Source organism: Salmo trutta, chromosome 7, assembly GCF_901001165.1.
Source record: "Salmo trutta chromosome 7, fSalTru1.1, whole genome shotgun sequence".
Taxonomy (NCBI): domain Eukaryota; kingdom Metazoa; phylum Chordata; class Actinopteri; order Salmoniformes; family Salmonidae; genus Salmo; species Salmo trutta.
This window is the reverse complement of record NC_042963.1, coordinates 16,124,501-16,196,589: the sequence shown is the minus strand read 5'-3', so window position 1 is coordinate 16,196,589 and position 72,089 is coordinate 16,124,501. Positions and strand designations below refer to the sequence as shown.

General features: G+C 42.0%; 2 protein-coding genes across 3 annotated transcripts; one reads left to right on the top strand and one right to left on the bottom strand.

The window, feature by feature from the left end:
* Nucleotides 1–14,711: 14,711 nt before the first annotated feature.
* On the bottom strand, nt 14,712–28,358 carry LOC115197028 (hyaluronidase). Its single transcript, XM_029758155.1, has 4 exons — nt 28,050–28,358; nt 18,936–19,886; nt 18,359–18,448; nt 14,712–17,288 (listed from the first exon to the last, which is right to left on the bottom strand). The coding sequence occupies exons 2-4, from the start codon at nt 19,863–19,865 to the stop codon at nt 16,830–16,832; spliced, it is 1,479 nt and encodes a 492-aa protein (XP_029614015.1). The 5' UTR covers nt 19,866–19,886; nt 28,050–28,358; the 3' UTR covers nt 14,712–16,829.
* Nucleotides 28,359–43,285: 14,927 nt separating this feature from the next.
* Nucleotides 43,286–65,760, top strand: LOC115197027 (neural Wiskott-Aldrich syndrome protein). Of its 2 annotated transcripts, XM_029758153.1 has the most exons (11): nt 43,286–43,928; nt 49,398–49,532; nt 49,650–49,736; nt 49,832–49,928; nt 52,203–52,226; nt 55,267–55,468; nt 55,858–55,900; nt 62,553–62,706; nt 63,482–64,035; nt 64,108–64,216; nt 64,497–65,760. In XM_029758153.1, exons 1-11 carry the CDS (start codon nt 43,824–43,826, stop codon nt 64,553–64,555), a joined length of 1,569 nt encoding a protein of 522 aa, XP_029614013.1. In that variant the 5' UTR covers nt 43,286–43,823; the 3' UTR covers nt 64,556–65,760. The 2 variants fall into 2 exon arrangements, with proteins under 2 accessions (XP_029614013.1, XP_029614014.1); XM_029758154.1 differs by lacking the exon at nt 52,203–52,226.
* The last annotated feature ends 6,329 nt before the right edge of the window (nt 65,761–72,089 follow it).

Here is a 72,089-nt window from a genome sequence, read left to right as displayed (position 1 = left end):
CACCTGAGTGAGCTGGGTGCGCAATTACACAGGCACTTCCCGAAATGGACGACACAAACAACTGGATTCGTTATCCCTTTCATGCCCTGCCTCCAGTCCACTTACCGATATCTAAACAAGAGAGCCTCATCGAAATTGCAACAAGCGGTTTTGTGATAATAAAATGTAATCAGAAGCCACTGCCAGATTTCTGGATAGGGCTGCACTCAGAGCATCCTGCCTTGGCAAGTTGCTCTGTTAAGACGCTGATGCCCTTTGCAACCACGTACCTATGTGAGAGTGGATTCTCAGCCCTCAGTAGCATGAAAACTAAATACAGGCACAGACTGTTTGTGGAAAATGATTTAAAATGACTCTCTCCAATACAACGCAACATTGCAGAGTTATGTGCATCCTTTCAAGCACATCCATCTCATTAACCTGTGGTGAGTTATTCACCATTTTTGATAAACACATAAGGTTTTATATGTAAGATGGCTAAATAAAGAGCAAAATTATTGATTACTATTATATTATTATTTGTGCCCTGGTCCTATAAGAGCTCTTTGTCACTTCCCACGCGCCGGGTTGTGACAAAAACTCACACTCATTCTTATGTTTAAATGTATCGTATAGTGTGTGTGTGGCAGGCTTACAATGATGGCAAAAAAACATTTGAGTGTGCGCTGACCCTGGTACTAGAGGGGGTACGCCTCTGGAGGTTGAATATTTGAATGGGTACGGGACAATAAAAAGTTTGGGAACCGCTGCATTAAGGTAATCGATGCATTCCTAATGTTTCACGAACAGATGGTTTGTAGAAAGAGTTACCAAGACTCCTCTCTGACTCTCTATCTTGGCCAACACAGGTTTTACAAAAAAGGATTGCCAAGTGTCAGCTAAACCTGTTTTCTCTATAGAGTGAATAAGCTCTGTAATGATAATGATGATGTGTCAGTCTTTAGCACTAAATGCTGCTCATTAAGGAAAATAGTCTGCTGAAGTCAACTATAGATTTATGTAGGCGATAATTAGCAATGACGGGTATGTAGTGTGAGAAGGGCCAATTGGTTTTTCTGAGAGAGTGCAAACATTTCCATCGTCACCTCTGCAGTCTCCTCCTCTCCTCTACAGTAATTTCCACAAACAGATGAGCCTGATAGTCAAACCGCAGAAATGAGAGACCAACAGATAAACACACACACACTAAAAGTACAATACTAAATTGTCACCCAGTGCTGTATGCTTTGTCTTGAGAACACCTACTTTCTCGTAAAACTGTTACTATCAGGGTGTATGTGTTTTGTTGTTCGATGAAAATATCAGGACAAACTAGGACTCATGTTGGTAATAATATAAGCTTAGTTAGCCCCCTGAGCTGTCAATCACCATAACCCTTTAACAGTGCTAAACACAGAGAAATGTGAAACTCGTTCACACGCTCTTCTTTAATTAAGGAGTAGTTTACTATTTTACAACTTGATGTTAGATGGTTCCTCACCCTGAAAGTAGTCTATGGGCCAGAATAAACTGTAATCCATGGTTCAGTTCTCTTTAAACAGCTATTACATAACTTTAGCAACTGCTAGCTAAAAATCTATGGAAGTGATCGGGGCATGTGTGCATGTTTTGATTTTTTATGGCCAAATCACCTTTAAGTAGCATCAAACCAATTATGGAGTTGATTTCAGGTGATTTTGACATCATTTTTTAAAACATGCACACATGCCCCCATTACTTTTATTGACTTTTTAGCTAGCGGTGGCTAAAGTTAGCTGAAGATTGTAATGGCTCCTTAACAGCTTCTACCCCTAAGCCATAAGACTGCTGAACAATTAATCAGACTATTTGCATTTACCCCCCCCCCCACCTACATGTACATATTACCTCAATTACCTCAACTAGCCTGTACCCCCCCCCCTTGTTATTGTTATTTTATTGTGTTACTTTTTTAAACTTTAGTTTCTTTAGTATATACTTTCTTAACTCTTATTTTCACGGTAAGGTCTACACCTGTTGTGTTCGGCGCATGTGACAAATAACATTTTATTTTATTTATCAGCAGACTATTATAGTATCTAGGCTTATGTTGTGTCCCTATGAATCCAGTTTGGTATGATTATAGTGGTGATTAGGATGAGATACCCAAACGTTATGGAAATGAGTCACGAACTTAGTGTATTCAATTCTCTGTCCGAAACACACGCACACACATGCTCAGGTGTAGCAGACAGGGATGTATGAAACTTACTCCTCAGCATGAAGTGTCCCAACTTGCGCCAGTGAATAGCTAGCTTATCGCGTGTGCGACTGGTAAGACTCTTCAGGAGGGCGGTCATGTGTGCTGGCATGGCAGAGGTCCTGAGTTCACGCCAGGTATAGGCTGAATCGGGAGGAAGTGGTGCTCACTAAGCAAGCAGCGTAACGTCCTTAAACTTTACATACACACGCTATTCCTTTGAATTCCCCCAAGAGTATTGGGTCATATGGTCTTCATGCCCTTTGTGTTGACATTTCTTTCCTGTCTTCCCCCCTGTGGGTCTGTCTTTGCTTGTATTGGATGTGACTTTCACACTCCACCAAAGTCAAAGAGGAATTCTATAATCTACAGATCCTGTAGCCTTTTCCTGTTACGGGATCTGTCTGCAGCCAAAACACAGCTGCTAGGTGTGTCCTGCCACCCTTGAACCTCTGATAGTGGGTGTTCAGAATGTTCTGTACTCATTCATGATTGTTTCAAGACTTATAAATGAACGGAGACTTAAATAAATATGTTCATCTCTCACAAGGTAACAGTTTATGTACTGAACAAAGACATGGTGTTATTGTCCGTGTGTCTGCAGTCATATTGACCTATAGTCAGCATTAATGTTGATGTTAAGATGCTTGAGACAGACCGCTTCTAGGTTTATTTTACCTCTCCTGGAAGGGAAGTGTTAAATCTGGGAGTTATGGGTTAGGATTTGATCTTAAGACAACAGAGGTGTGCCTGCTTATATTATGCACCCAATCCGAACATTGTAAGCAGATGTAGATTTTCAATGTCAAGGTTAGGGAACATTATGGTTAAGTAGTTAGGCTGACTTGACATTGAGTCTAGTACTTCCTAAATATCATCTAAAAGTTTAACAATGGCGAAATATGTTCATGCAATTCATGTTGGTTCACTTTTACTAAGGGGTACAACAAAGATTTGTAAAGATCAACTTGCCAAATTTGTTTTAAAGGATGGCTGTGATATTGATGTTGTGGTCCCGTGTCGCTCAGTTAGTGGAGCATGGCACTTGCAACGCCAGGGTTGTGGGTTCGAGTTCCATGGGGGACCAGTAAGAAAATGTATGCATTCACTAATATTAGTCGCTCTGGATAAGAGCGTCTGCTAAGTGACTAACAAGGGGACCATTTTTGTTGTCCTCAAATGAAACTGTTATATTTTTCTATTTATGCCAGTTCCTTTCAGCCAATTTGTATCTTTAATATATAGCAGGCAAACAAGTTCCCTACCTTCTCCCTTTTCTACTTGCCCCCTCCATTTTTGTGGTAGTGCTGCAATCAGTTGGTTGTAAATTTGAATTGAGCAGATATTCCCATATATTTACTATAACTGCATATGTGACATAACTCCTCCATTTCTATTCATAATGTCATTAACAAATATAATACCATTAAAAAAAATCCATGAAGAATGTTTTTTTATTAATCAGTATATTTGAGTTTAACCATAACATTTGTTGTAATATTTGTTCTATCTTTTCTGGAGGATAAAACTGAAGCATTTATTTGGGCTGCAATTTCTGAGACTGGTATCTCTAATGAACTTATCCTCTGCAGCAGAGGTAACTCTGGGTCTTCCTTTCCTGTGGCGGTCCTCATGAGAGCCAGTTTCATCACAGCGTTTGATTGTTTTTGCGACTGCACTTGAAGAAACGTTCAAAGTTCTTGAAATTTTCCGGGTTGACTGACCTTCATGTCTTAAAGTAATGATGGACTGTCATTTCGCTTTGCTTATTTGAGCTGTTCTTGCCATAATATGGACTTGGTCTTTTACCAAATCTTCTACATACCACCCCTAACTTGTCACAAATCAACTGAATGGCTCAAACGAAAGAAATCAAAGGAAAGAAATTCTACAAATTAACTTTTAACCAGGTATATCTGTTAATTTAAATGCATTCCAGGTGACTACCTCATGAAGCTGGTTGAGAAAATCCCAAGAATGTGCAAAGCTGTCATCAAGGTGAAGTGTGGCTACTTTGAAAAATCTCAAAAATGAAATATATTTTGATTGGTTTAACACTTTTTTGGTTACTACATGATTCCATATGTGTTATTTAATAGTTGATGTATTCACTATTATTCTACAATATAGAAAATAGTAAAAATAAAGAAAAACCCTTGAATGAGTAGGTGTGTCCAAACTTTTGACTGGTACTGTATATAGTTATGTCCGTAAGCTGTTCTTGTCTATTAATGTTCTGTAATATGTCATGTTTCATGTTGTGTATGGAGCTATCAATCAGTCAATTAATCATATTGTTTATAAAGCCATTTTTACGTCAGCAGATGTCACAAAATGCTATACTAAATCCCCAAACAGCAAGCATTGCAGATGTGGAAGCACGGTGGCTAGGGGAAAAAAACTACAAAAGCAGGAACCTAGGAAAAACCTAGACAGGGACCAGGCTCTCTGGGGTGACCAGTCCTCTTCTGGCTGTGCAGGGTGGAGATTATAAGAGTACATGGCCATTTAAGGACAGATTGTTCTTCAAGCTGTTAAAACATTCATAGATGACCAACACAGTCAAATAATAATTGCAGTGGTTGTAGCGGGTGCAACAGGTCAGTACCTCAGGAGTAAATCTCAGTTAGCTTTTCATAGCCGAGCATTCAGAAGTCGACACAGCAGGTGCGGTAGAGCAATCAACATTGGGTTTCTGATAGAGAGTGAATGAGAGAAGAGAGAGAGAGAGAGAAAAAGAGAAGACAGAGAGAGAGAGCGAGAGAGATGAAAGGACAGAGAGAGAGAGAGAGAGCACATGAGCTTCTGCATTTTTCAGCATGTTTTTACAAAAAAATGATTAAGAGATTGAAAAAAAATTGACATATAAAGGATACTACTGTCCACAACATAACCTTCACTCCAAATCAAAACTCCAAACCTACAACCTGATTTTGGACAAAATAACCTGGAAGGATTCCTACTACCAAAGATTCTTATTTCCAAGCTATACAGCAAATGCTCTGGCAAACTAACAACAGAAACCTGAAAACACCATCCAACCTGGAACTGGGTGAGTAATGTTTAGTCTGAAGGTACTTTTAAAGCCAAGAAGAAAAATACTTTACAATTATATATTTTACTTTATAAGGACTGAATGCTAAGTGAAGGCTACCAAGCTTGCTATGACAGAACAAATCAGACTATAACTTCAATTTTGCACTGAGGTGTGAAGTGAGAGGTGTCAAAGCACTTTAGCCCAACAATGGCAGGAGAGTTTCACAGCCTCCCCACCCAAATGCAGAGGCCTTTGAAGCCCCCTCCCGCTGTTCATGGGTCATTACAATACAGTACCTTCTGGATGTAAAAAAATATATATATGAATGCATGAAAAAAAGCGCCTTAAGGAAAATCAAGAAACCCTTTTTGCTGACTATTATAAAAATGGGAACATAAGCAACTTAATCGTCCACACAGACCAGCCCCTGGCATGGCACAGTGCTATATTAACACACTACCCCTCTGTTAAGAGGTGGGGTGTTAGCGATGGGTGGAAACTCAGGATACTAGACAACGAGGACTCTGAGTCAGCAAATATTAAGCTGTACAAGTCTGGAACAGTAATGGTACAGGGCAACCCCAAACAGTTTCAGCTGGACTTTCACGTAATCAAAGCGATAAAATCAAATCAAATACAATTTTATTTGTCACATTCGCCGAATACAACAGGTGTAGACCTTACCGTGAAATGCTTACTTACAAGCCCTAATAAAATATTTACTAAATAAACTCAAGTTAAAAAAATCTAATCAATCAAAAGGTAACATACATTTACATAACAATAATGAGGCCATATACAGGGGGTACTGGTACCGAGTCAATGTGCGGGGGCACAAGTTAATCGGGGTAATTTGTAAAGTAACTCAGCAGGATAAGCTCTCTCTTGAGAAAGATACCCCCACCCCGAGCGTGTCAGACCAGACCTCTTCATTATACAGTACAACCTCACAGACGAGCAACCAAGCGGAAAGTCAACCTCCCAGCACAGAGTACTACTTCCTCATTGAAATGAAGGATAAATTCACCCAGCTGGAGGTAAGGCAGGTGGAGCTGGAACAGCAGGTGAATACACTCCAGTCAGCAGACAAAATATTCCAGCTCAACAACACCCTCTCAACCAGACCCGGAGAGCTGGAGGTGGAGAGAGACATATCTGCACTCTGGACTGTGGTGAGACAACATCAACAGGGAAAAGAGCAGGAGCAGGAGAAGAACAGAGCACTATAGGAGACGGTGAAAGTGCTCGAGGAGAAGGTGAGAACGATGACATGTGACAGAGAACAACCCACTAGAAAGGTGGCCACCCCCGCAGAGAAGCCAGCAGAGCATCCCACCTCAGACCCTGACCAAATTCTCAACACTACAGCAGAACAGTCCACCCCAGACCCTGACCATAGCCTCTACATCACAGCAGGACCGACAAATGAAGAACATCAAGCCCAGGGGATCCCACCCCTTCTGAGCACCCCCCGTCAGCCACCCTGATAGCCCTCCTGCCCCCGCCCCCCCCCCCCCCCCCCACAACCACTGAGGACATACACAAGCCACAGATTGTACACTTTATGGACTCAAATGGGAAATATATACAAGAAAATAAACTTTTTCCCAAACACAAAATCTCTAAACTCTGGTGTCCAAACACCCAGTGCGCCCTAGACCTTCTGTCTGAGGACCAACTAGGGTCACCCAGCCACATAACAATATACACAGGCACAAACGACCTGAGAACACAGCAGGAAAGGGTGGCCACAGCACTCAAGAGAGTGATTGAAAAATCTTATTCTACTTTCCCCAATGCACAAGTGGTTATCTCCACACTGCTACCATGAAAATACTTCCACACTGCTACCATACAGCGGGTAAATGCAAGTATTTCCCGTAACTGTGCCTCAAAACCAAATGTCTACCTGGCCCCTACTCCACCCTGGACTTGAACAGCCTTTACGACCATGTCCACCTATACAAGGCATCAGTGCCCACCTTCACCCATACCCTAAAGGACATCGCCTTCAACCGCAGCCCCAACACCTAACACAGGAGCATCAGCTCAACAGACACCCCGCCCAGACCAGCGAGACACTCTCCCAGACCTGAGGGAAGGCTAAAGAGCAGGAACCTGGACTTCACCAAATAAATCAGAAATACAGACATCATTCTACAAGAAACATGTTATAGAGGAGATGGACCCACTGGTTGCCCTCTAGGTTACAGAGAGCTGGTAGTCCCATCCACCAAACTACCAGGTGTGAAACAGGAAAGGGACCTAGGGGTATGCTAATTTGGTATAGAGCAGACCTAGCAGACCTCACTCTATTAAATTTATCAAAACAGGAACATTTTACATTTGGCTAGAAATTCAAAAGGTAATAACCTCAACAGAGATAAAGACAACTTCTCCATTCTGGCTGCGGAAAACAGCTTCTCCATCCTGGAGGGGGAACTCAATCATTTCCAGGCCCAAGGACATGTACTAGTCTGTGGCGACCTAAATGCCAGAACTGGACAAGAACCTGACACTCTCAGCAAACAGGGGGACAAAGATCTACCTGGAGGTGACAGCATTCCCTCCCCCATATGCCCCCCAGGCACATGTTGGGTATGTACATAGTCAATGGTAGGCTTCGAGGGGGTTCCTACTGTAGGTACACCTATAGCTCATCTCTTGGCAGTAGTATTGAAGACTACTTTACCACTGACCTCAACCCAGAGTCTCTCAAAGCGTTCACAGTCAGCCCACTGACACCCCTATCAGATCACAGCAAAATCACAGTCTACTTGAACAGAGCATTACTCAATCATGACAATCATGAGGCATCAAAGCCAAAAGGACCTGAATAATATTAAGAAATGCTATAGATAGAAGATAAGTAATGTGGAAACCTACCAAAAAACAATTAGGCAACAACAAATTAAATTCCTCTTAGACAACTTCCTGGACAAAACGTTTCACTGTAATAGTGAAGGTGTAAACTTGGCAGTAGATAACCTTTACAGTATATTTGACCTCACACCTTCCATATCAAATCTAAAAATGTCAAACAGAAAACTTACTTCACTTGCTTTGGCAACGTTAACATATGTTTCCCATGCCAATAAAGCCCTTCAATTGAATTGAGAGAGAGAGAGAGAGAGAGAGAGAGAGAGAGAGAGAGAGACGAAAACAGCAGGTCCGGGACAAGGTAGCACGTCCGGTGAACAGGTCAGGGTTCCATAGCCGTAGCATGACCAGTTGGACTAGGGACAGCCAGGAGTCATCAGGCCAGGAATTCCTGAGGCATGGTCCAAGGGCTCAGGTCCTCCGGGAGGGTGAGAGAGAGAATTAGAGGGAGCATACTTAAATTCACACAGGACACCAGATAAGACAGGATAATTACACCAGATATAACAGACTGTCCCTAGTCCCCCACGGGGGTGGGTATTGCCTCGTCCAACGATACCCCCGGACAGGGCCAAACAGGCAGGATATAACCCTACCCACTTTGCCAAAGCACAGCCCCCACACCACTAGAGGGATATCAACAGACTACCAACTTACTACCCTGAGACAAGGCTGGGTATAGCCCACAAAGATCTCCCCCACCGCACGAGCCCGAGGGGGCGCAAAACCGGACAGGAAGATACATCAGTGACTCAACCCACTCAAGTGACGCACCCCTCCTAGGGATGGAGGAGCACTAGTAAGCCAGTGACTCGGCCCCCGTAATAGGGTCAGAGGCATAGAATCCCATTGGAGAGAGAGGAGCCGGCCAGACAGAGATAGCAAGGGCGGTTAATGGGGATCCTAATAAAATTTGGTTGAAATGGAGATGTGAATCCAACATATCAATTAATTATTTGAAGACGATCTGGAATTAAAGCCAGAATCAGTGGCACTTGTGGAGCTGTCCAAGCAGAAGATGCGTTGACAACCAAACACAATTCAATATTACTTTTGCAATATGGTAAATAGCCTTATAACATGTTAACAAATGATATGTTGGATTCACATCTCCATCTCAAACAAAAAATACAAGTTAAAGAATAGGATTAAGCCAGTGGCTGATGGAACTATTCAAGCAGTAGATACATCTCCTTTACATGTTGATATTTGGCTGCTAGTGATAGCTATTTAACAGTCTGATGGCCTTGAGATAGAAGCTGTTTTTCAGTCTCTCGGTCCCAGCTTTGATGCACTTGTACTGACCTCGCCTTCTGGATGGTAGCGGGGTGAACAGGCCGTGGCTCGGGTGGTTGATGTCCTTGATGATCTTTTTGGCTTTGCTGTCATATTCAGGTGCTGTAGGATTCCTGCAGGGCAGGCAGAGTGTCCCCGGTGATTGGTTGGGCAGACCGCACCCCCATTTCGAGAGCCCTGCGGTTGCGGGCACTGCAGTTGCCAAACCAGGCGGTGATACAGCCCAACAGGATGCTCTCAATTGTGCATCTATAAATGTTTGTGAGGGTCTTAGGGGCCAAGCCAAATTTCTTCAGCCTCCTGAGGTTGAAGAGACGCTGTTGCGCCTTCTTCACCACACAGTCTGTGTGGGTGGACCATTTCAGATCTTCGGTGATGTGTACGCTGAGGAACTTGAAGCTTTCACCTTCTCCATTGCGGTCCCATTGATGTGGATAGGGGGCGTGCTCTCGCTGCTGTTTCTTGAATTCCACGATCAGCTCCTTCTTTTTGTTGATGTTGAGGGAGAGGTTATTTTCCTGGCACCACTCCACCAGGGCCCTCACCTCCGCCCTGTAGGCTGTCTTGTCATTGTTGGAAACCAGGCCTACAGCTGTTGTGTTGTCTGCAAACTTGATGATTGAGTGAACAGGGAGTACAGGAGGGGGCTGAGCATGCATTCTTGTGGGGCCCCTGTTTTGAGGCTCAGCCAAGTGGCGATGTTGTTTCCTACCTTCACCACCTGGGGGTGGCTCATCTGGAAGTCCAGCACCCAGTTGCACAGGGTGGGGTTCAGACCCAGGGCCCCGAGCTTAATGATGAGCTTGGAGAGTAATATCGTGTTGAAGGCTGAGCTATAGTCAATGAACATCATTCTTACATAGGGTATTCCTCTTGTCCAGATGGGATAGGGCAGTGACATGAATCAGCTGGTATAATTTCTATGGATATATACAAAGAAATGTAAATTGAAAGAAAGGTAAAACTAAACGAAATGCAGCTAATTTGCAGTTTTTCTGGGTTCAATTTGAGGTGATTGTGTTGTTGGCTAGCACCTCTGAACAAAAGTGTCCTCACGAGCGAGCACATTTTCTATGCCAGGCGAAATTACGCCTCATTACCTCATTGTTATGGATGCATCCAAATAAATGTCACTAGAAAATAGCTTAAACAAATGCAAATGCAGCTACTGTTGTTATTCTGGCTGCACTGTTTGATGTGACTGTAAGTTAGCTGTAGTTGGCTAGCTAGATACAGAACAAAAAGACTGAATGACTGGGTCGCGTCTCTGGCAACGGAACCGATAGAAAGAACAACCAGCCGGCTTGGGTAGCGACCCTAGATTTGTGTCGGGACTATATCTTGTGGAAGGATGAAATAGTATGAATAAATTCATCACAATAAAGTTTTTAATGACAATATGCCAATCATTATTTGACTATGTTAGTAACCCATTGTATAAAAGTCATAATGCCCTCGAAGCTGGTGTTTGGAGGATATAATGGCACGGTTTGCCGGATCTCGGGCCTAACATCACTTATAGTTGTTTTGTTTGGAACACAACCCTGAATCCCCGCCATCACGCAATTACTGTTGCTATTTACGCAATCCAAAAACACTACATAATAAATAGCAGGTCAGGTGGGCATCATTTGAAAGTGTATGCTAAGTATGTTTCACTAGCACAGACTGGAATATGTTCTGTGATTCATCTGATGGCATTGAGGAGCACCCACATTGACCATACATACATATCCCAACCATAAGCCATGGATTACAGGCAACAACCGTCCTGGGCTAAAGGCTAGAGCTGACACTTTCAAGAAGCAGGACACTAATTTGGATGCTTATAAAAAATCCCGCTATGCCCTACAACGAATCATCAAACAGGCAAAGCGGCAATTCAGGACTAAGATCGAAACTTACTACACCGGTTCTGATGCTTGTCGGATGTGTCAGGGCTGAACCATGCGTGAGAGCACCATCTGTTCCAAACATGCCCAAATTCACATTGACGGGGCTGTAGAAGAGTGGGTCGAGATCTTCAAGTTCCTCGGTGTCCACATCACTAAGGACCTATCATGGTCCAAACACACCAACACAATAGTGAAGAGGGCACGACAACGCTTCTTCCCCCTCAGGAGGCTGAAAAGATTTGGCATGGGCCCTCAAAAAGTTCTACAGCTGCACCATTGCGAGCATCTCGACTGGCTGCATCACTGTTTGGTATGGCAAATGTTCGGCATCTGACCGTAAGGTGCTACAGAGGGTAGTACGTATGGCCCAGTACATCACTGGGGCTGAACTCCCTGCCAACCAGGACCTCTATACCAGACCGTGTCAAAAGAAGGCCCTAAAAATTGTCAAAGACTCCAGCCACCCAAGTCATAGACTGTTTTCTCTGCTACCGCACTGCAAGTGTTACCGGAGCGCCAAGTCTGGGACCAAAAGGCACCCACAAGCAATAAGACTCCTGAAGAGTTAATCAAATGGCTACCCAGACTATTTGCATTGCCACCCCCCCACCACCACTTCTACGCTGCTGCTACTCTCTGTTATTATCTATGCATAGTCACTTTAATAACTCTACCTGCATGTATGTATTACCTCAATTAACTTGACACCGGTGCCCCTGCACATTGACTCTGTACCGGTACCCGCTGTATATAGCCCCGCTATTGTTATTTACTGCTGCTCTTTAATTATTTGTTATTTTCTTAAAACTGAATTGTTGGTTAAGGGCTGGTAAGTAAGCATTTCACTGTAAGGTCTACAGCTGTTGTATTCGGCGCATGTGACAAATAAAATGTGATTTGATTTGATTAGTGCATATTTTAATGGTGACATGTGCAACACCATTGCCCGCCCCTCCATATTTTATTAAAATAATTAAAATAAGCCAACTGGACTTTGCTTTTAAGTATTAGTTTCTAAAGAATTTCTAAATATAACTGATGACACAGATTTTAACACACGTGTGTCACACCCTGATCTGTTTCACCTGTCTTTGTGTTGTCTCCACCCCTTTCCAGGTGTCGCCCATCTTCCCCATTATCCCCTGTGCATTTATACCTGTGCTCTCTGTTTGTCTGTCGCCAGTTCATCTTGTCTCGTCAAGGCTACCAGCGTGTTTTTCGTACTCCTGTGTTCTTGAGCCGCTGTTTTCTAGTTATCCCGGTTTTGGTCATTCTGCCTGCCCTGACCCTTAGTCTGCCTGCCACTCTGTACCTTACGGACTCTGCCTTGGACTACCGACCTCTGCCTGCCCTTGACCTGTCGTTTGCCTGCCACCTGTTTTATAATAAACGTATGTTATTCGAACTGTCTGCATCTGGGTCTTATCCTGAGTCGTGACAACTTGTGTGAAACACTATGTCATAATCTTCTACCAGGGTAACTGGCACCTCCGGGAGCAGTTTCCCCAGGAACTTAAAACAAATGCCTCTTTTCTAAAAACAACATTTCATTAAATAACTAAAAAAGTGTAGACTGTAGCCGTTTATTTCCCTTTATAGTTTATTCGCCTAAACATGACCTTCATCCACATAATTGTTTTTATCCAAAGTTGCTTTTTTTGTGTCAGCAATTAGACATTGTTCTCAGGGGGGATAGTTACCCCCTAGTCCCCATTTATTTATTTTTTTACCAAATTGTATTTTAAATTTCCCCATTTTTTTTATAAACATAAAATACTGCCAAATAGAGTCAGAAATAAAAAAGTATTGTGATATTATACACTGCTCAAAAAAATAAAGGGAACTCTTAAACAACACAATGTAACTCCAAGTCAATCACACTTCTGTGAAATCAAACTGTCCACTTAGGAAGCAACACTGATTGACAATAAATGTCACATGCTGTTGTGCAAATGGAATAGACAACAGGTGGAAATTATAGGCAATTAGCAAGACACCCCCAGTAAAGGAGTGGTTCTGCAGGTGGAGACCACAGACCACTTCTCAGTTCCTATGCTTCCTGGCTGATGTTTTGGTCACTTTTGAATGCTGGCGGTGCTTTCACTCTAGTGGTAGCATGAGACGGAGTCTACAACCCACACAAGTGGCTCAGGTAGTGCAGCTCATCCAGGATGGCACATCAATGCGAGCTGTGGCAAGAAGGTTTGCTGTGTCTGTCAGCGTAGTGTCCAGAGCATGGAGGCGCTACCAGGAGACAGGCCAGTACATCAGGAGACGTGGAGGAGGCCGTAGGAGGGCAACAACCCAGCAGCAGGACCGCCACCTCCGCCTTTGTGCAAGGAGGAGCAGGAGGAGCACTGCCAGAGCCCTGCAAAATGACCTCCAGCAGGCCACAAATGTGCATGTGTCTGCTCAAATGGTCAGAAACAGACTCCATGAGGGTGGTATGAGGGCCCGGCGTCCACAGGTGGGGGTTGTGCTTACAGCCCAACACCGTGCAGGACGTTTGGCATTTGCCAGAGAACACCAAGATTGGCAAATTCCCCACTGGCGCCCTGTGCTCTTCACAGACGAAGCAGGTTCACACTGAGCACGTGACAGACGTGACAGTCTGGAGACGCCGTGGAGAACGTTCTGCTGCCTGCAACATCCTCCAGCATGACCGGTTTGGCAGTGGGTCAGTCATGGTGTGGGGTGGCATTTCTTTGGGGGACCGCACAGCCCTCCATGTGCTCGCCAGAGGTAGCCTGACTGCCATTAGGTACCGAGATGAGATCCTCAGACCCCTTGTGTGACCATATGCTGGTGCGGTTGGCCCTGGGTTCCTCCTAATGCAAGACAATGCTAGACTTCATGTGGCTGGAGTGTGTCAGCAGTGCCTGCAAGAGGAAGGCATTGATGCTATGGACTGGCCCGCCCGTTCCCCAGACCTGAATCCAATTGAGCACATCTGGGACATCATGTCTCGCTCCATCCACCAACGCGACGTTGCACCACAGACTGTCCAGGAGTTGGCGGATGCTTTAGTCCAGGTCTGGGAGGAGCTCCCTCAGGAGACCATCCGCCACCTCATCAGGAGCATGCCCAGGCATTGTAGGGAGGTCATACAGGCACGTGGAGGCCACACACACTACTGAGCCTCATTTTGACTTGTATTAAGGACATTACATCAAAGTTGGATCAGCCTGTAGTGTGGTTTTCCACTTTCATTTTGAGTGTGACTCCAAATCCAGACCTCCATGAGTTGATAAATTGGATTTCCATTGACTATTTTTGTGTGATTTTGTTGTCAGCACACTCAACTATGTAAAGAAAAAAGTATTTAATAAGATTATTTCATTCATTCAGATCTAAGATGTGTTATTTTAGTGTTCCCTTTATTTTTTTGAGCAGTATATTTTGGCGATGTCGCCCAGTCCTAGTTATAACTATATATGGACAATACCCTAATTAGATAGTCTGAAATCATTTTACATGATGCTATGTTTCAAAGTTTGGCAACTTCGTATAATAATATGGCACATCAATATTGGCAGAGCATTGCAGTAATGTTTTCAGAGCCACTTCCATTATCATGGAAGTATGTTCTTAGAACATTATTGGAACATCATGTCATAACATTACAGAATAACTTCATTAGCTTCTCGCAAAATTATTTAGTGTAGAGGTGAATAAACTGTAAGTTATAAAAGCAAAGAGAGTCGCACACTCCATATGTTTAACCTCCCAGTAATTTAACGTTTCGCCATCACTGTGCCTTCTTCACACTATAACTTCATGAGAGTCTAGTGGGAATGTTCTCTTCATGTTGTTTTAGGTATTTATAATGACTTCTCCATTAACAGTTGCACTATGTTTCTTTTAGTTTTTTGACCAAATTTGTATTTATTTGTCATTTTTTCATTGGGGGGTTAAATGTTTATCATTTCATATTCCGTTCATATATTTTCAATTCATTATTTTACAGATTGTACCTATGGGCTGCCACTCAAAAGAAGAAACATTTTAAAGACAAAAAACATTACAAAAGGTACATAACTACAAAGTATCGGTACATAATTACAAAATATTTTAGAGTTTAAGTAATAATACATTCTGTATATACAGGAAAAGAAAATATAAAATAAATTATGGCCAATTTCATAGTAAAACATTTCCTTGGTGTGTGAACAAATGTGAACAAATGTAAAATATAGACATTGATGGTTCGGATTATGGGATGCTAAGGTTATGTTTTTCCATATTCTTTTCCAGTTAAAGGGTTATTCAGATTCACTTAGTTCTGTAGACCATACTTTTGTATTGGCTACATCTGAATATGAGCTGTCCAAAAGTTGTTTATATACTATAGAGATTTGTCCTTTTGTAGCCCAGATCATTTATATATAAATCCCATCATTGGATGGTTCAGTATTTGGGTTTCCCGAGATACTCCATAGGCCACCATAGCTGACCAAAGTTGTAAATATAGAAAGAAGGAGATGCCTGGAAATGTGTATGTGTTTTTCAAATCTTGGACTGTTCTCAAACCATAATGTGCCAAATAGAAATTGTATGAGCAACAATAGGAATAAAGCGTAGTTTACATTGTTTAAGGGATATATCAGTGAACCAATTTAGGATGGGGCGAAATGTCAGTGCCTGGAAATACAATTTAAAGTTTGGTACGTATAGTCCTCCTATGTCTTTCCCTCTTTGTAAATTTGTAAATGTTTTATTTTTCTGGATCGCTTACCTTGCCATATACATTTTGAAACCACACTATGAATTTTATCCCAATAGCCAGAAGGGGAGACATGGGAAGCATTGACCTACAGAAATTCAGCCGTGGCAATATATTCATTTTGACAATAGATATTCTGCCAGTGAAAGCAATTGGGATGTTAATCTATCTACTGGGGTTGGATTGAATTGATTTGAGCATTCTGTTAAAGTTTCTGGCAATTGTTTTATGACAGGCAGGAAATATATCTACTTCCAAATATTTAAAATTCGAACGATTGGGGCAGATTTTTCAGAACCTATTCAATTGAATCCAGACATAATTGCTGAAGTTTGTTCAGGGTGTTTTTGGAACATCATGTCACACTATAACTTTATGAGACCATTGTAGGAATATTCCCTGCTTGTTGTTTTGAATAACATTTCCATCAAAATCAGCAGAACGTTCCGGTAATATTTCCACACAACCACTATTTCATCCATATTTTGTTGCACCAGTAAGTTCTGAGAACATTACCGCAATGTTGTGTTATTATATTCCCTGGCAACCTAATGTGAACCTTAGGGGAATCTTCTGTGGTAGTTTTAACAGATGTTGTGCACAACAATTTAGTGAATGTTAGGAGCACATTCCAATAATATTTAATTTGAAACATTTTCTTATAAAAAATATTTGGTGATAAAAACAATTGTGGGATGTTATCCTAATGTTAGCTAGAACTTAATAAGAATGTTATTTAATGTCCTGGGAATGTTCCCAGTTTGCTGGGTAGTCCTCTCTCTACAGTATCAAACACTTGATGATGAGGCAGAAACCAAGGAACATGATGACACACAGACAGGAGAAGTGAAGTGACAGGATGACTAGTATATCCCCTAGCAGGCTGTTGTCCCTGGGTCGGGGCATGGGAGGGAGCGGTGGCATCTGGGGCATCTCGCAGTAGACCCCCGTCCAGCCCTGGTAGCACTGGCAGGTAAACTTGTGCTTCATGTCCAGGATGTCGTGGTTGTTAAGATGGCCGCTCACGTGGAAGTGGGGCCCCCGGGGGCCCAGGTTGCGGCGAATGTGGAAGAAGTGGGGGTTGAGGTGGAGGTAGGCCCCTGAGTCGAGGCTCTTCCTCACACACTTGCCGTTCTTCTTGCACAGGGCTTTGCTGCACAGCTTGGCGGCTGAGGTGACGTTGATGACATAGTGGCCTAAAGGGCCATCAATATACTTCTTCACAGTCAGGCAGTTTCTCTGGAGGTGCACATAGACAGGCAGAGGCACAAATACAATGTGATGCACAGCATAAATACACAGCATAAGTATAGGTGTCTGTAAAAGTATAGCTAAAAATAGGCCTGCAGTTCACTGGGAATAATAGTTATGTTGAATGAACCTTCCTTATGTCACCCACAGTATGTTCATTTACTTCATGCACTAACTATCCCTTGACTTGCTTCTCTTTTTTTCTCTCCATTTTATTTCTTCTAAAACTGGAATGGAGGGAATCAAGGCTTGAAATGTTCAATATAATACACAGGATGAACTTGGTAAAACATATTGGGTCAATTGCAACCAACATGCAGAACTTAAACTGCAGCTGCAGGTTAGCGCTGGATTTCCTAAAATGCTACTAATGAGAGACTACATGCACCAGCGTGTTAAAACAAACTTGCTTGCAACCGAAAACCGACAAGAATAAACCAGCAGATCAGTTCATCTCCCATTGTTACTGTGTCAAACGAGTTAGATACCAGACAGCTTTGTCTAGGTTCTCAACTCCTGGCCCCAATGAAATAGCAACCAATCACCGGCTGACAAAATGTAATGACCGCCACAGCCCTAATCAGGAACATTGAAAATAGCACGGCTAGTAATTAATCCAAAATAATTATTGTAAGAATATAGATCCAGTGAATTGTAAGAAACTCTAGAGGAGTATAGTGCAGTACAGCACAGTAGAGTACAGTTGAGTACAGTACAGTAGAGTACCATACTGTACTGTACTTAACTGTACTCCACTGTACTGTACTGAACTATACTCTACTTTCCTGTACTGTACTGTACTGAACTTTACTCTACTCGAGTTTAGTGTACAGTAGAGTACAGTAAAGTACAATACAGTACATTATAGACTTCTATGTTTGGATCACATTAGAATATCAATTGTGATTTGACATACCTTGATAAGACTATCATTTTATGAACATGATTAGTTGAAATCACGTGTTTCCAGGCAGGAAAAAAATGGTGCCCCACTCAGATCCGGGATTAATAAATAAAAACAATCATATCGCACATAGTTTTCTGTGTAATTTCTTTACCTGAGTTCGAGCATATTCTGAGGAGCCCCAAAGTACCACTCCTGACGCCCCAAGAGCTGCGCTCTCTCCGATAGTGTGCACCAGGTCACTCTAGGAGAGACATAAGAAAAGATGTAACACTGCAAACACAGTCTCCCCTTCAGGTCAAAGTGAGGTGAATACTTGACCTGTTCCAGTGATCAATGTTGACTGGTACACTCTCATGTTTTACCCCCTGAAACTCAAAATAGAGATCATGGCCCAATCCAGAATAAGCCCTATATCACCACTCTATATGTACTTTAATACACTTGAAAGGTTAAAATACTGTAGGTAAGCAATATTCCATCCAGGCAATCAGAGGGCAAGGTAGAAATGCTGTAACTATCCAGTTATTTCAGATCTACTCAAGAGCCTATAGGGGTTAAGGGCTAGAGGATGTTTCTGGATTGGAAAAGCGCTAATTTATGTGTTAAAAAGCACAAAAGAATGTGTTGGAATATTTATCACTGTCCCAACTATTATTTTCACTCTTGAACCAACAGCAACAGCAGTTATCAGTTGCCCAACATCACCATCTATTAGTAATCCTTCTCACCTCTGAGAGGACTGTGAAGGTGTAGGCATAGAAGGGTCTAGAGTACACAAACACAGGCAGCGTGAAGTTGGTGCGTGCGATGGAGGCAATCCTCATGGCCTCTTTGACGCGGTAGTGGACAAACTTGACGGTGTTGGCCGAGGACTTGAGTTCGTAGTCTAGGTACACGGAGGGGTAGAGAGCTGTGCTCTCCCTCCAAAGCCACATGAGATGGTCATTACGGACATGCTCCACATTGGGGCATTCACCTGTGTAGCGATGCGGGTGCGTCTTGTAGCCATAGTTGTAGCAGTCGGGGAACAAGTAGAAGCCCCAGAGGCCGTCAGGTCGTCGACTTTCGGCCAACAGTAGAGTATTGTTCATAAAGGCCTGTCCGGCCCTCTCAAAGGCCTCCTTGGCCTCATTCTCCACCTTGCTCTCAGGCCAATCTGGATGGAGCTTCCGGATCTGCTCCTTGGACTTGTTGCGGTAGATGTCCTTCGAGCCCCAGTTGCGCACCCACTGGGGCCTCCAGTTCTCCCAGTCAATGACACCCAGGCCTCGGAAGTCCTTGTGAGGGATGAGCTTGTCGATGTCGGCCCTGGCCTTGCTCAGGTGCTTGGACAGGCTCTGGTTCTGGGGCAGGCCCCCGTTGATGGGGTTCCCAGAGCTGGCGTAGTAAGGATAATAGCCCAGGTGGCTATGGTAGAAGATGGTGACATTAGGCCCGCTAAGGGTCTCGTTGAGGTTGGCCACGATGTCAAAGACACTGAGGTCCAGGTCCACCTTGAAGCGAAGGCGGCAGGACTCTGTGGGGGCGTTCCACACTACGATGAACGGCCGATGAGGGATAAGAGGAGCCTGGGCCTGCTTCATCTGCTCACCACCGGCCCCTTCTCTGACCCCAATCCACAACACTACCACCAGCAGACAGCGGCCAATCAGCGTCATCGCCCTAGACTCTTTGTCGTCCTATCCCAACATGAAAAGGAAAAAGAACAGGATAGAAATCACCACATCTTTTTGCGGAAAAAAGTAAACACATCATGGGCTTCAGTAGGCAGGGATAATCAAGGCTAGAGAGGACATGTGAGTGAGGGTCAATGAGCTGCACTGCTCTAGATTGCACACACTGTACAATGGTCCTCTATTCTTCTCAGAGAAAGGTGCCATTTGACTGGATGTGCTCCTGTCAAGATCTATCAAGTCTGCCGGGCTTAGTTTGTGATATTTCCCTAACAAAGACGTTTTGAGTTGGCCTTCGTTAATGTGACCACGATGAAGATATTTTCATATCAGAGTGGGCCTTAATTAGAACTGTTGTGTCTGTTGTTTTGACAATGATTCCCATCCATCACCAGGCATGCACAGCAACACACACACACACACACACACACACACACACACACACACACACACACACACACACACACACACGCTCACTCTTTTCAGGATAACTCTTTCCAGCTTCTTGTGTAAGACTGTGTGTGGAATTGCAATTAGTGCCTTTTTCCGAGTCCAGGGAGAGAAACCATGACCCCACTCTCAGAATACATGGCCACTGACGTTGTCTTCAATAGAGACATGGAAAATCGGCCGTAATTTTCATCTACCGCTGATGGGATTGCGATTGCTTCATTTATTTAATAATTCCTTCACTTCTAGGAGAGCATCCTTGTCTGTATACTGTATATGCAATAGGTACATTGTATGGTGTAATGATAATAATCAGGATAGATTTCAGTATCTTTTTGACCAATATCTGATTCTGGGAAGTTTTTTAACCTGTTTAAAACCAGAAAGAACAATATAGTTGTTTTTGTTTTTGTTGTTCTTATTATGCGGGGCCAACAACTGTGCATTCCGTAGAATTCCTGAATATAACATTTACATTTGTAGTTATAACTGAAGAGGAAAAGGCTTTGACTGCGAGTCCTGTGCCATGCTTTGTCAGTCAAACTGTACAGTAATCCTTGCCCAAGACAAACAGTCCGTGGTGAAGTTTCTCAGGCCGTCCTCAAACCACAACTAGTCACAGTGCCTCCAGGAACACCACTCGCCCTGGCCACTAAAAAGACCCCCCAAAAAACAATGTCTGAGCTCAAACAGACAAAAGACTCCACATTTGATGTCATGTTTTTCGTCAAAAAGACACAACTGAACTCAAACCGAAGCCAAGTCTCCTGACTGGGCTGATTGACTCCAGATGAACGTACCAGCGGTGAACTTTAAGAATGGAAGCTAACCCTCTCTCAAACCTTCAATGAGCTGACAAGTAAATGATCCTAATCACTCAATCAGTCAATCTACAAATGTTCTATTATAAATGATCCTTTATTAGTGTGATTACTTAGTAATACTGACAGTTGTGTCTTGTGTCATCGCTAGCTTGCAGTTCTTAGAACTGTTCATAGAACTTTCATACTTTGACATATGAACTGTCATTTTGTTAACCATGCATTGTAATTCATCAAACATTTTATTTTCCTTCCCATAAAATGCCGGGAGCAGCTAAAATGAAATAAGTCCCTTGCCGATAGTTCGTGGTAGGAAAAATAAATATATCTTTGGCATTATCATCGTCATGTATGTATGTGCAATTGGCATAAATATGTTGGTCATCAATATACACTGAGTGTACAAAACATTAGGAACACCTTTCCATGATATAGACTGACCAGGTGAATCCAGTTGAAAGCTACAATCCCTTATTTATGTCACTTGTTAAATCCACTTCAGTCAGTGTAGATCAATGGTTCCCAAACTTTTTATAGTCCCGTATCCCTTCAAACATTCAACTGCCAGCTGTGTACCCCCTCTAGCACCAGGGTCAGCGCACTCTCAAATGTTGTTTTTTGCCATCATTGTAAGCCTGCCACACACACACTATACGACACATTTATTAAACATAAGAATGAGTGTGAGTTTTTGTTACAACCTGGCTCGTGGGAAGTGACAAAAGCTCTTATAGGACCAGGGTACAAATAATAATATAATTATAATCAATAATTTTGCTCTTTATTTAGCCATCTTACATATAAAACTTTATTTGTTAATCAAAAATGGTGAATAACTCACCACAGGTTAATGAGAAGGGTATGCTTGAAAGGATGAACATAACTCTACAATGTTGGGTTGTATTGGAGAGAGTCTCAGTCTTAAATCATTTTCCACACACAGTCTGTGCCTGTATTTAGTTTTCATGCTAGTGAGGGCCGAGAATCCACTCTCACATAGGTACGTGGTGGCAAAAGGCATCAGAGTCTTAACGCGATTTGCCAAGGCAGGATGCTCTGAGTGCAGCCCAATCCAGAAATCTGTCAGTGGCTTCTAATTAAATTACATTTTCACAGAACCGCTTGTTGCAATTTCGACGAGACTCTCTTGTTCAGATATCGGTAAGTGGACTGGAGGTATGGCATGAAAGGGATAACGAATCCAGTTGTTTGTGTCATCCGTTTCGGAAAAATACCTGCGTAATTGCGCATCCAACTCACTCAGGTGCTTCGCTATATCACATTTGACATTGTCCGTAAGCTTGAGTTCATTTGCACACAAAAAAATAATACAATGATGGAAAGACCTGTGTGTTGCCCTTGTTAATGCAGACAGAGAAGAGCTCCAACTTCTTAATCATAGCCTCAATTTTGTCCCGCATATTGAATATAGTTGCGGAGAGTCCCTATAATCCTAGATTCAGATCATTCAGGCGAGAAAAAACATCACCCAGATAGGTCAGTCATGCAAGAGGTCTGACAAGTGAAAATTATGGTCAGTAAAGAACACTTTAAGCTCGTCTCTCAATTTTAAAAAAACGTGTCAATACTTTAACCAGCACACTTCTGTATGTTGTAAAAGCGTTACATGGTCGCTGCCGATATCATTGCATAGTGCAGAAAATACACGAGAGTTCAGGGGCCTTTCTTTAACAAAGTTAACCATTTTCACTGTAGTGTCCAAAACATCTTTCAAGCTGTCAGGTATTCCTTTGGCAGTAAGAGCCTCTTGGTGGATGCTGCGGTGTACCCAAGTGGTGTTGGGAGCAACTGCTTGCACACACGTTACCACTCCACTATGTCTCCATGTCATGGCTTTTGCGCCATCAGTAGAGATACCAACACATCTTGACCACCAAAGTCCATTTGAAGTCACAAAGCTGTCCAGTACTTAAAAAATATCCTCTCCTGTTGTCCTGGTTTCCAGTGGTTTGCAAAAGAGGATGTCTTCCTTAATTGATCCCCCATAAACGTAACGGACATATACCAGTAGTTGTGCCAGGCCCACCATGTCTGTTGACTCATCCAGCTGTAATGCAAATAATTCACTGGCTTGTATGTGAAGCAGTAATTGTTTCAAAACATCTCCTGCCATTTCACAGATGTGTCGTGAAACAGTGTTGTTTGATGAAGACATTGTCTGTATATTTTTTTTGGCCTTTTCCCTCAGCATTGTCTCAGCCATATCTGCGGCAGCAGAAGGATTAAGTCCTCCACAATAGTTTGGTGCTTGCCTGTCCTAGCCACTCGGTAGCTCACCATATAAGACGCTTCTAGCCCCTTCATATTAATGGTAACTGTTTCTTTTATGCATGTTTTACTACTCGAAAGTTGTCTTAATTCTTGCTCAAAAAACTCCTGTAGCTTATTTTTCAAGTTGGCATGTTTTATTTCTAAATGTCTACGCAAGAGTGAAGGTTTCATCGAGTTGTGAGATAGTACTTTTGCACATATAACACACTGTGGCTGAGGAAAGGCACTACTCCCAATATAAGTGAACCCCAAACCAATGTAGTTCTCATCATATTTGTGCCTCTTCGATGGTCTGTTATTCGGTGCTTTCCCGGGTAAGGGGGCAGTAGCTCTTCGGCTGCATCAGATTCACAACTGTCAGTGTCCATGTTAGCTGGGCTAACAACAATTGTAGAACTACTGATGCTAGCATTGGATGTGCTCGTGGAAGCAGAACAACTTGTGTCGTCGACAGGTGCAGGTGTTTGTCTAAGTAGGTGCAGGTGTTTGTCTAAATAAGGCCCGCGTACATAGAGACACATACCAGCTCTACTGGTTGTACTGCTGGTAGTAGCAGTACTACCAGAAGAGCTGGTATGTGTCTCTATGTACGCGGGCCTTACTTTTTTTTAACCATTTATACATTTTCGAGCAAACGGAATGAGCAGCAGCTACGTTTCACTACATACGGACCGTTAGTGGAATTCCTGCGAGAGAGTAACGGTTAATGTGATTGGATGTTAATTATTTGAATAGGTTACCTGTATTTGACATTGTGTTGTTATTTCGCTGAACACTAGATGGTTTAATTTTATTTTTGGCAGTGAAACGAGGCTACTCAGGTGAGAAAAATACCTCACCCAAATCTATAGCCCCGTTGGAAAATATAAATGGATTGTTTGAAAATCTGAAGAAAAAAAACAAAAGCCTTGAGACAGTTGACACATGGATTGTGTGTGTGCCAAAATTGAAGTCAACATGGGCCAGCATCCCTGTGGAACGCTTTCAACACCATGCCCTGATGAATTGATGCTGTTCTGATCGCAAAAGTGGGTGCAACTCAATATTAGGAAGTTGGTGTCCCTAATGTTTTGTACACTCAGAGTATGTTGGTCTATATAACTATGGAGACCCAGTTCATATGTGTTTACAGTTCTCTTTAATCACATTGGTACTATTTTCACAACTATGTGGTACATTTTCTAAACTCGGTACAAAAATTCCAAACTGGTAACACTTGTAACACAACCAGTCTTACAATCAAAAACTTTCATTGTTCATTCATTTTGTTTGTAGACATATTTCACCACACAACCATTGATCCAAAATATAATGAGTACATTGGTTTAATCACCAAAACACAACATAATGATATCTTCTCAATTTAGCTCTTTTCACCCTTTACACTCATACAAATGTACTGGTTGAAAATGGAAGATTTGGGCACTGATAAGCACTTAAATTGGAACGCAGTGGCAATGTACTACTGTTGAGGATTATAATTAATACTGCTTTGATGACATACTATCAAACCAAACACCTGTGAGTCCAAATGTGCACTTCACATTTCCACATCATAAAACTCATGTCATAAACAGTGTCAACATTTTTGAATAAGCCCATATTTGTCTATTGTGAAGAAAATTCGCAGCACAACATGCACTTGAATGCACTCATGACTTCTTTCTATGCTCACCAAAATTACTATCTGTTTCTCTGAATGACTTTGAGAAAGCCTAACATTGTAAGATATACAGTATTGTGGCAAAAGAACAAGCTTTCAAATGATGCCCAAATGGCGGGGATTCAGGATTGCGTTCCAAACAAAATAACTACAAGTGTGCTTGCTCTAGTTCCTCAACGACACAGCTAGGAGAGCTCAAAAAAGCACCTTATAGTTGAATACTCTTCTTTGTCATAAAAGTGCATTGAAATTACTTAGGAACTGTGCTTACTTTGGAGAGCTGTGCGGCCACTTGGAGAGAGAAGTTAGTCCTGACTCAAACCCTTGACCCTTGTCTTGCACCTACCCCATATTTTCCAGGAATATCCTTTTCATGTTGCTGGATGTATCCAGAGTATTTTCATATTTTGTTATCAACAAATGTGGCTAAAGGTACAGTAATTGTAAAATTCACATAAAATCAATCGTATAATATTTGGATTCAGTTTTGTGTCAGGTGAATTACAGTACATTGCACTGCTTTCACAATAGGCTACACACTTGCACTACCTTTCAAGAAAATCTAATTTCCATAATTTCTATCCCATGTGTGACCAAAGGTATGTTCATTGAAGACATCTTTCATAATTATTGATGCAAAATATAAATGTATTGTTCAGATATAATTGTACTGTAATCAAATTAAATAAATGAAAGATACATAACATTTAGCAGGCACTAGTTTGCATCAAGCCTGTCTTGAGCATTTGCCCAGAGGTTCTCATCCACACAGTAAATGTCCTCATTGTTCATGCACCTGGAGAAAATCTTTTGGCATGGCGAATCCTACTGACATACAGTAGGTCTGGATTGATGTCATTGCATGCCTCATCCATGTCCTGAAGGAGGTTGGCATGCTCAAAGGGATGGCATCCATACACCTTCCACCTGTATTATAATCATGTATTGTATTTTACAGTATTGTATTAAACTTATGTCTTGTAGTGGTCTTGTGTGGCTCAGTTAGTTAGAGCATGGTACTAGCAACACCAGAGTTGTGTGGTTGATTCCCACTGGGATTACATACAGTATGAAAATACGTGGACTCACTGTTGTCACTTTGGATTAAAGTGCCTGCCATGTAAATGGAATATACTACTGTTTTACAGTACTGTTTGGCCAATGCCGTTTTAATAAAGCAGTATAAAAAAAACATCAACAAAAAGATCCCAGCAACTTCATTTTGGATACATGTTTACTGTTTAGGGGATGCATTTGTTACATACAAATACATCTCTGTTTTTTGTCAATATCTGTTTTTTGTAGTAAAAGTAAAATCATAATAGTACATATCATAATGTATATGTTCATACTACACAAACATACATTTTAATTATGTCGTTCTCAAGATCTGTACTAGACAAACCAGTTTAAAATCTATAGGTTTACCAAACGGTTAAGTGATTATCAATTAAGAGCAGTCGGATTAAGTAATAGTTCAATGAATTTTAACAAATGAGAAGACAATCAAATTAAAAGTAATGTGAGCATTGCATTGTGAAAAGCAATTGCTTATTTGAACATGTATTGCAATGTGAAACATGTATTTCTAGATGAAACACTAACTTTGGTGATAAAGTGACTGTATAATTTTGTGAGTTGTCAATTGAAAATGTGGTTAAAGTTATTGAAACAACTGTCTTTTTGATGATCTCTTTTGAGTTTTGTACTAAGCTTTGTGAAAATGTACCACATACATGTGAAAATTTGCACCAAAGCCATTGGAAAAACCTCTAATTCACAGGCTGTTCATGTAATTTGGAAAGTATGAGACCAACCTTGGAACTAAACGGCCCATCTTTATGTACCATGGATCTTTTTGTTAATGTCTGAGTGAATGTGCATTTGAGGGAGCTAAGATGGCGTGAGGTTAAATGTTGAAAAGAATGAGTGTGGAAATAAAAGTAAACATGTGGAGACACTAATCTGCTTAGCAGTGCCGGGCAGAACAGATGAGTCAAGACTCTTTCTCTGCATCCTTTGTATCCACCGCTACTCAGCATCCAGCAAGATGTGTTTATTGATGCTATCCCTGTGATCTGCACATCATATGGAAGGTCTTTCACTTTTCAAATGTGTGTACGCATGTCTAGCTGTGTCTGTGTCTGTGTATCTATCTGTGCAATCTTGTGTCTGACAACTGTGATGAAACATATTGGTCTTTGATGAAAGCAGGCTATTATTGGCCTGTCATACTGTAGACTTGATGCACTTGTCACTTTTCCAGTTCTTATTAACACTAGAACAAACTGTGCTCCAATAACCCCTCCCTAAATAATTTACACATGCACGCACACATGCACACACACACATACCACCACCCATGAACGAATGGGCTGTTCTGAAGCCTTGATCATGTTCACATTTAGCTGTCTTCACATCTTGCGGTCTTTCTCTGAACCCTTCAGTTTGGTGAATATAATTTCCATATGTGATGGTGGTTTTATTAATCTTCCCTGCCAGTATATCTACTGTGGCACCATACTTTTGGTTCAACATGTCATCTCTGAGTTTCAATCTTAATGACCCTGCAAGTCTTAAAAATGATCACTATCAGCTACTACTGAGTAAAATATTTCTCTCCTCAATTATATGAATGGCTTTTGAAACTAATTGCTATAGAAGTTAAACAGTTTTATTATAGAAATACATTTGATCTGAGCCCTTAGATCTAATACTATGAGGAAGATTTATGATCTAAAGCAGTGCTGCTCAACCCTCTTCCTGGAAAGCTAACGTCCTGTAGGTTTTCGCTCCAACCCTAATCTAGTGCACCTGATTCTAATAATTAGCTGCTTGATAAGCTGAATAAGGTTAGTTACAACTGGGGTTGGATTGAAAACCTACTGGAGTGTAGCTCTCCAGGAACAAGGTTGGCGAACCCTGATCTAAAGTCTCACATACCTCTTTCAAAGCTCCTACTGATCTAGTCTTGTCCCATTGATCCTGAGGAACCAGTCCAGGTCTTCTTGAAACGATAAGGGTTCAACAATGCTTTCTTCTCTCCTATATGCCCCTCTAACTGGGTTTTTGGGGACCAGCAGTGCCCTTCACTTTGGATCTCCCCTGGGACCCTTGGTGTCTGTGGGGCCAGCGATGCCCCTCTTTTGTTGGCTTGGCTCCTCCTCACTGACCTGACTAACTCAGGCAGTGGAGATGGGTGCACCGCTCTTGCCAGAGAGGGAACGCGTCTCTGCCAGTCACTCTCACTCTACTATCTCTTCTCAACTGGAGGATTTCCACAGAAGAGTGTTACCTTTAAAACATGAAAACAGATCACATGTATAATGGACTTTATTAAGTAGACCATGGCCTAAGTTCAATAGAAACCTGTCACATTGAAACAAAGCAATTTTTTCCACTGTCAAATACAATCACAGAAGGGTTTTGGGTACTCTTCAGTGGGTATCTGTACTTTACTTTATTACTTATATTTTTGACTACATTAACTTTTACTTCACTACATTCCTAAAGAAAAGAATGTACTTTTTACTCCCATACACTTCCCTGACTGTCACGGGCGGATAGAACAGTTTAAGGGTGAGTCAAGCGCAGGAGACAGGTCCGTTGGAACAAACGAGATTTAATAAATCCAAGGGCAAAATCCATATAAGGCTGGGAGCACAACAGTCAAAAGACTAAACGAAGCTCCGCTCAAAAAGGCAGACGGGGCACAGCCCGGTAACCCTAATGCCTAGACAATAAGTAGTAAACCAACAACATAAAACCAACACCACCTCTACCACACGTAACAAAGAACAATCCCGCACGAATCCTAACTAAACACAGACAGACTAAATACCCCCCACTAATGACAAACACGAAACAGGTGCAATCAAAAAACAGACATAACTAACAGACACTGAAACACAGATCGGTGGCAGCTAGTAGGCCGGCGACGACGACCGCCGAGCACCGCCCGACCGAAAAGAGGCGACACCTTCTGTGGACGTTGTGACACTGACACACAAAAGTTACATTTTGAATGCTTAGCGGGACAAAAATATTGTCCAATTCACACCCTTTTCCCTGGTCATCCCTACTGCCTCTAATCTGGCAAACTAACTAAACACAAATGCTTCCTTTGTAAATGATGTCAGAGTGTTGGATTGTGCCATGGCTATCCGTAAATATAATAAAAACAAGAAAATAGTGCTGTTTGCTTTATATAAATAATTTGAAATGATTTATACTTTTACTTTCGATACTTAACTATATTTGAGCAATTACATTCTAATACTTAAGTATATGTAAAACAAAATACTTTTAGACTTTTACTCAAGTTGTATTTTAATGGATGACTTTCACTTTTACTTGAGTCATTTTCTATTGAGGTATCTTTACTTTTACTCAAGTATGACAATTGGGTACTTTTTCCACCACTGGTACTGTTAAAACTCACAACTACATCTACGAGGTGGCTAAGGTGCACATGGATAAGATGTAACATGGAGTTTCATATGTGACCGACTGGCTCAAATCGGTCTTATGGAGCAAAAATTCAAATTGTGTTTTTTACATTGGATAAAAGTAGCGATTCAGAGCTACAAAATGGTATATCATACACTACAGTTAAGGAACAATGGGAAAGTAATTTTGCTTTGAAAGTTAAATTTGTATACTCACTTTTGACAAAATTGCCTTTCAATGTTCTGGTACTACTATTGGAGAGCCCTCTTTGTCTACACCCATTCAGCATCGTTCACACCCTCTTAAGCTTTAGCCCCACCCATCTCCTTAAGGGTTGATCCGAATGTACTAACAACAGCAGTCAAGCACCCAAGCTAATTGCTAGCTACTTCCAGACATCTAAGTGAGAGAGAACAGCTCACTGAACATGACTTGCCCTAGTAGAGCTGGTTAGGCTGTTATGTTATCCAGAGCGTTGGTGACTGCAACTGTGCTGTCAGATTGTCCGTTCATAAATTCAGAGCGTTTCGCGTTCATAGTACACAGCGGACACTCTGGTCGATGAGTTTACTGATGTTTACTGCCACCGGCCATATTCAACGGGTATTGAACGTTCTTAAATTGGTCAGCTATTCTGCACTCTCTGGCACACTCAGACGAGAGTGTTCTGAAATCGGAGTATGTCATGTCCTGACCCTAGAAAGACTTTATTTTCTATAGTAGAGTAGGGCAGGGCGTGACAGGGGGTGTTTGGGTTGTTTTACGTTTTCCATTTCTATGTTGGGATTGTTTGGGGTTGATCTCTAATTGGAGGCAGCTGATCCTCATTGCCTCTGATTAGAGATCATATTTAAGTAGGGGTTTTTCTCATTGTTGTTTGTGGGTTATTCTCTTTTACTTATTATTGTCCTCTTTGCGTCACGGTTTGTTGTTTTTGTATATATAAGTGTATTGCATTCAGTTTCACTTTTAATAAATATGTGGAACTATGAACACGCTGGTCCGCTCCTTCGAACAGCCGTGACAGAGTAGATGGCCAAACTGAATTTACGAACGCACAAGAAAGTAGTAGAGTATTTTAGAGTATTTTGTTAAGACACGTACAGTGAGGGAAAAAAGTATTTGATCCCCTGCTGATTTTGTACGTTTGCCCACTGAAAAAGAAATGATCAGTCTATAATTTTAATGTTAGGTTTATTTGAACAGTGAGAGACAGAATAACAACAAACAAATCCAGAAAAAACGCATGTCAAAAATGTTAAAATTGATTTGCATTTTAATGAGGGAAATAAGTATTTGACCCCCTCTCAATCAGAAAGATTTCTGGCTCCCAGGTGTCTTTTATACAGGTAACGAGCTGAGATTAGGAGCACACTCTTAAAGGGAGTGCTCCTAATCTCAGTTTGTTTCCGGAAAAAAGACACCTGTCCACAGAAGCAATCAATCAGATTCCAAACTCTCCACCATGGCCAAGACCAAAGAGCTCTCCAAGGATGTCAGGGACAAGATTGCAGACCTACACAAGGCTGGAATGGGCTACAAGACCATCGCCAAGCAGCTTGGTGAGAAGGTGACAACAGTTGGTGCGATTATTCGCAAATGGAAGAAACACAAAAGAACTGTCAATCTCCCTCGGCCTGGGGCTCCATGCAAGATCTCACCTCGTGGAGTTGCAATGATCATGAGAACGGTGAGAAATCAGCCCAGAACTACACGGGAGGATCTTGTCAATGATCTTGTCACGTCCTGACCAGCAGAGGGAGTAATTGTGTTAGATTTTGGTCAGGACGTGGCAGAAGGGTATTTGTTTTATGTGGTTCGGGGTGGTGGTTTGTTTAGTAGGGTATTTGATTTATGTATTCCGGGGGGTTTTGGGCACTGTTCTATCTTAGTGTATTTCTATGTTCTGTCTAGTCTTTTGTATTTCTATGTTTTGTTTATTGGGGTTGGACTCTCAATTGGAGGCAGGTGTTTTCTAGTTGCCTCTGATTGAGAGAACTATATATAGGTGTGTTTGTTGAGTACTGTGTGGGAGATTGTTCTGTGTATAGCCTTGTGTCTTACCAGCCTGTATATAGTCGTTGTGTTTTTCCTTTGTGTACGTGTTTATTTTTGGTTCTCCTTCTTCACCAAATAAAATAAGATGAGTGCACATATTCCTGCTGCGTTTTGGTCCACTTTATCCAACGACAGCCGTTACAGATCTCAAGGCAGCTCAGACTATAGTCACCAAGAAAACAATTGGTAACACACTACGCCGCGAAGGACTGAAATCCTGCAGCACCCGCAAGGTCCCCCTGCTCAAGAAAGCACATATACATGCCCGTCTGAAGTTTGCCAATGAACATCTGAATGATTCAGAGGACAACTGGGTGAAAGTGTTGTGGTCAGATGAGACCAAAATGGAGCTCTTTGGCATCAACTCAACTCGCCATGTTTGGAGGAGGAGGAATGCTGCCTATGACCCCAAGAACACCATCCCCACCGTCAAACATGGAGGCGGAAATATTATGCGTTGGGGGTGTTTTTCTGCTAAGGGGATAGGACAACTTCACCGCATCAAAGGGACGATGGACGGGGCCATGTACCGTCAAATCTTGGGTGAGAACCTCCTTCCCTCAGCCAGGGCATTGAAAATGGGTCGTGGATGGGTATTCCAGCATGACAATGACCCAAAACAGACGGCCAAGGCAACAAAGGAGTGGCTCAAGAAGAAGCACATTAAGGTCCTGGAGTGGCCTAGCCAGTCTCCAGACCTTAATCCCATAGAAAATCTGAAGAGGGAGCTGAAGGTTCGAGTTGCCAAATGTCAGCCTCGAAACCTTAATGACTTGGAGAAGATCTGCAAAGAGGAGTGGGACAAAATCCCTCCTGAGATGTGTGCAAACCTGGTGGCCAACTACAAGAAACGTCTGACCTCTGTGATTGCCAACAAGGGTTTTGCCACCAAGTACTAAGTCATGTTTTGCAGAGGGCTCAAATACTTATTTCCCTCATAGAAATGCAAATCATTTTATAACATTTTTTACATCCGTTTTTCTGGATTTTTTTGTTATTCTGTCTCTCACTGTTCAAATAGCCCTACCATTAAAATTATAGACAGATCATTTCTTTGTCAGTGGGCAAACGTACAAAATCAGCAGGCGATCAAATCGTTTTTTTCCCTCACTGTAGCTAGCTAGCTAGGTAAACAATTAACCGTAATACAACTCATGACATTACTACCCTGCATGAATCTGCAGGTACAGTGCCCTCCATTAATATTGGTACCCTTGGTAAATATGAGGAAAACGGGCTGTGAAAAAATGTCTTTGTTTTTCCTCTTGTTCTTTCATTCAAAATATTCACAAAAATCGAACGTTTTATTAAAGTAAAATAATTGAAAGATAAAATGTATTCTTATCATAAAACAAATAATTTTCTCAAATATATGTGTGCCACATTTATTGGCACCCCTTCAGTCAATACTTAGTGCAACCTCCCTTTGCCAAGATAACAGCTCTGAGTCTTCTCCTATAATGTGTAATGAGGTTGGAGAACACATGGCAAGGGATCTGAGACCATTCCTCCATACAGAGTCTCTCCAGATCCTTCAGATTCCGAGGTCCACGCTTGTGGACTCTCCTCTTCAGCTCATTCCACAGTTTGAGCTTCCTAGCAGAGGCAGCCAGGTTTTTATTTAATATCTGCTGGTACTTGATGGAGTCCATGATACAATATATTCTAACAAGTTGTCCTGGGCCTTTGGAAGAAAAACAGCCCCACAACATCAAAGATCCACCATCATACTTCTCAGTAGGGATGAGGTACTTTTCTGCATGGCTATCTTTCTGTCTACGCCAAACCCACCTCTGGTGTTTGTTTCCAAAAAGCTCTATTTTGGTCTTATCTGACCATAGAACCCGGTCCCATTGAAAGTTCCAGTAACGTTCCAGTAACTATAGGCGCTTGAGTTTGTTGTTTGATGACAGCAAAGGCTTTTTTATGGCAACCCTCCCAAACAACTTGTGGTTATGTAGTTGGCGTCTGATTGGAGTTTTGGAGACTTTCTGACCCCAAGACCCAACTAACGTCTGCAATTCTCCAGCTGTGATCCGTGGAGATATTTTGGCCACTCAAACCATCCTCCTCACTGGGCGTGGGGTCAATATAGACACACGTCCTTTTCCAGGTCGATTGTTACCTGATTTGTGCAGCTCAACAACCTTTTGTCGCAGATCATTACTGTATTCTCGGGTCTTTCCCATAGTTATGGATGTCTATGGGAACTTGACCTCTGTGTCACATCGTATTAATACCCCCAGTGAAACAGGAAGTCATGGCTTACCACTTAAGTGTTCCTAATCACTCAGGTGAACTTAAAAATGTAAAACATGACTGGGAATATACTCCAGTTAGATTTTACTCATAATAATTTCTAGGGGTGCTAAAGATTGTGGCACACATGTTTCAAAGAAAAATATTTATGTATTTTGTTTAACTTTTTTTTCAAACACTTTACTTCAAATAAAGGTTAAATTTTTGTGAATATTTTGAATAAAAGACCAAGAGGATAAGCAGCAAAAAAAAATTCACAGCCCGTTTTGCGCATATTTACCAAGGGTGCCAATTTTAGTGGAGGGCGCTGTAGCTAACCAACCAGGTTCAATGTTAGCTAGCTAACATTAGGCTATAGCTAGCTAAGCAAATAGCTCTGAGATTTAAATAATAAGGTCATACACTTAACATTAGCTAGCGAGCCAGCTAACGTTAGCTAGCTAGCTAGGTAAACAATGAACCATAATCAAAACTCATAACTCAAAACTGCATAAATCTGCAGGTAGCTAACCAACCAGGTTCAATGTTAGTAAGCTAACATTAGGCTATAGCTAGCGAAGCAAATAGCTCTGGTATATGAATAATGTAATACGCATAATGTTAGCTAGCAAGCCAGCCAGCTAATGTTAGCTAGCTAGCTTGGTAAACAATGAACCATAATCAAAATTACTACCATGCATGAATCTGCAGGTAGCTAACCAATGTTATCTAGCTAACATTAGGCTATAGCTAGCCAAGTAAATGGCTCTTTCTGTCACAATTAGAAACATGTAATATCTGATAATGTAGCTATCCAGACTCTTACCCGTATTCATCATTCATCATGGTTGGACCCGTCTCCTGTCGGATGCCATGGTTGCCCATAGTTTGAAGATATAATCCGGAAGCTATCATATTTGAATTCCACTGATTTCAAAACTCAGTCCTCCAAAAAGTGGAGAGCAGCACTTGTGCAGTTTTAATACACAATACATAAAAAAGCTGTGTTAGACAGGATTACCTAGACATACTGACCTGCTCAAATAGAGAAAAGCATGCTATATGGCAGTCCAATCCAAACTCATCTCTCGGCATGTCCAGCCCACTCATTATCTCAGCCAATCATGGCTAGCGGGAAGGTTGCTGACTTTTTCTTTGGCTAAACCATCTAGACTCATAATTTAACCATTTTATTCGTATTTACAGATGGCATACAAGTTTGTTATTAAGGCACATACAATTTCACATGTTCAGGAAGGCATTTTGATTAACAAAAAAAAAGTTTACATTGAAATGGATCTCCTGTGAAGTAGTGACCCGCGACATACGCTTAGTTTCCTGAAATGGGTCACATTTAGCAGAAATCTTGGTACAGTCAAAGTTCATCTTTATTTTAACCGTTGTGAAAACATCCCTCACAGCACTTGCATGAACTTTTAGTAATGTGATATCATTATTTCAGCACCCAAGAAATGTACAACATTTACAAGAGTTTACAAGAGTTATAAGCATGTCGAAGGTTGCAAAGCTACTGTACCGGAAAGTTAACGGAATGTTCTATAATTGTGGTAATTAAGGCAATCTATGGTAACTTTGGTAATTTATACTTGAATAACAAAAAAATGTGTCTATATTGTCCATGAGTTTCTAATAGATAGACCATATGGTTCAAGAGAAAATAGCCTAATTAATGAAGAAACCATCTAATCGACAATGGCTTTATTTTCAATTAACTTTGCAACTCTTCCAACTATTGACTTTTTCCACAACTACCACTCGTTTGGCTGCAAAACATTTACAACAAAGACATATTGACATCGTAAAATAAAAAAGTGTGTAAAAAAAAATATATAAAGGATATTTCATGCTGAACCCTTCTTATTAAACACCAATGGTATTCATTAAGTTGATGGTTTATATTTAGTATAATGTTTTACAGCTTCGTCATTCTATTTTCTATTTTTAAATAATCTTATTGGATTATTTAATGTATTTCACACAAAGGGCCAGAGATAATTACAGACAACTGTGATCATCTGAAGTACCCAAAAGGGCCACTAGATGTGATAAATTACATAAAATCTTTGAAAGTTACCAAAATTCTGGTAGTTTACTGGTAAACTTTGAACATTTCCAGTAATATACCAATTACAGAGCTCAGCTGTTATTGACATTGTGTGGACACTGGCAGACATTGAGAATGGAAGAACATTGTCTCGCAAGGTGTTCTTTTCCCAAAATCTTGCTTCAGGTCATCACTGACTTGAATGACTTGATTATTTGAACTTTGTGGGACACAGCAGTTGGAGTCCAAAACTCAGTCTATAGATGATCACTAGTACCCTAATCCCTCAATGAGAACTTAAACAACTATGGCTGCATCTATAAATGACTACATTCAGCTTTCTGTTTCAAGCTGTCATGGACATGGTTAACTATTGACCTGCACTGATAAGAGTAGGAAGAGCTCATGCGCCCAAGAGTTCTAATGCACTTATTTCCTAACAATTAATTAACAGACTAAAGAAAGGTCCCTAGAGATCAAATGAATATTGGTACCTGCCCAACGTCTTTGTCACAGAGGGGACAGACAATGTACAGATTGCATTCAGAATAGGGGTAAGACAAATGAAATAGACATCATGGGAGCAGATATATTTAGGAAGTCTTTAACTTGTTGTTGTCCGAGTCTAGATACCAATTTTATAAAAAGAAGAAGAAAGAAACACCATAGGCAAGTTAATGACATCAAGGCCTTCTGTGGCAGACAACATTAGATTACACTCTTAAAATGAAGTGCTTTGTAACACCAAAACTAGTGCCAACTGAGCTTTCACCAACTTGAAGGAGAAGAAACATGAACTTTGCTGGAGTATTGAAATGCATCATCATGAGATGTTTTAAAACATTACATGGTGTGTTGTAACACCAGTTAATCAAGTATTGTGCAACACCTTGCCAGGGACTGGGAGCACTGGCAGAAAAGGTTGAAAACACAATTTTGGTGTTTCGAGGCTTGTTTAGTATAGAAATAAATACCTTCTCTTTTGGCGTCGTGTCCTTTCTCTAAAGCTTCTACACACCATTATGAATCCTGTCTTCTGCAGAATTAGATCCCTTTGTCTGAACTCCGATCTTCAGTGGGGAGAGGGGTGACATGTCTAAGCCGGGTGCATTACCGCTAGACCACAGGCTCTGCACGACTTACATTTTTTTTTTAATTTATTTTACTAGGCAAGTCAGTTAAGAACAAATTCGTATTTACAATGATGGCCTACAAACAGTGGGTTAACTGCCTTGTTCAGGGGCAGAACAACAGATTTTTACCTTGTCAGCTCAGGGATTCGATATAGCAACCTTTCGGCTACTGGCCCAATGCTCTAACCACTAGGCTACCTGCCGCATTCATTCCCTTCACCCCAGAATCATTTCTTACATTGTGCCTGTGTGGTTGAGTGGGTAAAATGTCAACGAAATGTACCATCTGTACCCCCATTCTCATCGATGGGGCTGTAGTGGAGCAGGTTGAGAACTTCAAGTTTCTTAGCATCCACATCACCAACAAACTAACATGGTCCAAGCACACCAAGACAGTTGTGAAGAGGGCATGACAAAACCTATTCCCCCTCAGGAGACTGAAAAGATTTGGCATGGGTCCTCAGATCCTCAAAAGGTTCTACAGCTGTACCATCGAGAGCATCCTGACGGGTTGCATCACTGCCTGGTATGGCAACTGCTTGGCCTCAGAACGCAAGGCACTACAGAGAGTAGTGTGTACGGCCCAGTACATCACCGGGGCCAAGCTTCCTGCCATCCAGGACCTCTATACCAGGCCATGTCAGAAGAAGATCCTAAAAAGTTTCAGAGACTCCAGCCACCCTAGTCATAGACTGTTCTCTCTTCTACCGCACGGCAAGTGGTACCGGCACGCCAAGTCTAGGTCCAAGTGGCTTCTTAACAGCTTCTACCCCCAAGCCATAAGACTCCTGAACATCTAATAATCAAATGGCTACCCAGACTATTTGCATTGCCCCCCCCAACTCTTCTTTGCTGCTGCTACTCTCTGTTATTATCTATGCATAGTCACTTTAATAACCATACCTACATGTACATATTATCTCAATTACCTTGACTAACCAGTGACCCCGCATATTGATATTTCTCTGTACCGGTACCCCCAGTATTATAGCCTCGCTATTGTTATCTTACTGCTGCTCTGTAATTATTTGTTACTTTTATTTATTGCTTTTTGGGGGGTATTTTCTTAACTGCATTGTTGGTTTAGGGCATGTAAGTAAGCATTTCACCTGTTGTATTCGGCGCATATAACAAATAACATTTGATTTGATTTTGATCTGTCAATCTGTCAAAATAAAGCATAAAAAAAATATTCTCTATAGGCCCTTATCATCAGTCAATATTTAGGCCATAAAGCATTTGCATTTCTAAACCATTGATTGTATGAAAAACACAGTTTTTGCCTGTTAGATGATCTGAAACCCAAAAAAAGTGTTTTCACAACCATCTCTTAAAAACCCCAATATTCAGGTTGAAGAACCACTTTGGGTGTTTCAGAGTACTTTATTTATATTTTAAAACACATTCTCTGTATTGAAACACTTACATTGGGTTTACATTCAAACACCAGATCTCAGCTTAGGTGCACCACTTGTCATGGTTTCATTACACAATCATGGTGTTTTGGGACTTTCTATTCTTACAGTGTACAATGTTGTAGTGTGACTTCTGATGAATCTTTCTCTGAATGACCCAGTGGTGGGGTCAATTCATCACTTCATGAAATGGAAATGGCTTATTATTGAATTTTTCCCACCTTTATGAACAGGAATTCAATCAATTTCATTAATTAACTGTTGAAATTGAATAGATCCCCGACCTTGAATTGATCCCAGCCCTAATGCAGTGTCTACCTCCATCTAGTGGTGGATAATTTGGTGTCTTGCTGTAAGTGAAAAAGGTTCAGTAAAATAAGTAACTGAAAAATTGGCCATACCATCTTAAACAAAATACCATATTCTAATCAGCTTGTTAGTCTGTATGGTGACATGTGGCATGTCCGTGGTTGTCAATGTCAGTGATTTAACCAAGTAGGAGTACTGATATAAACCCTGGTCCCGCCTCTCAGTCCAATTTAATCTTAAAGGCAAAACTCCTACTTTCAATCTCCTACTCTGAGATGCTTTATGAACATAGGCCCAGGCCTCATTGACCAAATAAGATGAAAGTAATTACGTTAACAAAAAAACTCTGCAATTGCAGTGTTCAACACAGCAAATGTAGTCCATTTGCATTGTTCGGACAAGAAACAAAACAAATATCAGTTTTTCAGTTTGGCGTCATGATTGTAAGGTGTCCCGATATCTTTTCCAACTGTCCCGATATCTGGTTTTAATGTCCATTCTAGAATGCCCTAGCCAATCAGAAACATGTCATCAACAATGCGGTGGTATAAAAGGGTTATAAAGAGTTTATGAAGGCTTTTAAGTCTTTAAATGTAATGTTATAAATCCATTGTTATATCCAATGTCTACTCTAGATAGTGATGATTTGGCTAAAACCTCTGACTGAAGTGTTCCAGGCCTTGTAGATGAAACACTGACCTACAGTATGATGAGTCCATGACAGAGAATGGCCTCATTGTGCCCACCATATTGTTCTGATGTCGGCTTCATGAATGCAGCACAGAATCTACTTGTGATGAGAATGAATGAATAATCACCAGCCCACATGTTACAGTCACCACCTGGAATGACATGACCCATCTGAGGTAGAGAAGAATACACTGACGAATCAATCTTGGTACCGCACAGAAGAGGCCTAGGGAAAGGGAGGGGGAGTGGTGGATGTCTCAAAACTAGGGTATTTCCTTTCTTAATTTCCTCTGTTCAGCCCATTCTCTTGTCTTGTCTTAATGACATTTTCTCTGTCTGTCTTTGTTACATAATCCACTAGCTTTAGTCTGTGAGTGTTGAACCACAAACAAAACAACACTAGTGGAAAATTGTGTGCCCTCCACCACTATTTCTGTCAGCCTTGTATGTGTGCAGGTCAAGTCGTGTGTGCATGTATGCGAGATAACGAAAGATGGTGAAGAGGTCAAAAGGTGTGTGTCCGTGTGTATGCATGCGGTGTGTGTGTGTGAGTGAGAAAGAGAGAGAGAGAATATTGTGGCCACCACGTGGTCAGACTTATGACACAGCAAGTCTCTCCACACTAATGTTAGTTAGTGTCGTATCCTTTGGGCTCCTGAGTGGCGCAGCGGTCTAAGGCACTGCATCTCAGTGCTAGAGGTGTCACTACAGATCTTGGTTCGATTCCAGGCTGTATCACAACCGGCTGTGATTGGGAGTCCCATAGGGCGGCGCACAGTTGGCTCAGTATTGTTAGGGTTTGGCCAGGGTAGGCCGTCATTGTAAATAAGAATTTGTTCTTAACTGACATGCTTAGTTAAATGAAGGTTAAATATAAAATGAAAAAAAAGACCCAACATGGTCCAAACACAGTTGTGAAGAGGGCATGACAACACCTCTTCCCCCTTAGGAGGCTGGAAAGATTTAGCATGGGCCGTCAGATCCGGAAATAGTTGTACAGCTACACCATTGAGAGCATCTTAACTGGCTGCATCACTGCTTGGTACTGCAAGGCACCTGAACGCAAGAAGCTATAGAGGGTGGTGAGTATGGCCCAGGACATCACTGGGGCTGAGCTCCATGCCATCTAGGACCTCTACACCAGGCGGTGTCAGAGGAAGGCCCTAGAAATTGTCACACACACTACCTACACTCCAGCGTAGGCTGCTGAGGGGAGAACGGCTCATAATAATGGCTGGAATGGTATCAAAAACATGGTTTTCATGGGTTTGATTTCACTCCATTCCAGCCATTATTATGAGCCGTTCTCCCCTCAGCAGCCTCCACCGCCACACTCACACACTTTCACACTCTTCACATATGCTGCAGTTACTCTGTTTATTATACATCCTGATTGCCTAGTCAATTTTACCCCTACCCACGTGTAAATATTACCTCAATTACCGCAACTACAGTTGAAGTCAGAAGTTTACATACAATTAGGTTGGAGTCATTAAAACTTGTTTTTCAACCACTCCACAAATTTCTTGTTAACAAACTATCATTTTGGCAAGTCGGTTAGGACATCTGCTTTGTGCATGAAAAAAGAATAAAGGTGAAATATTTTTTTTTTTAAATGACACAAGTAATTTTTCCAACAATTGTTTACAGACAGATTATTTCACTTATAATTCACTGTATCACAATTCCAGCTTGGAAAATTCCAGAAAATGTCGGCATGGCTTTGGAAGCTTCTGATAGGCTAATTGAAGGTGTACCTGTGAATGTATTTCAAGGCCTACCTTCAAACTCAGTGCCTCTTTGCTTGACATCATGGGAAAATCCAAAGAGATCAGCCAAGACCTCAGAAAAAAAATTGTAGACCTCCACAAGTCTGGTTCGTCCTTGGGAGCAGTTTCCAAACGCCTGAAAGTACCACGTTCATTTGTACAAACAATAGTATGCAAGTATAAACACCATGGGACCATGCAGTTGTCATACCGCTCAGGAAGTAGATGCGTTCTGTCTCCTAGAGATGAACGTGCTTTCGTGCGAAGTGCAAATCAATCCCAGAACAACAGCTGCTGGAGGAAACAGGTACAAAAGTATCTATATCCACAGTAAAACAAGTCCTATATCGACATAACCTGAAAGGCCGCTCCGCAAGGAGCACTGCTCCAAAACCGCCATTAAAAACGCCAGACTACGGTTGGGGACAAAGATCGTACTTTTTGGATAATTGTCGTCTGGTCTGATGAAACAAAAATAGAACTGTTTGACCTTAATGACCATCGTTATGTTTGGAGGAAAAAGGGGGGATGATTGCAAGCTGAAGAACAACATCCCAACAGTGTAGCACACGGGTGGCAGCATCATGTTGTGGGGATGCTTTGCTACAGGAGGGACTGGTGCACTTCACAAAATAGATGGCATCATGAGGGAGGAAAATCATGTGGATATATTGAAGCAACATCTCAAGACATCAGTCAGGAAGTTAAAGCTTGTTCGCAAATAGGTCTTCCAAATGGACAATGGCCCAAAGCATACTTCCAAAGTTGTGGCAAAATGGCTTAAGGACAACAAAGTCAAGGTATTGCAGTGGCCATCACAAAGCCCTGACCTCAATCCCAAAGAAAATGTGTGGACAGAACAAGGAGGCCTACAAACCTGACTCAGTTACACCAGCTCTGTCAGGAAGAATGGGACAAAATTCACCTAACTTATTGTGGGTAGCTTGTGGAAGGCTACCCAAAATGTTTTACCCAAGTTAAACAATTTAAAGGCAGTGCTACCAAATAGTTATTGAGTGTATGTAAACTTCTGACCCACCAGGAATGTGTTGCAAGAAATAAAAGCATAAATTAATCATTCTCTCTACTATCATTCTGACATTTCACATTCTTAAAATAAAGTGGTGATCCTAACTGACCTAAGACAGGGAATTTTTACTTGGATAAAATGTCAGGATTTGTGAAAAACTGAGTTCAAATTTATTTGGCTAGGGTGTATGTAAACTTCCGACTTCAACTCTGCCTCGTACCCCCACACATTGACTCGGTACCTGTTCTCCTTTTATAGAGCCTCGTTACTGTTTTTTTTGTGTTACTTTTTTCTTCTTATTTGCAAATTTGTCTTACTTTTTAACTCTGCATTGTTGGGAAAGGGCTCGTAAGGAAGCATTTCACTATAAAGTCTACATCTTGTACTTGGTGCATGTGACATTTTGATTTATACCTTTTTAACAACACAAATAAACACACAAGAGGGGCTGCTAGCCTAACAGATTAATGATTTGCTAATACCTCATTGACAGGGTTTAAGCAAGGGCCAGGTGGCACCTGGTAGGACAGCCCCCTCAGTTAAAGTCTGTCCATCTGTCGATCTCTCTTCCTCCCCTTTTTACATGTTAGATGGAAGACATGGAGGGCACTTTGAGGCAAATCTACACCCCAGGGGGTATTGAGGCTCAGTTGTTGGGGTGACTGAAGGACTGTGCAGTGTGGTAGCATAAGGCTAGAGGACATTAAACCTGAAAACATGAGTCATGTTAGTCATGCCCCCATGTTCAAATTATGATATAGCTTTTGGACTTGTTTTAAAACTCTAATATATCCATGTTGATAACAATTGAACTCACTGACCTCAGTGTGTTTGAGAGAGAGGGGGGGGGGGGGGGTGAGAGAGAGCGCAATTATAAGAAATATCAAGTATTTGTGCCCAAAATGTAATAAAGAAGTAGGCTATATTGTACATATGTAACATTGTATCCCTCTCTTTAAAAATATGACAACAGCAGTAGCTCCTCCCTCATAAGTAACAAACACCAGTCCCTGCCCAGCTCCACGCGCAACCCCTCAGTATACTGCATTCATGTTACAAAATCCACTGGGAAATAGGGCTAGACCATTTCATAGTTCGGGATATTTTGGCATCCTCGTTATATTCTAACATCAGAACATTTAAAGACGCCAGGCAACATCTTTTTTTTATGGAAATTAATTTCGTTCGGGAAGCCCTGCTCTTCAATTGTATATTATTTGTATATTTCTCCATGACCCCTATCTTCATTGGAATGGTTGTTCCTTTACACTGCCATGTTGGATGGATGTATCGATGTTGCAGCTGGAGTTCCGAATGAAAGTTTAGAATTTGCACTCTGCAAAGATTGGGGTTCCCACGGTTTAGACAAGGCGCCTGGGTCATGGAGGTTGTTATCCAACAACCAGGATCTTGAAATATTTCATTTTGCAGACCTCTACCATTGAAACAACGTCATGAGAAGATCCGGTTGCAGGCCATGGCGACCAAAAGCTGCACGAATTTGATGTAATGTTCAAGAGTAAAACAGTTCATTTTGTTTATTGAGAAGTTATTTACGAACATGAATAGCCATTCTCAGCAGCGGCGGGTTGGAAATATTGGCTCCATACTCCTCACCCCGCAAGAGAACGAATGCCTATTCAACTACCTGGGCAGGAAATGCAATGTAAGTTGTCTTGTTTAAGACCGTGCCACGCTCTCAAGTTCACGTGCAATTTGTCTACCTGCACCGTTGCAAAAATAATGTGTTAGGCTAAATGTTAGTGTTATGTAGGCTAACGTTAGGAAATAACCTGGCTGTAGGCCGATAAGACGCATGACAGCTCAGCATCTTTCCATGGCTTTGCTGGAACGATGTTTGGGCAAGCAGAACTGTTTGCCTGTCAGATGGATTTGCTGTCAAGAAATTGGCTTGGAAATATAAACGTGTGTCTCTGGAAGATTAGTGGTTTTCGCCTGGCTGGGCTGTAAACAGAAATGTAAACGTTACAGTTTTTAGCCTATGCAGCACCTACCCCATCATTAATAAACATGACCGATAGTGTTGACCTAAGTTAAGGTTGAACGCTACTGTGTGTGATATAAAATTGACAACTGAACGTTACTCAACCAACTGATGTACTGCAGTCTGGCATGTTTGCAAGTCAGTATTTTGTTTTCATTTGACAACGATCGCTGTCGAATCCGTGTTTGCACAATGGAATATGTTCAGAACATGCATATTATCCTTGCTTCGTCCCATTGTTTACACGAGCCATTGTTTACACAGATAACACAGGTTCGTTGCGGGAAGAAGCAACTATTTTTCCAATGCTAAAGGCTAAGAAGGTAGTTGTGCCCTTACGGGAAAAAAGATTGCTGTGGGATTGCCGTATAACTGCAGTCGGAGGGCAGTATGCTGCAAATACTGCATCCAAAAATATTTGACTAGTTACTGCACTTTTACTGCAATTGTTTTTGTAAGGGTGAAAGTCAAATCAGTTTATTGAGAAGCTGCCTTAGATTACAATAAGTGTCAAGTGGCAGCCCAGTGGAACGACTACTATAGCCTACAGTACACTGTCTAAATAAATAACATATCACCCTTTGCCATAGGTCAAAGCTGAGTGTCTAGTAAGACAGAGCCATAGCTTGATGTGTGTTCATTTTATCCCTTAACTGACATTTGTCCTACCATGGGAATTGGGAACATTCTGATCTGGATTGATTTATGCCCCTGTCTGTGTGCTGTGCACATATCGGTCTACAGTACACTTTCAGACTTGCAAACCTTCTCAATTAAACTACAAAGTAGCCTAATCCTACCTGGCAGAATGATATCGTGATTATTTGCATCAATCCAGTGGCCATTTGTTTTGCAAATTCTGCAATCACATGAACGCTATAGAAACATCGCTAACCAAACAATGGTCTCTGACTGGTGTGCACTTGAATTGAAGTGGTCTCCTGATGTGGTTTAACAGTGTTTCCCTACCGTTCAAAGTTTTGGGATCACTTAATGTCATTGTTTTCCATGAAAACATACATGAAATTAGTTGTAAAATGAATAGGAAATATAGTCAAGACGTTGACAAGGTAATAAATAATGACTTAATTGAAATAATAGTTGTCCTTAACTTTGCTTGGGTCAAAGAATCCTCCATTTACAGCAATTACTACCTTTGGCATTCTAGTTGTCAATTTGTTGAGGTAATCTGAAGTGATTCCACCCCATGCTTCCTGAAGCACCTCCCACAAGTTAAATTGGCTTGATGGGCGCTTCTTACGTACCATATGGTCAAGATGCTCCCACAACATCTCAATACAGTTAGGATCCGGTGACTGTGCTGGCCACTCCATTATAGACCGAATACCAGCTGACTGTTTCTTCCCTAAATAGTTCTTGCATAGTTTGGAGCTGTGCTTTGGGTCGTTGTCGTGTTGTAGGAGGAAATTGGCTCCAGTTAAGCGCCATCCACAGGGTATGGCATGGCGTTGCAAATGGAGTGATAGCCTTCCTTCTTGCAGATCCCTTTTACCAAGTACAAATCTTCCACTTTACCACCACCAAAGCACCCCCAGACCATCACATTGCCTCCACCACGCTTGACAGATGGCGTCAAGCACTCCTCCAGCATCTTTTCATTTTTTCTGCATCTCACGAATGTTCTTCTTTGTGATCCAAACACCTGAAACTTAGATTTGTCTGTCCAGTGTCTGTGTTCTTTTGCCCATCTTAATATTTTATTTTTATTGGCCAGTCTGAGATGTGGCTTTTTCTTTGCAACTCTGCCTAGAAGGCCAGCATTCCGGAGTCGCCTCTTCACTGTTGAAGTTGAGACTGGTGTTTTGCGGGTACTATTTAATGAAGCTGCCAGTTGAGGACTTGTGAGGCGTCTGTTTCTCAAACTAGACACTCTAATGTACTTGTCCTCTTGCTCAGTTGTGCACCGGGGCACCCCACTCCGATCTATTCTGGTTAGAGCCAGTTTGCGCTGTTCTGTGAAGGGAATAGTACACAGCGTTGTACAAGATCTTCAGTTTGTTGGCAATTTCTCGCATGGAATAGCCTTAATTTCACAGAACAAGAATAGACTGATGAGTTTCAGAAGAAAGGTCTTGGTTTCTGGCTATTTTGAGCCTGTAATCGAACCCACAAATGCTGATGCTCCAAATACTCAACTAGTCTGAAGGCCAGTTTTATTGCTTCTTTAATCAGTACAACAGTTTTCAGCTGTGCTAACATGATTGCAAAAGTGTTTTCTAATGATCAATTAGCCTTTTAAAATGAAAAACTTGGATTAGCTAGCACAGTGCCATTGGAACACAGGAGTGATGGTTGCTGATAATGGGCCTCTGTACGCCTATGTAGATATTCCATTAAAAATCACCTGTTTCCAGCTACAATAGTCATTTACAACATTAACAATGTCTACACTGTATTTCTGATCAATTTGATGTTATTTTAATGGATAAAAAATTTGTTTTTCTTTCAAAAATGAGGACATTTCTAAATGACGCCAAACTTTTGTGTGTGTGTGTGTGTGTGTTAGTACCAGTCCAAAATGTGGACACACCTACTCATTCCAGGGAATGCATTTCAATTAACAGGTGTGCCTTGTTAAAAGTACATTTGTGGAATTTCTTTCCTTAATGCATTTGAGCCAATCAGTTGCGTTTTGACAACGTAGGAGTGGTGTACAGAAGATAGCCCTATTTGGTAAAATACCAAGTCCATGTTATGACAAGAACAGCTCAAATGAGCAAAGAGAAACGGCAGTCCATCATTACTTTAAGACATGAAGGTCAGTCAATTTGGAAAATATCTAGAACTTTGAATGTTTCTTCAAGCACAGTTGCCAAAAAACATGAAACTGGCACTCATGAGGACCGCCACAGGAAAGGAAGACCCAGAGTTACCTCTGCTGCAGAGGATAAGTTCATTAGAGTTTCCGGCTCAGAAATTGCAGCCCAAATAAATGCTTCACATAGTTAAAGTAACAGACACATCTCAACATCAACTGTTCAGAGGAGACTGCGTGAATCATGCTTTCATGGTTGAATTGCTGCAAAGAAACCTCTACTAAAGGACTCCGGACGTCAATATACCGCCCCCTATCCCAAAGAGGCTAAAGGACACCAATAAGCAGAAGAGACTTGCTTGGGCCAAGAAACACGAGCAATGGACATTAGACCGGTGGAAATCTGTCCTTTGTTCTGATGAGTCCAAATTTGAGATCTTTGGTTCCAACTGCCGTGTCTTTGTGAGACGATGAATGGATGATCTCCACATGTGTAGTTCCCACCGTCAATTATGGAGGAGGAGGAGGTGTGATGGTGTTTTAGTGCTTTGCTGGTGACACTGTCTGTGATTTATTTAGAATTCAAGGCACACTTAACCAGCATGGCTACCACAGCATTCTGCAGCGACACGCCATCCCATCTGGTTTGTGCTTAGTGGGACTATCGTTTGTTTTTCAACAGGACAATGACCCAACACATCTCCAGGCTGTGTAAGGGCTATTTGACCAAGAAGGAGAGTGATGGAGTGCTGCATCAGATGACCTGGCCTCCACAATCACCCGACATCAACCCAATTGAGACGTTTGGGATGAGTAGATTGAAGGAAAAGCAGCCAAGAAGTGCTCAGCATATGTGGGAACTCCTTCAAGACTGTTGGAAAAGCATTCCAAGTGAAGCTAGTTGAGAGAATGCCAAAAGTGTGCAAATCTGTCAAAAATGCACAGGGTGGCTGCTTTGAAGAATCTCATTCAAATCAAAATATATTTTAAACACTTTTTGGTTACTACATGATTCCATATGTGCTATTTTGTAGTTTTGATGTCTTCGCTGTTATTCTACAATGTAGAAAATTGGAAAAATAAAGAAAAACCCTAGAAAGTGTGTGTGTGTGTATACTAGAGGTCGATTTGATTACGATTTTTCGATACTGATTTATTGGAGGACCAAAAAAAAGCCGATACCGATTAACCGGATGATTTTAATATATATTTGTAATAATGACAATTACAACAACACTTTTATTTTAACTTAATATAATACATACATTTAAATCAATTTAGTCTCAAATAAATATTGAAACATGTTCGATTTGGTTTAAATAATGCAAAAACACAGTGTTGGAGAAGAAAGTAAAAGTGCAATATGTGCCATGTAAATAAATTAATTAATTAAAAAAAAAAGAATAAAAAAAGCAAAGGTTTAAGTTCCTTGCTCAGAACATGAGAACACATGAAAGCTGATGGTTCTCTTTAACATGAGTCTTCAATATTCCCAGTTAAGAAGTTTTAGGTTGTAGTTATTAAAGGACTATTTCTCTCTATACCATTTGTATTTCATATACCTTTGACTATTGGATGTTCTTATAGGCACTATATTATTGCCAGCCTAATCTAAGCATTTTTTGTGGACTTAGAACATCTCTCTCTTTTTTTGAGAGTGGGAACCTGAGAACTGGAAAAATCAAGGGGGAAAACAGATTTGGGGGAAAAAAATAAACAGAATCAGGCAAAAAAATAAAACCATATTTTTTTTTAGGGTCCTAACTAATCAAATCCAATGTACTATGGTCTGGCTAGTGGCCTATAATCTGGCCAGTGACCTTTCCTGTGTTATGATGAGGTGTGAGTTTGAGGAGAGAAGTGCTTCCTCATGTTCTTTCTCTCCTACCCGCAATAATAAATCACTGAAGAGGAAGCGAGCTAGATTGGTATTTCCTCTTCCTCATCATCTCGTTTTGTGACTGGCACAGGTTGCTCTCTGCGTCCTTGAAGCAAACAAAGCTTTAGATTGTGTGGCCACTGGCTATGTCTGTCATCATTCTCTATCAGATATTCTCAGGGTGTATTATCTGCAAACATTGTACTATACTCTCAGGCAAGTAATCAGTGTTTCCTGTTCGTGGATGTGGTCCTCTTCCTCTATATGGCCATCATTTACACATTTCCCCCTAGAGGCATTCCACTAGTTAAGCTAGTTTTGTGAAGACCGACGATAATGTGCAATCCAATGGTGCACCTCTTAATCATATTTTATTATCAAAACATTTTACAAGCTCTTTGTCTCTGTATGTGTCACTATAGTGTTTTAACTTTGCTGTAACGCTCCCACACTCCCACTGTGAATTTGTCCTTAGACCCTGTGCTCAGCGGTGGTCCAGGTGTATGGGGCAGACAGGAGCTCATCCTGGATGAAGAGGTGCTGCGGAGTGGCTTGTCTGATCAAGGATAATCCTCTGAGGTCCTACTTCATCAGGGTCTTTGACATCAAGGTGAGTGAAGTAGATGAAGGATGGTTGAAGCTAGCCTAACACTGAGTCCCTTTCCTGAGGAATTCCCTCTGCTGCCAAAAGGCAGTTCACTAATTAATGTTATTTCATTCTTTTCAGGAAGGGAAAACCATGTTTGAACAGGAGCTCTACAATAACTTCTCAATCAACAGCTCTAGGTCGTATTTCATTTCATTCGCAGGAGATGTAAGTATGATATCCCGCCGCTTGAAAGCTTTTGGACCCCACGTAGACAGTGTCTTAAAAAAAGACTGATCTCTCTTTACTCTCTTTATCTCCAGAACTGCCAGGTAGGCCTGAACTTCGCTAGCGAGGAAGAGGCCAAGCGATTTAGAGCCGCACTTAACGACCTACTCGGCAGACGCCAACGTAAAACGGGTAACTACAGTGGCTCCGTGTGCTCAGTCTACACTACCTCTGCTTTCTCACCACCTCAACCTTTCACCTTCTGGACAGAGGAAGGGGAGGAAGCTTCAATTTCTCTTCCTGCGCTACTACTAACAAGACCACAGGGCCCGATCCCAAACCGATCCCTCTATTACCTGAGACCTATCTTGTAACTCAGATCTGCGAGGGGGTTCATTTGGGGTCAACAACAGTCTAGGAATTGGTTTGAAATTGAGCCATGTGTCAAATTTTTCCGGCTGGTTGCTGTTGGAAACTCAGTGATATACAGTGTCTTCGGAAAGTATTCAGACCCCTAGACCTTTTCCACATTACCTTACAGCCATATTCTAAAAAACATAAATACCTTATTTACATAAGTATTTAGACCCTTTGCTACGAGACTCGAAATTGAGCTCAGGTGCATCCTGTTCCATTGATCATCCTTGAGATGTTTCAACAACTTGATTGGAGTCCACCTGTGGCAAATTCAATTGATTGGACATGATTTGGAAAGGCACACACCTGTCTATATAAAGGTCCCACAGTTGACAGTGCATGTCATAGCAAAAACCAAGCCATGACGTCGAAGGTTTTGACCGTAGAGCTCCGAGACAGGATTGTGTTAAGGCACATATCTGGGGAAGGGTACCAAAAATATCTGCAGCATTGAAGGTCCCCAAGAACACAGTGGCCTTCATTCTTAAATGGAAGAATTTTGTAACCACCAAGAGCTTGCCGCCCAGCCAAACTGAGCAATCTGGGGAGAAGGGCCTTGATCAAGGAGGTGTCCAAGAAGACGACGGTCACTCTGACAGAGCTCTAGAGTTCCCCTGTGAAGATGGGAGAATCTTCCAGAAGGACAACCAATGAGGCCAGTGCAGCACTCCACCAATGAGGCCAGATGGAAACCACTCCTCAGTAAAAGGCACATGACAGCCTGCTTGGAGTTCGCCAAAAGGCACCTAAAGACTCTTAGACCATGAGAAACAATTTTCTCTGGTCTGATGAAACCAATATTGAACTCTTTGGCCTGAATGCAAACAGTCACGTCTGGAGGAAACCTGGCACCATCCCTACGATGAATCATGGTGGTGGCAGCATGCTGTGGGGATGTTTTTCAGTGGCAGGGACTGGGAGACGAGTCAGGATCGAGGCAAAGATGAACCGCGCAAAGTACAGAGAGATCCTTGATGAAAACCTGCTCAGGATCTCAGACTGTGGTGAAGGTTCACCTTCCAACAGGACAACGACCCTAAGCACACAGCGGCGACAAAGCAGGAGTGGCTTTGGGACAAGTCTCTGAATGTCCTTGAGTGGCCCAGCCAGAGCCCGGACTTGAACCCGATCGAACATCTCTGGAGAGACCTGATAATAGCTGAGCAGCAACACTCCCCATCCAACCTGACCGAGCTTGACAGAATCTGCAGAGAAGAATGGGAGAAACTCCCCAAATACAGGTGTGCCAAGCTTATAGCGTCATACTCAAGAAAACTCGAGACTGTAATCGCTGCCAAAGCTGCTTCAACAAAGTACTGCGTAAAGGGTCTGAATACTTGTGTAAATGTTTTTATTTTTAAGAAATTAGCAAACTTAAAAAATTAAAAAAAGTTATACCATTGTGTGTAGATTGAGGGGGAAAAAAGGGCAATCAATTTTAGGATAAGGCTGTAACTTAACAAAATGTGGAAAAAGTCAAGGGGTCTAAATACTTTCCAAAGGCACTGTTTCTGTCTGTACAGTAAAAACAGAAGAGGGTCTTTCTGCGCTAAAGGCTACAGTGATGTTCCTCTCTGGCTTCTCTACATCTCTCTCTGTTTCTCTCTCCATGCTGGCCTTTGAAGTTTGCTGCTCTTGCTGTGAGGAGTGTGCTTTGAAAGAAATGGGGCAGGGAAGGGGGCTACTGTAATGGTATGGTAGGGACACTAGCTTTCATTCTGTACTGTTCTTCCAGTACTTCTTATCTTTTTTTTGTGCATATTTTCTGAACTAGTGAAAATGCATCCTCTCCTCCTGAGTGAAATTCATTTGGCGCCCAGGATCTGAATGGAGCTGGTATTTTCTTCAACCTGCGGTGGCTACCTTTCCATGGACTTCTATCCTATTTCCGTCTGTCCATCTGACTCTCATAAACTCACTCTGAACACTTTCCAGACACTTTGCTTGTCCTTCGACACTTCCATCTACACTCTCTGTCACTCTGATAGCTGTGCCAAAGCCCACTTGAATTGGCTGCGAAATTATAATTGTTCCCATTTTGTTTTGCAGAGAAAAGATGTGACCCTGCAAATGGTATGTTGTCCATTCTTTGATTTGTACCAATTTGTGTAGGCCAAAGTTGACCTTCAACATGTTTTATTGAAACGTAATCCTTGATTATTTTACGATTTAAAAGCATAGTTGTCCTATAATCAGTCAAGCGAAATCAAATGTATTGGTGTACATGCATGTGTACACACACATACACACATCGCTGTGGGTTTCATTTAAAATACTCTTTGAAGAGGTAGGGTTTCAGATGTTTTCAGAAGATGGACAGGGACTCTGCTGTCCTAGCGTCAGGGGGAAGCTGGTTCTGCCATTGGGGTGCCAGGACAGAGAAGAGCTTTGACTGGGCTGAGCGGGACATGACCTCCTCGTAGGGGGGAGGGCCAAGAGCCCGAAGGTGGCAGAACGGAGTGCTCGGGTTGGGTTGTAGGGTTTGAGCATAGCCTGAAGGCAGGGAAGAGCAGTTCCCGTTACTGCTCCGTAGGCAAGCACTGTGGTTTTGTGGTGGCTCCGAGCTTTGACTGGAAGCCGGTGTATTGTGCAGAGGAGCGGGATGACGTGTTCAACATTCCCAAGTTCTCCCAAAGTGGGCTGCGGCGTTCTTGATAAGTTGCAGGGGTATGATGGCACAAACAGTCAGCCCAGCCAACAGAGTGTTTCAGTAGTCTAGACGGGAGATGACAAGTGCCTGGATTAGGACCTGCGCCACTTTCTGTGTGAGGAAAGGTCATACTCTAAAGATGTTGTAGAGAATGAACCTGCAAGAGTGAATCACCCCTTTTTATGTTTTCAGAGAATAACAGGGTGTTGTCCAGGGTCACTCCATGGTTCTTTGCACTCTGGGACGGCGACACCGTGGAGTTGTCAACCATGATGGAGAGGTCTTTTGCTTCCCTCCCTCAATATGTTTTCCTTGTCATAATTCACTGTCCTGCTGACAGTGTGTGCTTTGGGGAAGGAAGTGCTTTAATATTTGTGATATTTAATCATTACATTTATGAGGTTTCTGAACCCTAATATGGACTGGACAACCATTGACATTATCTGTCAATCATTGACTTTCATACAGCCAAAGAGAACCATCTGTATGGTACCACTACATGGATTTGTTGCAAGTTCTCCATTGAAAGCTTCCGGTGAAGTACAATAATGAGGGTAAACATGTCTCATGGCGAAGGAGCTTTCAAAGTCCTCGTCGATAGCTGAGACTTCTAACATTTGTTGGAAGTCCAGGGATTTGGTTGGGATTAGCTGTAGATTACTGATTTATGTCTGACCCATTTGCATTTTGTGGAGATTAACATGGACTCGAGGAGCGTAATCAAATGCTGGGACAGGGGGAGGTTTGACCACACCATGTATTGAGAGTTTGTGTGACTAACTGGGGTTTGACCCGAATAATTTGCATGCCATTAGACTGTTATCCTGCTGAACTGAAGCCTAACCTAGGTCTCATGTAAGGTTATTCCTCATGCAAGAGTAGTTCGCAGAACTACTGCAGCTCTGTTTGTTGGCCATTTGCAGTTTCAATCAGAAGTCATTATTATAATTCTCCTAGACAACATCATGTACATTTTATAGCAGCCATGTTGGTGCCTCCTGGGTAATTTTTACCTTTAACAGTCCAAAGAATTAGCAGAATTTTAAACCAAGCAATAGATGGTCAACATGGGTTTATTTGAATTGTCCAAGGAGCAACATGGCTTCCAGCTCTGAAGTTGGCCAAAGCACTTTTTTTTTAAATGTATGACTGGGTGTGACTCAACTGATGTCACATAAGGAACAAACACACACACAATGGGAGGACAAGCAGTCTTTGAGCCAGTTTGATTCTGTCACTGTTTCTTTAGTTATCTGTGAAAGACTGCTGTGCTATTCCTTTGTGTAGCCACAGGCAGTCTGAGAGCCTCGCCAGTCGGTTTGTCTACCCAACACTGTATCATATGGATGGCACAAGGATGTATTGCACAACCTCTTTATCAAGCCTGTCTTTAACAGAGTCATTGGACAGTGAGTTGAAGTTGGAAGACTGGTTGGGTCTGCTTGGGTGTCCAGTGCTGCTCGTGGATGGGCTTTATATGCTGTTGTCCTGCCCCTGTCCTTTTGAGGAAGAGAGAGCGGAGGAGAATGAAGAGGAAAAGGAGGGGGGTGTGGTGCTAGAGGAACTGAGGATTAAGAGCTGGTTTAGAGAGGTATTTAATGGTGGAGTTGTCGTCATGCAGAGTTCATGTCCATCCCGCCCTTGTCCTTTTGAGGAAGAGGATGATGAAGAGGGAAATGAGGGGTGTGTGGTGCTAGAGGAGCCGAGGATTAAGGGCTGGCTGAGAGAGGTGTTTAACGGTAGGGTTGTCGTCAGGCAGAGTTCATGTCCATGATCCCATTTAAATTTGAGTGAATTAAGAAATTAATGCACATGATTTACATAATTGCATCAATGTTTTGCATAAATGTAAAAACTTTGAATTATAATTTAAATGGCATTTGTACTGACTTTGTTGTTTGGCACCTATGCTGGTGTTCGGGTTCTACAGTAGATATTCACAAAGGCCCTGGCATTTGTATAGACAATTAGTGCCCTCTATTCTTTGTTGTCTGTACACTATTTTGAAATAGCACTAAATACATCTAAAGACTAATGTTTTATTGTGTGTGGTCCTGCATTGTTAGCTGTCTTTCTCAGTCTTGAACTTTTTCCCTTGTTTCTATATATTTATATTTAAAAACTTTTTAAGATTGCAATATTGATGGGCTTCAGAGACTACCATAGTCACAACACAGGCCAAGTTACACAGTAGTCTTTTTACTACCAGTCAAGTATGCAAACTAAATGTTACTTTTTTTAATTAATAATTAAAAAGGGTTGTGCATGATCTATCTGGCCAATGTAATATAACTTGTCCAGTATGCTAAGAAATCAAAGGACGACCTTTTGGATTGACTCCACCTCATTTCGTGAGAAACACTGCTTCTGAGCTTCCCAGCAGTGGTTCTGAGCTTCTAGTTCTAGAAGCTTCTCATTTTCTTCCTCCATCTCTCCCTCCTTCTACCCTCCCTCCTACTATAGGCCCGGCTCTCCCTATGGCCACAATGGACATCAAGAACCCAGAGATTAACAATGTGCGCTTCCACAACTCCCAGCAGCAGCTTCCCCAGCCACACCACATCAACAACATGCTGCACAGCAGCCTCAGCAAGAAGGAGAAGAAAGTCAAGTGCAAGAGGAAGAAGCTCACCAAGGCAGACATAGGCACCCCCAGCAACTTCCAGTGAGTGGACCACACTTCCGTCGAGATTACACTTCAGATGGGTCTGTGTAGAGAGATGTAGCACAGCGGGAGTTTTTCTGAATGTATGTTCTCTGAAGTTGTGTAACTTATTGTGCTTTTTACTCATGTTTGAGGGTGTTCTTTTTGTCTTGAGAACCTTTTCAATGGCTCAGTTGTGTTTGTCTGCATTCATAATTGCCCAGACAGAGGTCTGTCTGTTTGTTTGTGTGTGTGTGCACAAGTGAGTGGTCTTACATGAGTGTCTGTGCTTGCACGTGATTGTTGCTACGTGTGCAATGCACACCCACACACGTTTGTGAATCGGCTTGCTTGTGGGTACACATGTATGTATGTGCTCATCACTGTCTGTCTTGTGTCTCTCTCTTCAGGCACATCGGCCATGTGGGCTGGGACCCAAACACAGGCTTCGATGTGAGTACCACACACACACCGGATCCTTCATGGGCACACAATGGTGACCTGTGTGGCCGACTCATGATTGACCCACACAATGGCCTCATTTGTATACAGCGCATATTTATCATGCATCCAATGCCGTCATACAAGCCTCTCCTGCAACCCAGAATATTGCAGAAAATTGTTGGTCACTGTTTTGGGCAGCTATGCTTCGGTAGTGCAAGTCGTAAGTCAGTCGATCCTCATAGAATACCTGTGTTCTGCAGTTCATCAATCATCACCATCACATATGTTTGGGAGTGTTGCCCAAAACTCAATGTTTCTGCTCGGTCACCAAAAAAGTGTTTTTGCCAATATTAGACCTAACAATTAGTCATCTGACAATCTTTGTCATGCCATTCAGACAACTGTCAGAGAAGTTGGCGTAAGCACATATTCCCTGATTCCGACCTGAGGTAAGCGCGAATGAATGGAACATTATGGCGATTTTCATGCACTTTTCGTTCTATGCATCTTCCTACCTTCCTACCCTCTACAGTCTAAACCCTGTCTAAGCCGAGGGGGGGGGGGGGGGGGGTTCTAGTAAGCTACCATATGGAATTGTTTTAAGAAGGTCATACAGTGCCTTGCAGAAGTATTCATCCCTCTTGGTGTTTTTCCTATTTTGTTGCATTACAACTTGTAATTTAAATTTATTTTTATTTGGATAGCATGTAATGGGCATACACAAAATAGTCCAAATTGGTGAAGTGAAATGAAAAAGTAACTTCAGAAGTCACATAATTAGTTAGATTGCACACAGGTGGACTTTATTTAAGAGTCACATGATCTGTCACATTATCTCAGTATATATACACCTGTTCTGAAAGGCCCCAGAGTCTGCAACACCACTAAGCAAGGGACACCACCAAGCAAGCAGCACCATGAACACCAAGGAGCTCTCCAAACAGGTCAGGGACAAAGTTGTGGAGAAGTACAGATCAGGGTTGGGTTATAAAGAAATATCCAAAACTTTGAACATCCCACAGAGCCATTAAATCCATTATTAAAAAATGGAAAGAATATGGCACCACAACAAACCTGTCAAGACCAAGCAATTTGGTAAAGTTGAGAAAATAAGTGATATTGCATTTGTTTTGAAATAGCATTGGTTTTCCATAAATGGCTACTTCATTGGACCTGACACTGTTTGTAAGAGCATTCGTTAGGCCTACAGTATGTGTCAAGATAATTGTTTTTATTGAGCATAATCTTGAGTCAATAAGGGGAGTATGGCTGAGCGATAGGGCCAAAATATTGTATATAGCCGTCTCAAGTAGCAGCGTAAACTATAAAAACGAAATACCATTTATGTAATAACCCAAGCTTGTCCATGCATCAATACCAGCATGTAGCAAAATACGGTATACCGCCCAGCCCTGGCTTAGATGCACAAGGCACATCTCTCTCCAGAATGCGCTCTCTCCTGCCAATTCTTGTGCACTTATTTCATAAGTGCACAATTCATTGTTTGAATTGTTTGCCCTTAGACTAACAATCAATCAATTCCCCCATTACATATCACTAGTAGTACATTTACTGTTAATTCCCATAATTTCTAATCTACAATAATTGTTAAATTACGGTAATTTCTGATAATGCATTCAATATATTATTACAGTAATTTACTGTTCTCATTGTCGGAGTGGATAACCTTTGTTACACTTGTGAGAAACACGTTTTGGTTTATTTCATTCCATTGATGAGCTTTGTCAATTTGTTCAGTGTTTTGTTTCGAACACTCCTGTCAATGCTGAGCACCTGTTTATGCATAGATGTAGACCTAGGCTACCTGTGCCATGGAACTTCTCAAAGTAATGTAATAAAGCATGTTAGATGACCCGAGACGTGGGGCAAGTACTGGATTGAGCAGAGTAGCTTGATGCCACCTTTGTTTGACCGGTATGTTCCGGCGTCAGAGAATGGGACACCAAAACTCAACACAGATATAGCAAACGATGATCTTTATTAACTACACAATTTAATAAGACCGCATGCGGAAAATGCTAGGCAACCTACTAAATTCCTGCAGTCTCTGTAAGGGACAGATCGCAATTTGCTGATGGGGGAGGTGTGATCCAAAATACTGGGTTGACCCAAAAAAAGTGCTTTGGAGGGGGTTTTTTGGGGGGGGGGGGCACAGGCAAGGGTAGTGCTTTTCATTTTGGGGGTTTATATTTGCTATTTTGCAGGTTTTACTATATAATTTCTTCCATTCTAGCTAAATTTCCTCATCTACCTCCATGCGCCAAATACAGTGAGCTGTAAAAGTATTGGGACAGTGACAATTTGTTGTTGTTTTGGCTCTGTACTCATAGCACTTTGAAATGATACAATGACTGAGGTTAAAGTGAAGACTGTCAGCTTTAACTTGATGGTATTTTAATCCATATCGGGTAAACCGTTTAGAAATTACAGCACTTTTTGTACATAGCCCCCCCCCCCCCCCCCATTTTAGGGGAGCAAAAGTATTGGGACAAATTCACTTGTGTTAAAGTAGTCAAAAGTTAAGTATTTAGTCCCATATTCCTAGTACGCAATGACTACATCAAGCTTGTAACAGATTTGTTGGATGAATTTGCTGTTTGTTTTTGGTTGTGTTTGAGTATTTTGTGCCCAATGGAAATTAATGGTAGATAATATATTGTGTACTTTTGGAGTCACCTTTATTGTAAATAAAAAAAATTATGTGAATGCTACCATGATTACGGATAATCGTGAATAATGATGAGTGAGAAAGTTAGAGGCATAAATATCAAAACCCCCAAATATGCTAACCTCCCCTGTTGTAGTGGTGAGTGGTTAGCATGTCTTGGGGGTATGATATTTGTGTGACAGACAGTGTTTTCCACTTTCCCCAATCTAAGTAACATTAATTATTTTTTTTTGCAAGGCCTGCGTCTCAATCCACATCATCCACTTTTGTTGGCCTTCCACGTCTGTGGTGGAAGGTGGCCGAGCTACAGCTGTGTTTGTCAGACCATGAGACTTCCTGAAAATTGTTCTTCTCGTGTAAACATTTTTAGCGTTCAAACTGTTTCTCCTACAAGCTAATATGACTCACAAACACAATGATCACGGGACTCGTCTGAAGGTAACCTGTACAAATTAATGAAAGTACGGAGGTAGTTTTGTGCCAAAATAATAAGGGTTTAAATGTGTCCAAAAAAACAATTTCCTTCGCTTTCTTATCCTAGATAAAACAGACACTTCAGAACCTTATTACATTTTTTTACTGTCTTTTTTGCCATTTTTAGTGTGTTATTCAATGCATTTCTATGGGATATAGTAGTAAAGGCCCAACGGCTTAGACTTTTAGAGGTTAATATTAGTATCATAGCGGACAACTAGGCCTATGCATGCAGTGCATGCTGATGCATTTAGTGCTCAAATCTCCAGGAGCTGAACCTGAGGTGGACAATTATTGTTTTAGGAAAGTAGACTAAAAACCAATAGGGAAAAATGTGTCTATAAAGTTTTGCATATGCTACACCGAAACTCTAGGAATAGTGTTTTTGTCATTTGTTATAGGCTGTTTTTAGGGACACGTGAATGTGGCTCATTTGGCCAATATCCCTCGTTTATTGATGGCGCTGGCCATGCCAAGTCGGATCTGAATGCGTATGGATGTCCGGTAAATTTCTCATGTCAGGTAAATAAAACATTTCATGTTGTGCATGTTGTTTTTATGCAGATGATTTTTTTTTTGAATATTCACATGAAAATCTGTTGCCAATTGGATGGAAACCTATAGACACCCTGAAGAATGGCAAGTGTGCTAGTCCAGTGTCACTGATTATGCCTGCACATCATTGTTCACCAACAGCCCCAAACATCTAAAGAATAAGCTACAGACTAAGGTTTCATATTTTACAAATGTTCCATCCCGAGAATAATCACTTTGCTCCCGGGTAACCCAGTATTTAATGCCCAAACCAGAAGAGTCATTCTAAAGCATATTAATGTCTGGATTTGAATAGAGCTTTGATCTGCATGAAAATGCAAGCCTGATGCTATCTGAGCCTGATAAGCCATATATTGAATACATTTTATGAGCCCAAGCCCAGTTGATTGTGCCGTTATCCAATACGTAGCCTATGATATAAGCTACCGCACGACAGAAAAACAAAGCCCATAGATGTAGCCATGTTTCGGTGACCCCCGAAAGCCAGATGCAGATTTATAAATTAGACGTGCATTCAGTCCTTTTTATATTACTGTAGCATATGCAATCCAAGCTGTGCAGAGGCATTTTGACAAATGGAAAGAGACTGTTACAAAACACAGAAGTTTAATGACATTCAAAGATTGCCAAGCCTTTGATACTGGGTAAGCCTACAAGGTAGGGAAAGGATCTGTTTTCTGCTTGTCTATTTATTGTGGTGTTAACGCAATCCATGCCGGTATTGGTTGTATGGTGCATTGGCACAGAAACCGGTTGGTGGAAAATTTATTTTGAGGGTAATTATGTTACATTTTTTACAGTACAAGGGGAAGGTCATGTGGAAATATGTTTTATGTTTAAAAATATATATATAATAATCTGTCCATAACCCAATCGGAAGTGCTGCAATGACCCGAAGATGTAAGGCACACAGGCTTAAGTGCAAAAATGTGGTTAAAAAGTGATTCTACAAACACCGAGATAATATGGTTAGGGAGAACTGAACATCCAAGGTTCTACTACTTCACTGTAAACCGGGCCTAGCCCAATGAAATGCAATTGTACAAACATGCAAATTCACTGCACCCCAAGGGGCATAATAGCCTACACACTGTTCAGAGACTCACACCTGATAGTTAAGTCATAGAACATACCCGTTCTGTTTGCTCCACATAACCCACGCTGTGGATGCTGACTGATTTAAAACATTTAACAAGACTAGGCCAATGAAAGAGGGCATAGACAACATTGAACATTTTAAATGTAACATTTAAAAACAGCTCTCCTAGTTTATGGGACCCCCTCATGGGGTCTGGGCATGTGCATCTCCGTTGGGGCGGTCGGAGGCAGACTGGCAGTGGCTAGTGGCAGGCTAATCCACGGTGCACTGAATAGGCTACAAACTGGACAGGAACAACAACCAGGCTATATTCTGATTCAGGTTGATCAGCGTAGGTTTTGGTGTGACTAATTACGTAGGTTAGAGGAGCGCACTACCCTCGCAGCACGCTCTGTTTGCAAACACTGGGGATGGCTCGCACTTCTAGCAACCCCGCTATCTTATCTGGTTCCCCAAATTCCCACTTACTACCGGTCTTCGTCGCCGGCTGCCCTACCCAGCAGCGAACGACAACCTTTCCCCGTTATGGTGAGTACAATGCGGATACTTGCAAAGGCTACAAGCCCAACGTTCATCAAAGCACAGCTCCCCCGCCAAGACCTGCCTGTCTGGCAAGCAGGTGCGAGGAATTAGTTTGCCCTCAGAACAGCTTCAGTTCATCGGGGCATGGACTCTTCAAGGTGTCAAGAGTTCCACAGGGATGCTGGCCCATGTTGACTCCAAAGCTTTGCACAGTTGTGTCAAGTTGTCTGGATGTTTTTTGGGTGGCGGACCATTGTTGATACATATGGGAAACTGTTGAGCTTGAAAAACCCAGCAGCATTGCAGTTCTAGACACAAACCGGTATGCCTGGCACCATACCCCGTTCAAAAGCGCTTAAATCCTTTTTGTCTTACCCATTCAATCTCTGAATGGCACACGTACACAATGTCTCAATTGTCTCGAGGCTTAAAAATTCTTCTTTAGCATGTCTCCTGCCCTTCATCTACACTGATTTGAAGTGGATTTAACTAGTCATCTTTCACCTGGTCAGTCTGTCATTGAAACAGCAGTTTTGTACACTATGTATAATATATAAATATTCCATTTAGCAGACACTGAATACACAGCCAGGTCTGTAATTATTGGCACCCTTTTATAAAGATGAGCAAAAAATACTATAAAATGAATAATACAAATACTGAGCTATATTGTATGGTCCAAAAAATTTAAAAATTATATTTTATACTAATACAATTACTAAGAGATTTTGTTTAACAAGTAATACAAAAAAGATATGGGTCAAGTTTATTGGGGCTCTAGCACCCGCCCCTTGAGAGGATAATGACACTGAGCCTTTTTCTAAAATGTTTTCTGAAATTGGAGAACACGTTGGGAGGGTTAGACCATTCCTCCCATACAGAATTTTTCCAGATCCTTGATATCCTTCGTCTGCTCTTGTGGCCTAACTTCTTAAATTCAAACCACAGGTTTTCAATGGGTTTCAAGTCCAGAGACTGATAGCCATTGCAAAATGTTGATTTTTGTGTTCAATGTACCATTTCTTTGTGGAGTTTGATGTGTGCTTGGGGTTATTGTTGTGTGCACCACCAGGTGCAATTCCCCTTTTAATCCACCAGAAGGCAGAATAGCACTTAGATTGACAAGGTCATTTGATTATTGTGTGCTCAATATGAAGTTTTCTGAGTAAAATGATATTGGCATTGCATTTTTTGGTATTTTTGCCATGGTTGTACAGTGTCGTTGTAGCCCTTTACCAAACACCACAGATGCTAGCCTGTCTGTTTTTTGGATTGTCCTGACCAAGGCTCTCTCTCTCTCTGTCCCTCTTTCTCTGTCCCAGTTGAATAACCTGGACCCAGAGCTGAAGAACCTGTTTGACATGTGTGGCATCTCAGAGGCTCAACTCAAAGACAAGGAGACCTCCAAGGTCATCTACGACTTCATCGAAAAGAAAGGAGGGGTGGAGGCCGTCAAGAACGAGCTCCGTAGGCAAGGTGAGCTCACCAGAACCACCCTCTGAGTTCCGTGTATCTCAAGTAATAAGGATTCCACCCACTGTGAATGTGATGAACTTCCTTGTTGAGAATGCACTCCAGTGGTAATGAGATGGTGCAAGCCAGATGGGGCTCAATTATGTGGTATTTTTCCAGGGCCGCGCAGGTGGTGTGGTGGGTAACTGACTGTGTGTTTCCATAGAGTTGTGGTTGGTGTGTTTCTGCCTCAGGTGTTGACTGTGAGCTTTGACATGCTTGACTGGATAAAGCTAACTAGCTTGTGGTTTGTCTGAATATTTAATTAAGAGGTTGAAAGGCTATAATGTAAAATGTTGCCAGAAGTGAATTTCTGAGCTCTTGAACATTCAACGTGCCAGAAGTAGAACTAATTTTAAAAAATCTTAATGGGGATCCAGGTATTCTACTACTCGACTTAGAAAATCAAGCATGGATTGGAGACTTGTTTTTAGCACTGTTTGATTTTTGGATGTTAAATGCCACATCGCTGTGCTGGGAGTTGTTTTGGCTGTGTATTGGAGTGATTTGAAACAGAGCATCTGGATGACAGGGTTTGAATGACACATTAACTCTTGGGGGGTAACCTGTAATTGGAAACAGCATTTATTTTCAGTGCTTATTAAGTGAAAGAACTGTGATTTTGTATTTGGACCGTGCAGTACCCTTGTGCACCCCGGTAATTTGAACCCTGCTGGATGGAATATTGTGACTCCTTAACTGATTTCTCTCTCTTTCTTTCCCTCTCTGTCCCACACAGCCCCACCACCCCCTCCCTCTCGGGGAGGCCCACCTCCCCCACCCCACAGCTCGGGCCCAGCCCTCCCACCACCACCATTGCGAGGTGGCCGGGGTGCCCCGCCACCTCCACCCTCTCGGGCCCCCACCTCGGCCCCTCCCCCACCCCCACCCTCCAGGCCTGGTGCCCTAGGAGCCCCCCCTCCACCCCCGCCCCCCACCAGAGGGGGCCACCACCAGCCACCACCACCTCCTCCACCCTTGCATGCCAACACAGCACCCCAGGCCCCACCACCACCTCCCCCACCAGCACCACCACCCTCCGGTTGTGGGGGAGCCCCTCCACCACCTCCTCCACCACCCCCACCTGGACCCCTGCCCCCTCCAGAGTTGGCCTGTGGTGTGCCGTTGTCCCGCTCACCCCAGGGCTCGGTGGGTAAGTCGGCCCTGCTGGAGCAGATCCGTGGGGGCACCCAGCTGAAGAAGGTGGAGGCACCGGCCTCCAAGTCACCGGCCACCACTGTGGGGCGCGATGCGCTACTCGACCAGATACGGCAGGGCATCCAGCTCAAAACTGTAAGTGTACCATCTTTGCCGGTGTATGTTTGTGTGCATTTCCATGTTTGTAACTGTGTACGCGTGCGTCAGGTACCAGACGGCCCAGACTCTGGCTCCCCTACACCAGCACCCTCGGCAGGCATAGTGGGGGCACTTATGGAAGTAATGCAGAAGAGGAGCAAAGCCATCCACTCCTCAGGTAGGTGCCTACTGTCAGTGTGATGGAAGTGATTCAGTTAACAGCACTCGCTTGAGGAATAACCTTGCCTGAGATCTGAGTACTTACATTAGCTCCCTGAGCTAATGCCTAGGCTTTAATTTAACGTCCAAATAAAGTCTTGTGCCGAGCAGGCATTGGTGAGCAGTTGTCAAGACGCTGAATTTAAGTACTCATCTGAATTGTGTTATTGCCAGTTTCCCTCAAAATAAAGATGTACATCTCTATGCTTTGTTTACAAGTTTGTTTTGTCATTTCCTAGATGAAGATGATGATGATGACGAAGAGGATTTTGAAGATGACGACGAATGGGATGACTAAGTCTTTCCTCCCCCTCCACCTGGGCACAACTGACACTAAACTGATCCTAAATCTTCCAAAACCTGACTAAAATTGTAATGTAAATGTTCTATGAATTTGGTGTATATTTATTGTTGCCTTTTTATTAATCTGTGCAATACCTTGTTCATTTAATCTGTAAAGTTTTTTTTCACATACCTTCTGTAGAGTATCTCTGTTAACACTTTCCTGGAACTCTGTTATAGAATGCTCACATTGCTGTTAAAGGCATGAAATAATCTGTTATAAGGGCTTCCGAGTGGCACAGCGGTCTAAGGCATTGCATATCAGTGCTTGAGGCGTCATTACAGACCGTCGTTCCATTCCAGGCTGTATCACAACCGGCCGTGATTGGATTCCCATTGGGCGGCACACAATTGGCCCAGCGTCTTTAGGGTTTGGCCGGGATAGGCCGTCACTATAAATGAGAATTTGTTCTTAACTGACTTGCCTAGTTAAATAAATAGAAAAGTCATAACTGTTAATGGTAATAAGCTGATATGATTAGGCTGACTACCGCTGTATATGACACTACGCTGCAAGATTGCTTGCAGCTAATACAAGGTATTATTACCTCCAACGATGGTGCCAGGTTTCCTCTATTATTACCACCACCAACGACACCTGGAATGTCACAGAACGTCCAGATAGAAACACATTTTGTAATATTGATATGATTGTCTGTCCTCAAGAATAGTCTTATACACTTATCAGCTCTTTACGTTACATTTATGTCTCCAACGTTCTGAACAATTAGCCCGATGGAATAATACTGTACAATGCTGCTATGTCATGCTTATGACAGCCTAAAGACGCTCTATAACAGCAGGTTCAAGTAGTACGGTATCTGCTGGATTAACCATGTGCAATTTTAGTTGGGATATATTTTACTGGTGCGTTACTATTAAATGTTACTGTATGTTCCCCTGTCGGTAAAGAAAGGGAGAAATAAGAAACAAACAGACGGGATCATCTTTTCATTATTGTTGGTTGATAACACTATTTTCCTACCCTACTTTTTTGTACCTTTTGATTTTCTTAAAGAGGTCTAAGTTTAGCAAAGTTATTTTTTCATATGGAGTCCACTTATTAGAATTGTAAGCCACAATTGACTCAAATGTTTTCAATGCTAGTATGTTCACTGCTGTTCTCTTTGCACAATTTCAAAATTTAATTTATTATAAGAATAACAGTGCAGTGTCATAGTTATGTTCCAACGATGTGCTTATTCAGTGACGGGGAAAACAAAGATTCCCATGGGTAGGATCAGTGAGCTTTTTGCCAGTCATTGACTCATGGAAGCTCTTAAAGCAGCTTCTGCGTCAAGGAACTTTTATTGTAATCCACTTATGATTGACACTACAAAAGTGTCCCGCGTTACATTTCACTACAAAAAATGATGATAACTAATACAGAATCACACACACAGGCTCATAGGAATCATTTAGGTTTTGTGCTGTGCTTGTTTCTTTTCTGTTACTTAGTGTACCTGGTACGATTCCCAAACTTATTATTCTCTCCTTCCTGCTGAAATGAAAATAATATTTTTTTCAGGTCAGTGTTCATATGCACCAGCCAATCTAGAAATATCTTCCCGTTTTTGTTTTTACAAATCATTACTTTTATGGGATGAATCTCTAAATACCTCCATACAAAAGTTAATACTGAACCAAAATGGGCATTTCCACGAAGCGACTACAAGGTTTTGGTTTGACTCTCCTGAAAACTTTTGAGATGGTAATGAAGCTCATCCTCCACCAAGGTGATTGCTGCGTTTTAGAAGCCTTCAAATAGGTTGGGAAAAGAGATGGAAATAAAATGTATAATTCGTTTTTTCTCAGTCTCGTGCATTCGGAAAGTATTCAGACCCCTTGACTTTTTCCACATTTTGTTAACAGCCTTATTCTAAAATGGATCAAATTATTTTTGTCCCTCAATCAACACACAATACCCCATAATGACAAAGCAAAAACAGGTTTCTATAAAAAACTTAAATCACATTTACATAAGTATTCAGACCCTTTACTCGGTACTTTGCTGAAGCACCTTTGGCAGCGATTACAGCCTCGAGTCTTCTTGGGTATGATGCTACAAGTTTGGCACACTGTATTTGGGGAGTTTCTCCCAATCTTCTCTGCAGGTCCTCTCAGGTTGGATGGGGGATGTCGCTGCACAGGTATTTCCAGGTCTCTCCAGAGATGTTTGATCTTGTTCAAGTCCGGGCTCTGGCTGGGCCACTCAAGGAGATTCAGAGACTTGTTTCCCGAAGTCACTCCTGCGTTGTCTTGGCTGTGTGCTTAGGGTCGTTGTCCTGTTGGATGTGATCCTTTGCCCTAGTCTGAGGTGCTGAGTGCTCTGGAGCAGGTTTTCATCAAGGATCTCTCTGTACTTTGCTCCATTCATCTTTCCTGCGATCCTGACTGGTCTTCCAGTCCTTGCCGCTGAATATCATCCCCACAGCATGATGCTGCCACCGTCATGCTTCACCGTAGAGATGGTGCCAGGTTTCCTCCAAACGTGAAGCTTGGCATTCAGGCAAAAGAGTTCGCTCTTGGTTTTATCTGAGAGTCCTTTAGGTGCCTTTTGGCAAACTTCAAGCAAGCTGTCATGTGCCTTTTACTGAGGAGTGGCTTCTGTCTGGCCACTCTACCATAAAGGCCTGATTGGTGGAGTGCTGCAGAGATGGTTGTCCTTCTGGAAGGTTCTCCCATCTCCACAGAGGAACTCTGGAGCTTTGTCAGAGTGACCATCGGGTTCTTGTTCACCTCTCTGACCAAGGCCCACCTCCCTGACAAAGGCCTGGAATATTGAGTACAATTTCTCATGTCTCCATAAAACTCCTCTGTGCTTCAATATTAATCACAAGTTTTTTTCCCCCAACACTAAAACCACACAGGCATAAAGCCAAGTCTTACCTTTTGATATCCAGCTGAGTGTGAACAATGTTGCCCATGAGATGTTGTGCAGGTGTTTGACCGTGTCCTTAGCCTTCCTGGTGCTGGTGAAGATCTCCTCCACCTCTCCAAACTTGGCACGTCTGTGCCAGGAACTGCTCCTTGATGTTGTCTTTGAGGTGAGCAAAAGGTAACCTCCTTGATGGGAATGGGCCCCTCATAGAACTCATCCAGAGGGGACATAACGAGGATACACTAGGCTTCCCATAATGGCCTCAACACATTCACCTTGAGAAACATACAAACAGATAAATGGCCTGTTCCCTTATCTTAGTCCCATCTTGCCAACTCTTTTGATCATTGTCAAACATGTTTGGTATAACAATGACTATAGGAGTTGTCAAGACGGCAGATCTGGGACCAGGCTACCAGACACACATTATATCCTTTAAATATCACAGACAACATGTCTCTGAAATATCGATTTACATTCAAAATCCAAACCAGTTACCTCTGAGCTGGGAGCTGCTGACGTAGCTGATGGGTGCGCTGGCATTAGGGCCATGGGCATGTCTATGCTCGGAGCTCATCCCTGGCTTGCTCTGGTAGTGATGCCCCCATTCAAACGACTTACATGCAGTGGCGATTTTAGCACGTAAATCTTGGTGGGACAAAAAAATATGTTTTAGGTGCATGCCAGCAAATCCACAACACTAAACAATACTTTAATTGTACTATAATGGTGCAATTAAGGGCCGACATAAAGCTGTCCCAACACCTCTGCTACACCTGGTTATCAGCGGAGCCTTGTCTGGCAGCGAAACAGTTCATTCAGCTTCATTTACTACCTTTAAAAAATATATCTGACTTGCTTAAACAAATGGGGTTTCTACTGACAATTTAAGATGTACAAACTAAGGCATAAGGGGACAACGAGTGGGGAAGGAGGCAATCCGTAATTTCGATTAAGACATTAATGAGCGAGCTAGGACGGACATAGTCAATATAACTATTTGTTCAGCACTTTTGAAATGTATAGCGACAGAATTCAGAACATGGGCCGTTCTTACAGCGTTCTCACTTTACACCAAGTCAGAACTGTAGGATAAATAAAGGGGGCATATAAGCAGACATTGAAAGCTCTTACAATATTCAATGATTACATTTCTCTAAAGCAGGCTATAGGCTACAAGTGCACCACCGTCCAAACAGTAGGCGAAATTAAGAGCAGAAAAGGGACCAAATTATTAGGGTGAGGCGCATGGGCTACTAGCAGCTTACTACACAACATACACTTAGTATTACTTTCTTAGCTACAGTATACATATCTCCCTGGCATATTACATCATTAATGCAGCAGCATACAAGACATTTTTGGACTCACCTTGTTGTGCTGTGCTCACTTGAACAGAAAGGTGGTGCGGGGGTCCTTGGTGAGCAAATGTTGTCATCAAAGTCTGGCATTCTCTGGATTTATGTTGCTTTCAAGACAACTGGGAACTCTGAAAAAACAAGGTCGAATCATGATGATGTTAGTGATTTTCAGGTCGAGCTCTAAAAAGAAGCCAGAATTCCTGACTTTCAATTCCGAGTTGGATGACCATTCAAAACATTAAATAGTACCCGCAAAACACCAGTCTCAACGTCAACAGTGAAGAGGCAACTCTGGGATGCTGGCCTTCTAGGCGGAGTTCCTCTGTCCAGTGTCTGTGTTCTTTTGCCCATCTTAATCTTTTATTTTTATTGGCCAGTCTGACATATGGCATTTTCATTGCAACTCTGCCTAGAAGGCCAGCATCCCGGAGTCACCTCTTCAGTGTTGATGTTGAGACTGGTGTTTTGCGGGTACTATTTAATGAAGCTGTTCTGTGAAGGGAGTAGTACACAGCGCTGTACAAGATCTTCAGTGTCTTGGCAATTTCTCGCATGGAATTGCCTTAATTTCTCAGAACAAGAATAGACTGACGAATTTCAGAAGAAAGGCGTTTGTTTCGGGCCATTTTGAGCCTGTAATCGAACCCACAAATGCTGATGCTCCAGATACTCAACTAGTCTAAAGAAGGCCAGTTTTATTGCTTCTTTAATCAGGACAACAGTTTTCAGCTGTGCTAACATAATTGCAAAAGGGTTTTCTAATGATCAGTTAGCCTTTTAAAATGATAAACTTGGATTAGCTAACACAACGTGCCATTGGAACACAGGAGTGATGGTTGCTGATAATGGACCTCTGTACGACTATGTAGATATTCCATAAATCAGCAGTTTCCAGCTACAATAGTCATATACAACATTAACATTGTCTACACTGTATTTCTGATCAATTTGATGTTATTTTAATGGCCAAAATGTGCTTTTCTTTCAAAAACAAGGACATTTCTAAGTGACCCCAAACTTTTCAACGATTGTGTATATATAATCTAAACAAATATACAAAGTTTCCATGTTCGAATCTCATCACGGCCAACTTTGCACCTACTTACTACTTTTTATCTACTTGGCATGTATGCTAACCCCTATCTCTAACCTTAACCCCTAGCCTTGCTAACGTTAGCCAGCTAAATTGGAATTTGTAACATATTGCACATTTTTGCAAATATTTAACATATTGTATGAATTGCAATTTGTAACATCATACAAATTGTAATTCGTAACATATCATACGAAATGGAGGATGGACATCAACAAATTAATGCATGCCATATGAAACAACATACAGTATCGTACTAAATGGTGTGTCTCGGGTTTACGTACAGAATAATATGAAATGCTTTGAGACAAGGTTGCAAAGGAGCATAGGTGGTTTAAAGTGTGTGTGTGTGTCAGTCACCAGATCTAAACCTAATTGAACTCTTATGGGAGATTCTGGAGCAGCGCCTGAGACAGCATTTTCAACCACCAACAAAACACCAAATGAGGGAATTCAGACACTTGTAAAATCTCTGCCAAGGCGTATTGAAGCTGTTCTGGCAGCTTGTGCTGACCAGCTGGCAACCGTCTTCACTAACACAGTACCTACATGTTTCAAGCGGACCACCATAGTCCCTCCCTGTGCCCATGAACGCCAAGGTAACCTGTCTGAAATACTTTCGCCCTGTAACATTCACATCTGTATTCATGAAATGCTTTTAAAGACTGGTCATGGCTCACATCAACACCATCATCCCATGCACCCTGGACCCACTCCAATTTGCATACCGCACCACAGATCGACAGATGACGCAATCTCTATTGCGCTCCACACTGCCCTTTCGCCTCTGGACAAAAGGAACACCTACGTGAGAATGTTGTTCATTGACTACAACACCGTGTTCAACACCATAGTGCCCTCCAAGCTCATCACTAAACTAAGAATCCTGGGTATTAACACCTTTCTCTGCAACTGGATCCTGGACTTCATGACGGGCCGCCCCCAGGTGGTGAGGGTAGGCAACAACACCTCTGCTACGCTGAACCTCAACCCGGGGGCACCTCAGGGGTGCGTGCTTAGTCCCCTCCTGTACTCCCTGACATCCGACTACAAGGGGCTACAGTGGGTACATCACTGGGGCCGAGCCCCCTGCCATCCAGGACCTCTATACCTGGCGGTGTCAGAGGAAGGCCCTAAAAATTGTAAAATACTCCAGCTATCCAAGTCATAGACTTCTCTTTGCTATCACACGGCAAGCAGTACCGATGCACCAAGTCCCGAACCAACAGGACCCTGAACCCAAGCCGTAAGACTGCTAAATAGTTAGTCTTAGTTAAATCGTTAACCAATACCAACCATCTGCATTTACCCTTTTTTTACTCTGTTTTGACTCATCACATACGTTACTGTTTATCCTGTTGCCTAGTCACTTTATCCCTACCTAGTGTATATGTACAGTATCTCTCTTACCTCATACCCCTGCACATGACTTGGTACTGGTACCCTGTGTATATAGCCAAGTTGTTACTCATTGTGTATTTATTCCTCTTGTTATTTTTTTCAGTTTTTATTATTTATCTTCTCTGTGTTTTTGGGAAGGTCCGAAAGTAAGTATTTCACTGTTAGTCGACACATGTTTAAAAAGCATGTGACATACTATTTTATTTGACTTTACTTCTAGGTAACTTGTTATTTTTGTGTAACCCCGGTACTCTGATATTATCTGACATCATAGAGTGGGATTCACCAGAATCTCCTAAGTAGCTTGAATAACCAATCATATACGTCGACTGGTAAATGAGGAGCCCCTTCGTACTAAAGAGCCACTCGCCTGCCCTCTGATCATTCTCGAGCACGCTGAACTTCCTCACCCTCTTGCGAGTAGGGTAATGTGGTGAGATGTCTTACTACTAATATCAGAGAACCAGGGTTACGCAAGTGACCTTTGTTTTTTTCCCCCGTTTTTTTTTTGTTCTACATCACAGTGGGATAGGGCCAACTCCCGTATTGCACATACTCTCCGAAACACGGTAGTCCCAACGTATCAACCCTCAGAGACCCCGACACTGAGGACAGTATGCTCCAATGAAGGTGCAGTGATGTCTAGTCGGTAGAACCTCATAAAAGTATGAGGGGATGACCAACAAGCCTCATTGCAAATATCCAGTTTTCCCACCGTGTTCTTGTCCAAGCCTATATGACAGGCCAAGTTAGT

Bases quoted from the DNA above. Each gene is read 5' to 3' on its own strand.
- LOC115197027 (XM_029758153.1), top strand. From the start codon at position 43,824: ATGAATAGCCATTCTCAGCAGCGGCGGGTTGGAAATATTGGCTCCATA. The intron at 49,737-49,831 runs GTAAGTATGATA...CTTTATCTCCAG, and splicing joins TCATTTCATTCGCAGGAGAT to AACTGCCAGGTAGGCCTGAA. The intron at 52,227-55,266 runs GTATGTTGTCCA...CTCCTACTATAG, and splicing joins AAGATGTGACCCTGCAAATG to GCCCGGCTCTCCCTATGGCC.
- LOC115197028 (XM_029758155.1), bottom strand. From the start codon at position 19,865: ATGACGCTGATTGGCCGCTGTCTGCTGGTGGTAGTGTTGTGGATTGGG. The intron at 18,449-18,935 runs GTGAGAAGGATT...TGTCTCTCCTAG, and splicing joins CCTTCACAGTCCTCTCAGAG to AGTGACCTGGTGCACACTAT. The intron at 17,289-18,358 runs GTAAAGAAATTA...GTGCACCTCCAG, and splicing joins CAGAATATGCTCGAACTCAG to AGAAACTGCCTGACTGTGAA.